We start from the raw sequence: 61,252 nt of genomic DNA on the forward strand, positions 1-61,252 counted from the left end.
ATTTATGATGAGTTTGGGAGATTTTTCATGATTTGTATGATCATTCAATTGAATGGATAAAAGACCAGTTAACTAGTGTTTACACCAACCTGAACATAAATAGCTTTAACTTATCTTCAGATATCAGTGATTATAGAAATGGAACTTATGACAATACAGGTGGTGAATAAATTCAGTCTAAACGAATGAAGAGAGGTAGGTCCTGTCATCATAAGGAATCCTCCTGTGTTAGCGAACATGGGTGATGCAGGCTTGTGAGTCAAGATACATACTTCATGTGGTCATGAAAAGTGGTCTAAAAAACAAAAATGCTCAAACCCTTGGAGAAACCATTTTAGAATTTTTCCTCAATAAGTTTAAAGTATTTGAAGAAGACAATCAAAGCCAGGTTATACCAGGACCAAGTATCTAAAATGTGAATGCAGATTATCAAACTGTGTATATAGTATTGGCACATTATGAAAACAATTTGATAAAACTATTGTGTTCTATAAATTGACCCCGTCTGACAATTAAATTCATTTTCATTTCCGTTCTACACCTGGATGCTTCACTTTTTCTTTCTTTGTGTGTGTGGGGGGCAGGTGGGGGGGGGGTCCTACTATGACTCTTTTTCCCCCCTACGGTAATAAAACACATAATTTACCATCTTAATCATTTTTTTTAAACATTTATTATCAAGAGACAGAGAGAGACAGAGCAGGAGCATGAGAGGGGCAGAGAGAGGGGGAGACACAGAATCTGAAGCAGGCTCCAGACTGAGCTGTCAGCACAGAGCCCGATGCGGGGTTCGAACCCACAAACCACAAGATCATTGGCCAGAGCCAAAGTCAGACGCTTAGCCTACTGAGCCACCCAGGCACCCCCCATCTTAACCATTTTTAAATATCCAGTTCAGCAGTGTTATTTCACCTTGTTGGTGCAGCAGTGATTTCAGGATGTGAGGGTCTCTATCATGAATGTTCATGAGAGAGTGATTGTATAAATGTGTCATTGGTAATTATTTACCTTCATAGGTAATTCTTATTTACAAGTGAATCTTTGCTACAAAAGTAGAGTTGTACTTTACCATAAAGAATATGGAGAGCCTTGAAAGATAATTAAAATAGTACATAATCCCATCACCTGGAAATAACCATTAATATTTTTTCTTAATTTTCTTCTGATTTCTTTCCAATAAAAAATACAGAGGTTTTTAAATAAAATTAGGAAATAAATAATGAGGAACTTTACACTTTTACATCATTAATGTGTAACTTTACACATGAACATCATTAAATGTGTTATATCAAAAATTGTTCTAAAACAATGTGTCTTCTGATCATTAATTGCATGTGTAGTTTGAGGGAGTGAGATCCAGGGGGAGCAAGAAGGAGGGGCCCGGTTTTGGGTGGTGAAGGAAGAGAGTCCAACACAGAAGAAACAGCATAAACAGAAGACTGGAGTCAAGACGAAGCAGTTCATGTTCAGTCAACCAGTAAAGAGATGAATGTGGTGGGACAAATTATTAAAAAAAGAAACAAAAAAAACCAAAACAATTTTATGAATGCATTAGAGGTCAACCAAAGCATCCAGGAACCTTTCAGACATCCAACTTTGAAAGAAAGGAAAAGCACAGGAGGTGAGTACCCCATTTACCCTCAGCTTTTCCCCACAGGGCACCTCCAGCTACCTGAGGTGCCACAGAATGATAAAAACCCAAAAGGAAGTGGCCGTCTTTCTGAGGAAACAAATTCAGGACTGTCAAAACAAAAATTGAGAGACAAATCCCAGAGAGGAGGGATCACAAAGAAGTGATCTTTCTATAGAGTCTTTTCAAGTCATTGAGTAAAAAAGACTCCACAGAAAACCACAGCTGAGATCAAGGCCACAACTAAGAGGAGGCAAGAGGCACCCAGAGTAAAATTTAAAGAGGTGCTTATGATAGAGTGGTACCTAGCCCTAAGCACCTCCCTTGTCTCACCTTAGTCCAGCCCCTGGCTGGGAGGCTAATGAAGTTAAAGGTGTTCTCATCAACTAGTGCTAGAGAAAGAGAGCTTGAATTTCAAGCCTCGGAGTTAAATGGGCTTTGGTAAACACCTAGGCTTGGTGTCCGGATTTCAGAAGGGCTAACCCCTAGGAATAATGGTCATGTCCTAAGAGTACAGTTCCTACACTAGGGAAAGGGCAAAATTGAAGTAGACCAGCCCTAACAAAGCCTAAAATTAACCCTGCATGGACCAAGGTGACAGTTGGTACGTTACCTACCTACCAAAAGAAAACAACCCTCCTTGGAAGAAGATAGCATCCAGAGCCTCTACAGATTTTCATCTAGAAAGTCTAACTTTCAATTAAAAAGTATGAAGCATGCAAATAAACAGGACCATTTGGCTAGAAACAGGAAAAGAACAGACATCAAAACACACAGGTAATTTGGCGACTGCAAGTATACAGGGACTTTAAAAATAACTGGTAAATAAATAGAGAAGATAAAAAGTCAAACAGATTTTAGAACCAAAAATTATAGTAACTGAAAATAAGAATTCAACAGATGGGTGTAACAACAAGTTGAAAGCAACAGGACAAACGATTGAAGACAAGTCAATAGAAAGTATCCAGATTTATGAACAGAGAAATTGTAATGGGGCAATATAGGTGAAACCCAATTACAGTGTTCTTTAAAAAAATAGCAACACAGTTGATACCATTTCTTTTAAATGGAAATGAAGAGGACAATAAATGCAATGCAGCAACTAGGAAAGGTAAAAATTAAGAATTTTTCAAGATAGGGGCGCCTGCCTGGGTGGCTTGGTTGAGTGTCCCACTTTGGCTAACGTCGTGATCTCGTGGTTCATGAGTTGGAGCCCCACATTGGGCTCTCTGCTGTCAGTATGGAGCCCGCTTCAGATCCTCTGTCCCCTCTCTCTCTCTGCCCCACCCCTGCCTGTGCTCTCTTTCTCAAAAATAAAAACAAATATCTAACAAAGAATTTTTCAAGATAAAAAATAGGCTTTTTTGTTTACTGTCTTATTTTTTAATGGGGAAATTGACAATATAGCAGAAATAATGAATGTGGAAAATCTACAGGTATTTACAAAATTATTACAAAGTTGTTTCCTTAACAAAATTATTACAATGTTACACAGCCTTGCCTCCCAACTTTCTCACTAAAATGGTAGCTAGAAGCCCTGTTGGACTTATGCTCTTTGTTTTTATCCTTGAAGGTGGATATCTTTCACACCTCATTGTGGGTTTGAAACCTAGTGAATCTGATAATAAAACAGAGAGGCTGAAAGACAAGATAGACTGATTCTAATACCAAGGAAAAGCAGCTCTTTGCCTTCATACCTTAATAGCATCTTCTCATGATCTGTCATTTACCCTTAAGGATACCAAGTGCACATTTGAAGGCAGAGGGAATCCCATGAGGAGAGAGATGGAAGCTTCTAGAAGATAGCCTAAGAATGGAACTACTTTCATGAAGGAACATGGGGGACAGGAGCTCTCACCACTTCTTTTGGTTGCCATTTTGGAGGGCTCTAGATTTTAGGGAGGGGGGAGCACAAAGATAATTTTGGTATGACAATAGAGCTCCCTAGACCATCATTGAGAAGCTTGGGCTTCAGGCGATCTGAATATTTATAAATGCTTAGAAACACATGAGCACTTCACGCTGGAGCACCCACGTGCTGGTTTGGAGAAGCCTGGTTCACTATATTTGTCCTCTCCAGGAAGTTACTGGGGAAAAGAATATAGTGCTTCACTGATAGGAGACTGACAAAATACAGGGAGTCCAGTATGCTTCCTTTTCTTTTTTGTAATAAAGAACCAATGTAAGGTCCATTCAGAACAATAGAAGGTCCCAGAATCAATCGTAGGCTTTCCTTATGCATACACAGAATTCTACATTTGTACTACCTACCCATTTTTGCATCTTATACAAGCTGTTCCTATTACAGTCTATCATTTTGTGATAGATTCTGGTCCTGTTTTCTTGTTATTTTCATGAAATTGATTTTTTTTCCTCTCAAAAACTATGGGTTCTCTTGTCTGCTTTACTTACTAGAAACAACTGAAATTTAAACGAAAACCTTTTCCTGCTATTCCTACAATTTCTGTCATCTTCAATTTAGAAATTAGCATATGTTACCCTTTATAATCCCCCCCACCCACCCAACACACACACACACACACACACACTTTCTGAAGTGGTTTCAAGTCTCTGGAAAATAGTCAATATTTCTGAGGTTGTGTGTTTCTTAAAACAAAATATCCACTTTAAAAGTTTCTTATCTGGGATACATGTGTGTACTTGGTTTCTAAAATTAATCAACGTTTTTGGGGGCACCTGGATGGCTCATTTGGTTGAGTGCCTTGATTTCAGCTCTGGTCATGATCCCAGGGTTGCACCAACTCCAGCCTTGGGGGTTTTGCTAAGACCCTAAATGACATAATTAATTTTGCTCTTTTGTCAAGAAAACTGGACTCCCACCTAAGTATGATGGCAGCCGCAATGCTGCAAAGCCAGTAAAAGCAAAGACAGCTTAAGAATCAAACCATGTTTACATTTGAATTAGTTCAAATAGATGTATTATTGATATGTGGTCTTTCTAATCATGTTTTCTTCTAGAAGTGTGCCCTCACTATTAGCATGTCAGATAGTTCAAGTTCTATTTATCACTTGTTTCACTTAGATAACCATGTCCCATATTCAGGTCGTGGCAGTGATCTCTACATTGGCTCTTCAAATTCTCTTATTTCTTCATGAAAATAATTCTGTACAAATAATTTACATCAGCTAGCCCAGATATAAATTTAGCTACTCCTGTGGTAAAGTTGCTTTTGCCACTCACCCAAAGCAATCCATTTAAAACAACATAATCTAATTGTGATCATAATATACTTTCTCAAGGTAGAATATTTGGAAAATACAAAGGAGGGGCTGAAATATGAGGAACTGTTGAAGCATTCTGGAGGTGTCCCACAGGCCTCTCTGTTCCCCTATGTTGGCATTTTCTTTTTGTTTAGAAATACTGTACAACATTTATAAACTGATGAGACATATCAGATTGCTGGGGAAAATTTAACATAGAACCAAGTGGTTGGAAGACACCCCAGAATATCATTTGGCCCCATATTCTGTCCTCATCTAAAATTACAACAGATTATCCCAAGTAGTTTATTCCCAAAATCTGCCTAAGATTCCACATACTCCATTAGATCCCATCACAGTGTCTAATGTTCCCACACAAACCCAACCCTACCCAAAAACAAAACAAAACAAGCAATAATAAACTGTGGGCCAAGATCTAATTATTTAAGAAATCTCATTTCAAAGTGCAATGTTAACAACCTACAGTGTGGGGCACCTAGGTGGCTCGGTCAATTAAGCGTTTGACTCTTGATTTCCACTCATGTCATGATCTCACCGTTCATGAGATCCATGTCAATGCGTCAGGCTCTGCGTTGACAGCATGGAACCTGCTTGGGATTCTCTCTCTCCCTCTCTCTCTGCCCCTCCTTCAGTCGCTCACTCTTTCTCAAAATAAATAATAATAAATAAACATTCAAAAAAAACCCTATAGTGCTTCTTCTTCTTCTTCTCCTCCTCCTTCTTTTTTAGAGACAGAGAAAATGCGAGCTGGAGAGAAGAGCAGAAAGAGAGAGAGAAAGAATCTCAAGCAGGCTCCATGTTGAATGTGGACTCGAGGCTCTCAATCTCACAACTGTGGGATCATGACCTGAGCCAAAATCAAGAGTCTGATGCTCAAGTGACTGAGCTACCCAGATGCCCCATGCAGTGCTTCTTCTTAATTAAAAATTATTTTTTAATGAAGCACTATCCCAACTAAAATTTTCACTAGGGTGTAAAAGATAACCCACATAACTCAGCACAATCTAAACAGCATGTCCTAATGTAGTCCATGGTACAATGGGTCTGTGGAAGTGTAAAGGATGAAAGCCGAACTTTAAGAAACCACAGAACTGGGGCGCCTGGGTGGCTCAGTCGGTTGGGCGTCTGACTTCGGCTCAGGTCACGATCTCGCGGTCCATGAGTTCGAGGCCCGCGTCAGGCTCTGGGCTGATGGCTCAGAGCCTGGAGCCTGCTTCCAATTCTGTGTCTCCCTCTCTCTCTGCCCCTCCCCCATTCATGCTCTGTCTCTCTCTGTCCCAAAAATAGATAAACGTTAAAAAAAATTAAAAAAAAAAAAAAAGAAACCACAGAACTGTATGTAGTTCAATGATTCTGTGATTAAAGACCAACTATGATGCATGTCAGTTGCTTCACACTACCACCAGAGGGCACTCTTAACTAGTTTTCTGAAACAGTTTTACATTGCTTCATAGCAATTACTGGATTTCTCAATATTTCATATGATTGATAAACTTACCTAGGAAAATTTCTCCCAGGAAAAATATGCAGTTATAAGCAATGAACTTATGGGCTTTTATGCAGAAGACAAAGCCTGCCAATGTAGAGTTCATGATGATGAAGGTATATTGATACTGGTAACTTGTCTAGGACAAAATCTTTTAAGCATTTCTAGGCCCTTTTGTCATAAGAAATTTCAAAACTGTAAGCACCCATACTGCATTAAAAATACATGCTATATTACTAACCCATAAGTTCCTCACCCAACTTCCAAGCTATAAGAAATACAAGACTCCTAAAATTTTTAGTTAGGATTTTATTCCTTAAAACTTGGATGTTGTTCTTCTGAGACATTTTAACAGGTCTGTTCCCCCATTATCTGAGAAGAAACTTATCTTGTTAAAATGCTCACATGATCACACTCAGGTGTTCTGGGTTTTGGATTTGAATATTTGCACCTAGAAGCAAGGACAAATTAGATACAAGTTCCAAGAGAATTTCCAGGTATATTTTAGTGAAGAGATATTTCCTCTTAAGCTTCCACGTATGTGTCACTGGTTAATATAATAATAGCTTGCATTTTTATAGTGCTTTATAGTTTCCACAGTGCTTTAAGTATTGGGTTCTGACAAAGCCATTCTAAGGTAAAGATTGCAGATATTAATATTCCTATATTGCAAAGGAGTAAATGCTCAGATCACATGATCAGGCTTGGAGCTAGAAGAAACACCTCAGAATTCAAAGCGTTCTCTCATCCTGCACATCAGAACCAGGCAGGAAGCTTCCTTGTGACTCTGTTATTATTCAGGAAGCTACAGGGAGCCAAAGAAAGTGACTAAGGGAGCTTAAAGGATCAGAATCACACAACAACAGTAGTCAAAGGGTACAAAGTGCCAGTTATAAAATAAATAAGTCCTGAAGGTGTAATGTACAACATGGTGAGTGTAGTTAATGGTATGTGCTGTATATTTGTAAGTTGCTAATAGGGTCAATCTTTTTTTTTTAAGTGTATTTATTTATTTATTTTGAGAGAGAGGGAGAGGGGTCAGGGGCAGAGAGAGAGGAAGAGAATCCCAAGCAGGCCTGCACTGTCATTTTATACCCTGATGCGGGGCTCAAACCCATGAACCACGAGATCATGACCTGAACCAAAGTCGGCCTCTTAACTGACTGAGCCACCCAGGTACTCTTAAGAGGGTCAGTCTTAAAAGGTCTCATTATAAGAAAATAAATGTGTAGCTGTGTGTGGCAAAAAAAGAATGAGTGTTTTAAAAATGAAGGTTGAGGGGCGCCTGGGTGGCGCAGTCGGTTAAGCGTCTGACTTCAGCCAGGTCACCATCTCGAGGTCCGTGAGTTCAAGCCCCACGTCAGGCTCTGGGCTGATGGCTCAGAGCCTGGAGCCTGTTTCAGATTCTGTGTCTCCCTCTCTCTCTGCCCCTCCCCCGTTCATGCTCTGTCTCTCTCTGTCCCAAAAATAAATAAAAAACGTTGAAAAAAAAATTAAAAATAAATAAATAAATAAATAAATAAATAAAATAAAATAAAAATGAAGGTTGATATACACGGAAAAAATAAAACGACCCACCATCTAAACTGCCTACATTTGCTTTGGTCTGAATGTCTCCATCTATGCCACCCACATCTACCATTCATTCCTGAAACCACAAACTAGCCACTGCTACTCCTTTATGTTTGCTAAAGCAGAAAGCCAGACCAGGAAAGCGTTTGCCTACAATATCTGGAGCAGCCTGCAGCTGTACCCAAATCACCTGCGACGCCTGGACCTTCCTCCAAACTGGAGATTCTCCCATTTACTACCCACTGAGTCATCTGCAGAGCTTTTGAGAACGCCCAGAAGAATTACATCAGAATCTCCGATGCCAATGTGCAGCAGGGTTAAGAACCATTATTCTGGGTATACTGAGTACCTAAGAGCTCCCGGAGTATTCAAACTGGTTCCCTAAGTGATTTTTTAAATAAAAGCTTGAAAACTATTGGCCTAGAGGGGGGAAAAAAAAGGTTGTGTTTTACTGGAAGCCATTGGGTCGTGAATGAGAATACTTGGATTTTAGTTTTTCTTGGGCTCAACTTTCCTAGGCATAGTCTCCTTATCTGCTAATAAAAGATTTGTACTAGTTAAGGGGACATCTAAGTGTGGTTGTCATAATGGCAGCATCCACACCATCGGGGAACTTGCTAGAAATGTAGCCTTCTGGGCCCTTCCCTAGATGGGAGCCAAACACTGGTTTGATTGGTGGGGCCTTTAAGGAGACTCCGGATGGCTCTGGTGCCCACTCAAGTGTGAGAACTTCTGGTCTAGTTGAAATGTACATACTCTATCTGCTCTGAAATTCTACAGTTCTGTCCCCTTTGGGGGAAAATCTCGATCACCACCATCCGAGAAGGGCTAAGAAGGGGTTTTTCAGCAAGCTGCCAGCTTTGATAAGAACTTTCAAGAACCCCTTTCAATAGTATAAAAGAAAACATTAAATGCTTGCTGATGAAAGGGCCCAACACAGTTGTGGGCACGGATAATGCTACCATGATTTCAAACCAACACAGCATTTGTGAATGACAGGGCAGGGATGGGACTGCCCTGGATAGGAAGGACACCCAGACGGTCAGGCTGCTGCTGAGACATTGCCTAACCCCCCAAATCATCCCAACCAGAAAAAAGAGTCCTAACTCAGCTGGATGATGCGGGACACATGTAACAAGGAGATACCATGTCAGCCTTTAAGGAGGACACACACTTGAAATTATGGACAACAGAGCTAGAAGAGTCCTCACCTGGTTTAACCTCATTTTACAGATGAAACTGAGATCCAAATAGGTGACGTGACCTGCCCAATGTCCTAGCAATCAAACGGCAACAGGAATAGAAGTCTCCTGAGCATTTGAGTACTCTTCCTTCTCTCTCTCTGGGGTCTAGATAAACTTCTTTCCACTCTTCCTATTGTCAAAACTTGGCCATAGTGTGTTTCACGCATATCCATCCCACCTGCTCACAGTTCTTCAATGGTCACCATGGAGAGACGAGCAAGATTATTAGTTCAAAATAATGTGTTAAGTGGGGGTGTCTGGGTGACTCAGTCAGTTAAGCGTCTCATTCAGCTCAGGTCATGATCTCATGGTTCGTGAGTTTGAGCCCCACATTGGGTTCCGTGCTGACAGCACATGAGCTTGTGTGGGATTCTCTCTCCTTCTGTCTCTGCCCCTCCCCTGCTCATGCTCTCCCCCCACCCCTCTCTCTCTCTCTTTCTCAAGTAATAAAATAAACTTAAAAAACTAACATGGTAAGCGTGGACACAGCTCAACATATTCTTCCTTCTCTTGGAGTAGAACCTCATGGAGAGCACCATTTAACCTCACACTGGTGTCTTCCACCTACAAGCCACCATAGAGAGGTGCCTACAACCTTCTTCCCCTGCCTACTGCTTTCTAGGGCTACTTTCTCAAGTCCGGATGGACTCTTCTCTTGCCCCAGCCAAATGTGTCCAGGAAGACTGCAGCCTGTGAATGCTGGGCTCTCGGGCGTTCATTATTTCTGCTGTAAGCAGAAGGGGCTGTGGTAACTGTTCTCTGCCCTGCTTGTCCCTCAGGTCCTGCTGGCACTGACCCCTGGCTTTGTGGTTGCCAAGATTTCAGAAACCTTAAGGATTAGACTTGACAACCAAAGGAAAGAAGGAAAAGGGAGGAGAACATTTACTGAGCACCAACTACCTGCTGGGGAAAGGTCTAGTGTACATGTGAAGACAGGGCAGACTTAAAAAGCTTGACAACTTGCCTAAGATCACATGGTCAGAGACAATGTTCAGAACTGCTTCTGTCTGACTTCAAATCCATGTCCAAGGAGAAAGCGCACGACTCGGGCCAGTGCTTTCGAGCTCCTTTGAGCTAAGAGGGAGGTTGAGGTGACAACAGAGATAAGAAATCTGTTTGGCATAACATGTAACTAAGACCCACATTTTCACGTAAAGGATAGATTTTTTCCTTAGGATAGATTATTTTGAAGGTCAATATCGGTTTTTTTAAAATAATTAATTTTATTTTTAATTTTTTTACATGTATTTGTTTTTGATAGAGAGAGAGAGGGAGAGAGAGAGAAAACACAAGTGGGGGAGGGGCAGAGACAGAAGAAGACACAGAATCCGAAGCAGGCTCCAGGCTCTGAGCTGTCAGCACAGAGCGTGACACAGGCTCAAGCCCATGAACCGTGAGATCATGACCTAAGCCGAAGTCTGTGCTTAACTGAATGAGCCACCCAGGTGCCCCTGGCTTATAATTTTTCTTAAAAAAATATGCTTCCTGTATAATGTACAAAAAAATGTAAAGTATTATAATTATTCTTACCAACAAAACATATCAGTACTAATAAGGAGAAGCATTAAAAGAGATCAGATGAGAATAACAAAAATAGTGAGAAGCACATTGAAAAAGTTTAGCTAGGGGCCCAAGGTAACAGAAGCCATTTTAAGAGAAATGAATTCAGAGCAGATGAATATCTGGTAATTCTGTTTTATGTGCAGTGTGGCTGGCCCTTTGGAGATTTGAGCCTGAGGTTTGTCCCCTGCCTGAGCTCCTTCAAAGGCACTGTGTTCCCCCCAGTCAGCCTCTGCAAAAATGACATATTTATATGTAACTACTAACAGACGCGAGTCGGTCTATAAGTTTTCATCATCTGTGGGTGGATAGCAGGAAGTAAATGGCTATAATCATTTTTGCCTCAAGGCTGCCTTCCTTATAAGAACCGTTTTATAGTTGTGGGACTTCCATTTATCAGATGTGAGGTAGCATAGCTTGGTTCAAATCACATTTTGTTCTGTTGGCCTGTCACGCAAGGAGTCGGCATAAAATCCCAAGCCACAGTGTTTCTTCTCCAGAGAAGGCCCTGGAGCTAGCCCAGTGATGCAAGTCCTACAGTGTAACATGCAGCCAAGACAAGTAAACAGGGGAAGAAGCATAGAAAGCCTTAGCTAAAAGCCGAAGGAGGGGAATTTTCTCATGACAGGAGGAAGGAGGAGGCCAGGCCAGCTTTCAAGTCAGTAGGGATACCTTCGTCCCTAGTAAACAGCAAGGAAAGATTAATGTAGTGTCTAATCTCCAAGACCCAGGGGGGCAGTGACCAGGAGGACACCGATCTAGGCAATGTCGGCACTGTGAAAATGGCCCCAAAGTGGAATGAGAACAAGGCCTAGGAGTAGAGGCCTTGGAAAGACCTTACTTTTCCTAGTTGTCAGGTGGAACTAGGAACGTGCCCAGGGCAAGCACATGTCCTTGATCCTGTCTGCTCCCATGTCAGCTGTGGAGCCTTTCTATGGAGAGTGACAGTTTATCCCCAGGGCACTGCCCACGCAGGAATGGTGGTCATTTCGGGCGGATGAGCCAGTGTGTGCTGAGCTCGAAGAAGGGTGCAGAGTCACCAGCCTGGCTAGTGTGCAGGGGAGGAGGGATTGGACCTGGGAGGGCTTGGTGGCCCCACTAGGAATGCAGGCTTTTCTCTGCACACAAGGAGGCTCCATAAGAAAGTGCCCGTTTCTGTTTGCAAATTTTCAAGTTACTCTGATGGTTAACACAAAGATTGACTGGCAAAAGCGAGGCCCCAGTCAGAGAAAGACATTGGGGCTCTAATGCAGGAGCCAGGGGACAGCTACAGAGGCCAGGTGTGGAGGCGCTCAGAGGATGGTGATGCTTGTTATTGTATTTAAACATAATAATAGGGGTGCCTGGGTGGCTCAGTCAGTTGAGCGTCTGACCTCGGCTCAGGTCATGATTTCGCGGTCTGTGAGTTTGAGCCCCATGTCAGGCCCTGTGCTGACAGCTCAGAGCCTGGAGCCTGCTTGGGATTCTGTGTCTCCCTTTCTCTCTGCCCCTTCCCCCCTCACACTCTGTCTCTCTCAAAAATAAACATTAAAAAATTAAAAAATAAAAATAAAAACCTCATTACATGTTATTATAAACATTTTTCTTGAAAAAAAGCTATTTTACACAACAAAGCAAAACAAAAAAAAACAAGAAGAGCATTGTTTTACACTTTTGCAAATCTCTTTTTCTTTTTAATTTTTTTTAACGTTTTATTTTTGAGACAGAGAGAGACAGAGCATGAACGGGGGAGGGCCAGAGAGAGAGGGAGACACAGAATCTGAAACAGGCTCCAGGCTCTGAGCTGTCAGCACAGAGCTCGATGCGGGACTCGAACTCACGGACCGCGAGATCATGACCTGGGCCGAAGTCGGCTGCTTAACTGACTGAGCCACCCAGGCGCCCCTTTTTCTTTTCTTTCTTTCTTTCTTTCTTTCTTTCTTTTTTTTTTTTTTTTACACTTTCGCAAATCTCTTGAAAGTCTGACTTAATGGAACACAGAACTGGATTTTCACACCTACTTTTGCGTCATTTTGCTTCCTTACATGAAGACAGTCTGGCCTCATGGAGGAGTATTTTAATATCCTTTAGAGATACTTGTGGATATTCTTGATACTCAACAAGTGATCGTTTTTATTTTTATTTTTATTTTTTTTATTTTTTTTTAAATTAATGTTTATTTACTTTTGAGAGAGAGAGAGCACACAAGCGAGAGAACACATGAGCAGGGGAGGGGCAGAGAGAGGGAGAGAGACAGAATCCCAAGCAGGCTCTGTGCTCTCAGCCCAGAGCCCGATGCGGGGCTTGAACTCACAAACCATGAGATCATGACCCGAGCCAAAGTCGGTCACCCAACCGACTGAGCCACTCAGGCGCCCCAACAAGTGATCGTTTTTAAAAAATATTTATGTATTTTTGAGAGAAAGGGAGAGCACAAGGGAGGGAGGGACAGAGAAGGGGGAGGGACAGAGGATCTGAAGTGGGCCCTGCACCAACAGCTTCAGTGCTGATGGCAGCAAGCCCACTGCAGGGCTCGAACTTGTGAACTGTGACATTACGACCTGAGCCCAGGTCAGATGTTCAACCGACTGAGCCACCTAAGCACCCCAAAAAGTGACAGTTTCTTAAAGGTTAGTTGTAATACAGAATCTGAAACCGTACCAACGACCCCTTTCTGCTGTTACAGTGGTTGAGATTGCACTTGGAATGGATCTTATCTCTATATGATATTTTGCAACATCCTGCATGGTCACTTAGAAAATATTGGTTTAAGGGCACCTGGGTGGCTGAGTTGGTTAAGCGCTTCACTTTGGCTCAGGTCGTGAGATCACGGTTTGTGAGTTCGAGCCCTGCATCAGGCTCTCTGCAGTCAGCATGGAGCCCGCTTTGGATTATCTTTCTCCCTCTCTCTTTCTCTGCGCCGCCCCCTTGCTCTCGCTCTCTTTCTCAAAAATAAACATTAAGAAGAAAAAGAAAATACTGGCTTAGTGAATTACACAGATTTCTAAATATTAATACATCTTTTCAAAATAGAAGATCAAAAAGTCCCATTCATCACACACACACACACACACCCCCCTTATCAGAAAAATCTTTATGTATTGGGAAGCTGTCAATCTCACCGTGCTATCTTCGATTTAGAAATCTGTGTCTCCAGCCCAGACCCCTCCACTGAGTTCCAGACTGACTTAACCAACTACCTACTTGCTGAGCCCCCTCAAACTCAGCATGACAAAAGTATACTTAGTCCTCTCAAACCCAGTGCCATGCTATGTCCCTAGACAGGAAATCACAGTAGCAACTGGAGGCATAGATCTTTGAGAAGCCCTCTCCCTCACCACATCTGCTCCCACAGATCCATACCTAAGTCCTGTCAAGTTTACCTCATGATGCGCTATAGCCACATCTGTCCACAGGAAACCCCTAAGTGGACACAGATGGAAACTCCTAGGTACCATATCACAGACTTAGGAAAGGGAAAGTTGCCCCAAACTTAGCTCAGCAGAAGTTCGGGGCTCGGCACCTGACTTTAGGTTTAGGTGACATGGCTTACTGAGCAGCAGAATCATTCATTCCTTTTATGGCAGTATAAGATGCCCCTTCCATTTGGATCTGGTCTTGGGGCTGATCAGGACAAGTTTTTGGGTGCCAAGGACCTACTACGAAGGGCCAAGAGATGGGCTCTCAAATTCCCATTCCAATTCCTAGGACAGACGAGGGAAGAAAATGTAGGTTCCTTCAAGAATAGGAGAACTGGTGGGGCACGTGGGTGGTTCAGTCAGTTAAGCGTCCAACTTCTCCTCAGATCATGATCTCACAGTTCGTGAGTTTGAGCCCTTTGTCGGGCTCTGTGCTGACAGCTGGGAGCCTGGAGCCTGCTTCAGAATATGTGTCTCCCTCTCTCTCTGTCCCTCCCCCAATCATGCTCTGTCTCTGTCTCTGTCTCTCTCTCTCTCAAAAATAAATAAATATTAAAGTAATAACAGTAAAAAAACAGAATAAGAAGACTGGTCTCTCTTGCCCACCACACAATAGATCCAGGGGTGATTTTCTGCCTTCTTCATGTGACTCCTTCTGTTGTTAAACCTTATGAAACTAGAAGAGAATGTTCAAATAAAGGGGAGGAAAATGTTGAAATCTATATAACCCTATAGTGAAACTCTGAAGGCTTTCAATTGCTGCATCTAGTCAACACTGTCATGCCGCCTCTTTTTGTGGCCAAAGGGAGCCAAGATGGCAAAGCTCTGAAATTAAGTGGAACTGACCCAAGACCACCCCCTTTGTACATCTGCTCAGATTCCTAAACCAGAGCAAATCCCACGACCTGAAGGTAACTGAACCAATCCTCGCCCGTAGGCATGGAGTCAGAGCAAACCAGCTATATGTAAGAGGAATGAAATAAAAAACATGCATATTTTCTAAGTAAGAAATTTATTTGATCAAATGACAGTATATGAAGATATTTCAAACCAGAAGGCTCTATTCGGACAAAATGTAAATTGATTATAAAGTAAATGGCATCAATGTAAATGGCACCTAAAAACAGAAAGAGCGGGTTTCCTATAAACGTGTCTGTATAAAGTATTAATAAAATCCTCTTGTACTTTAAAACTAGGTTGCAAGTATAACAGAATAACCTGTAAATAGTACTTAAAAGCAGGTTTTTAAAAGGACACTATATCGTCACACGCAAGGTATTTGGGGCTTCTATGAGAATCGAAGAAAGGCTGTCAGTGAGAAAACAGCCGTGACCACACTGCAACCTTGAGTTCCCTACACAGTATTCTATCCTTTCAGGTCCTTGGGAATTTGAATCGAACAGGTGAGAATTTCTAATCACTCTGGTTGGGGATCATGAGAAACAGAAATTGGGAAACCAGGGTTGGAAAAAAGGAAGGGAAGGGAAACCGAGGCATGGCAAGGTCAGAGGTTTTTGGAGAGAGGCTTTAGAAATGTCCAAAGAAATGGATAAAAGAAATAAATAACTGTGACCCCTTGAGGCTGCACTGTGGGGTCTGCAGGGAGGAGGGCACCGGGCAGGACGCGGGCATGCAGGGACTGACCTGCGTGCCGAGTGCTTGCTGGGCACTACCACACATGCACCAGCATCACAGTCTTCCCTGGAGGCTGGAGTCATTGCCTGGGTGCACCAGGGACAAGGCAGAATGTGTAGGTTACAACTCTCCCCGAAGACTTTTTCTGGCATCCAAGAAGCCCCGTCTTTGGGCCCATGACAGGACCCAGAAGGCAGGAATTAGCAGTTCCGAGTTATAAAATCAGAAAAGCTTCAGACGTGTGGAAGGAGAGCCAAACATGAAGAAGTTGGCATCTGCCAGTGCGTGCGAATTAGCAGCAAAGCACAAAGGTGTCCAATGACAAAAGGACAATTGAACTAGAGGGAGAAGTGGAAGAGATCTCAGAAAGCAACAGTTGGTAACTGACCATTATATAGCACCCGTTGTTACTAATTTAAGATACATAAACATCATTGAGTTTTTATCTAGTATCTCTGCTATTATTTTATAAATAGAAATATGAGGGCTTTCAAAACATTACAAATGACACATATATTCTGGTATAAATGTTACACTCCTGATTCATACAGTGGACTCAATGCTACAATTAAACATAGTAGATTTGGGGTTATATATAGAACAATTTTTGCAGATCATTTTCTGAACCTTGGTCACACAGCTAAATGGACACCAAAAAACACAGGAAGCATCTTAGTGGTGGTTTTGGCAGCAAACATGTTTTTTTTGTCTATGTATTTATGCCTTATACAAAGATACGCTTGTTCACTTGTACAAATGAATTCAAAGTCACCCATAGGAGATCTTACACTTAAAACTGTTCTGTTTTCTTATCTTGCTTCTTTGCTATCAAGTCTATGTGGGAGGGCTCCTCAGTGGCTTGCGTCTCCTTTTCCCCAAGTCTCACTGTCTTGAGAGGTGTGTATTTAAAAACAGTTTTATGTTTCCCATTCAGGCTAAGTGGCCCTTTTCAGATTCCTAAGCTTGAGATTACAATCTTTGTTTTCAATAACACGGATGTGTGTGCACGCGCCCACACGGATTTTAATAAAAACAGCGAATGAATTCACATCATCTAATTTTTTCAGTGTGCCTTTAAAAATGTTTGTTCCCAGCTTCACAGAAAAAAACCTCTAAACACATGCAGGTTGATCATGAGAGACGACCCTTTCCAATGTCTGAGCTTGACCAAGTGAGATATACCTGAAGATGGGTCAGGCTAGGGAAACCCCAAGGTTCTGTGAATCCACAAGAACATTAAAAACACAGCCTCAGCAGAATCTAAAATTACTTTCTATTCAGGGAAGGATGTAATTTCTAATTACTCTATAGAGTGATTTTGTAAATGAGTCTTAGGCGTGTATAAACTAAATGGTCTACATGACCTTACTCTAACAGTTAGAGGAAAGCAGTTCTAACGCCATTACATTATAGTTATCCACACATGTGATCTCGGGCACAGCAAAAAGACTTCACCCGAATGAATCTTTACAATCTTAAAGCCAAGGCTAAGTCGTTCATCTGTGCTTCTGTTCCCCAAAATAAATTCATAATGTAGAAAACTGACGAGGCCACTCTAATAGGAAAGTGAAATCAGCCTTTCTACTGTGATGTTAATAAATCAACATTTGATAAAGACGTTAGGAGCCAAATTCCCAGTCTGTGGAAATCTTCTTAGTGAGTGGCCGAGCATGTAAATTTAAATCCAGTGAAATTACTAAAATAATTAGCCTCAAAAAAATGGATTTAGGAAAATGAGGTGACCCCAGACTAGCTTATCTACCTTCTCTAACAGAAATCATCTCTTGGCAAGAGATGTTGTTTTTGGCTCAGCTCACTTGAAAATAATTTCATTTGCAATTTTTCTTAGCTATTTAATATAACAGGGGACTGACTCAAGTTGGTTCTGGTGGATAAAATAAAATCAACATGATGTATGACATAGCATAGCCAATCAATGGGCTTCACCCAACTGAGTGCCACAGTCACACTGCCCTGTTTGACCGACGATTTCAGCAAACTTCTTATCTCCCACCATAAATGCCACTGTTTCCTGAAACATGATTCTAGTAGAAAAGAGAGATCTGGAATCAAAGCCCTCACTGCAACATCTAGGTTGGGTGCCCATCACCTGACTGATGGGGAACTGTCTGCCCCCAAAGCTGTGTTCACATTTGGAACCCTGGCACTGGGTATCTGGCAAACATTTTAAAAAGACATCGATTGCTCTGGAGGAACAGTCTGAAACCTCAGAATACCGACCAAAGAATAAAAATTGCTCCTTCAATCACCTCACTCTGTAACATTTGCTTGGCCACTTGACTCCCTACCCCGAGGAAAGCATATTCCCCACACCAGGGTGTGTGGGACAAGATGGCCCCAAATCACAGGTAAGTCGAGTTTGGCCATAGGTCAAACTGAGCTCAGAATCCTTCCATCTGCTATCTTTCCAGCTTTGGGTTTCAGACCCGATTATAAATAGCATGATATAAGGGTAATGTGCAAAGTCTGAAGAGTTTTGTTCATTATGAAGCTATCTACACAATGCTCAAATAAGTAAGGGGATCTAGTGGAGTGATGTGTCTGACTTGGGAGGGGGAAAAACAAAAACGAAACACATAAAAAACGCCAGTCAAATCACATCTTTCTTTAAAAATTTCCAGCTAAAAAATCAATTAAACAAGGCCTGAGAATCCCTGCTTTCTAATGCCATCTCAACCTCGGTTTCAAACTTATACTTTCGTTAAAACTATCAAATAGACAACCCCATTGCCACAGTGGAGAAAAAAACGTGAGGAAAATGAACCACAACTTGGAGAAAGTAAGTGAAAAGGCATTTGCATTGACAGAGTGCTAAGAACAATAATATATCTAGAAAATACTGTGAAAATATATATCTCAAAATAGAACTAGGTTTAGTCAGAAGGCTCAGTAAAACAACTGCTTAAAAAGCTGATCAATAAAAAGGAGAGCGAAAATAACCTTTGCAGGTTTTGACCTTTCCTTACTTTCCTACCCACAGACCACCAGTGCTCAAGCAGAGTGATCAATGAGTCATGAAGAAGTGCTGGTATTTTTCAGGATCTCTTCAAGACAGTTTCCATCTTGGTAACTTGGCCCCGCTGTCTGATCAAGGCAACTGATGGATTTTGAATGTATTTGGAGACGCGGGCTCAAAGACCTCATCGTCATCTTCCACCCCTTCTTCTATTGGTTTCATCTTGGCAGAGCCCCGCTGGTGTGGGGATGGCACATCTGTCAAAGACACAGAAAGAAAAACCACTTAATGGACAGCCTGCCCTGATGTTGGTGTGATGTGTCAGTTATTATCTCCAAATGGAAAGTAAAATTTCTGGGAATCTATAGTTGGCACCGGGAATGCAACTTCTCTACAGATTGTATTTGCGATTCAATATTTCAATACAACAACGAGGTCAAGAAACGATTCTCAGTCATGAGAACACGTGTGGAATGGATTCCACTATACATGCTTGGATGATATGAGCTTCTCAAACACACGCAGTTTCCAGTGGGCTGCCCTAATGTCTGATTAGGACTCAGAATGCATGTTTCTGCATTAATATCATACATGGTGACTTGAGTTCCTCAAAAGCTGATATAACTCCTAATTTCCATAAAGAATAGTTCCATCCTGAAGCTATGGAAGCTAACACCATCTAGAGCACCACCTAAAACAACAGTTCTTGCTACCACCTGCCCAGTCACTTCCTGGACTGATATGGGAGAGGGAGAGGAGGAAAGTAGATGAGAGGAGAGGGTGACAGGGACAGGGGAAGCAGGTAGAAGAAAATACAATCTCAAGTAGCAGATGGGGCAGGGGCATCCCTAAAGCCTTGTAGGATGCCCTTACATCAAAGGAGCTAAGTAACAAATGACTCAGGAGTGCCTAGGTGGCTCAGTCGGTTAAGCGTCCGACTTCAGCTCCCGTGGTGATCTTGAGGTCCATGAGTTCGAGCCCTGAGCCCAGTTCTGTGCTGACAACTCAAAGCCTGGAGCCTGTTTCAGATTCCTTCTCTCTCTGTCTGCCCCTCCCCAACTCACGACCTGTCTCTTTCTCTCTCAAAATAAATATATATATAAAAAACAATAGTCAGTCCCTCATTTGTCCATGCATTTGTCAAATGTTCATTGAGCATTTACCACATAAGACACACCATGATTGATGCAGAAAAAAATACGGTTTCAGAGTAAGAGTAGAAGTTACTACAAATAGGTACATAGACTTATCAAGGTGCTTAATGAACAACTCCCAGGACAGCATAAACTCCCTTCCACACAGTTTCCAAATTCAATGTCAGGATTTGTTGCGTCAGGGTCTCATCGGCCCCACCCACACTCGTGTGGCCCTCTTGCTGTCCTCTAACAGGATGGAAAGGATGGAACGGATGGAACGGTATTCTGTCAATTAGCCAATGCTGAACTCTGGCGGGCTGTGAGGTTGATAATGGAAGAACAATGGGTGAAACCTGACTTTCCAAATAGCTGGTATAGAGCAAGGGAGGATAATGGAAACTTGCTAAAACAGGAAGAACTGCTGTAAGAAATTTATCAAGATCAGCTGTTAATCCCTGGCAAGAGTCAGCAGCAGACAGCAGGGCTGAGGAGGAGGGGCGAGGCCAGCAGAGCCACACAGCACAGGGGCAGGCAGCATACATAGTGGTCAAGTCCCAAGGATAAGAAAACACGTCTGGGTTCAAAGCTCTGCTCTGCTCCTTCCTAGATGTGTGACCTGCACTCCATTACTCAGCCTCTCTAGGCCTCAGTTTCCATTATCCGTAGAAGGGGATATTCCCAGGACCTGCCTCATGGCGTTGTTGGGGGATGAAACAAAATAATCATGTGATGTGCTCAGCACGGTGCTGGGCACACAGAGAATGCCACTGGATGTTTATTATTAACTGCATAGTCCCAGTCATGCACTGGGGAGATGCCACTCCCAACAGCCACATCATCCAACATAAAAAAAGATATTAATTACACTGGGCTGGACTTTGGTTTGGCTAATGTGTTTGTTGGACATACATGGAAACTTCATTTTCAAGCATTTACAGTCAATTAAAATACTAAGTTTTCTGAGCACCTAGCTCAGTCAGTAGAGTGTACGACTCTTGATCTCATGGTTGTGGGTTTGAGCCCCACGTTGGGTGTAGAGATTATTTAAAAATAAAATCTTTAAAAATAATAAAAATACAGAGTCTTTTGAAAGACAACTGCTGACATACACTGTAGAAAATAAGCCTCTATTAAAATGTTCCAGAACACAACTCTGTCATAGAGCAAGCCCGGCAGAATCTCCCAGGCAAGCTCTTTTTATCCTTTTTCATGCAGAGGACAACACAACCACCAAACACGAGCTTTAAATGGCATGTATACTCAGATGGCAATGAATGTCTGAGCTTCAAGTGTGAGCTTGGGCAAGTTACTTCACTTCTCGGTCCCTCAATTTCCCCATCTGTACAATAGGAATAATGCTATTAATCTACTTCATATGGTTGTTAAGAGGACTAAATGGCTTAATATAGTATATTAACTTGTATAGTATATATAGAAGTAATAGTAATAGTAATAGTAAAACAGTATTTTAACTTGTATATAACGACTTGTATAGTTCTTACATCAGTGCCTGGGATGTAATAATCACTTTGTCCATTTGTAAGTCAATAAAATGAGTGATTAATATGGTCTTTGGAGGAGAATGGCCTAAGGTAATTAGAAAACTTGCTAAAATTCATTATTGCCTCTAGGAATGTCAAATGAAAAGAAGTGGCTCTTGTACTCAAATAGGGGTTTGTGTTTCTCAATCTAAACTGTCCCGAGGGCAGTAAAATTGTCTTAAAAAAAACTGGCCATGGCCTTCATCATATGTCTAGCTTTAAGTAATGATCAAGCCTCATAAAACATTAGCTTAGGCTGAGTTTCCACAATCAGATAAACACTCTCAGAGCAGGGGTGCCTGGGTGGCTTAGTTGGTTAAGCATCTAACTCCTGATTTCTGCTCAGATCATGATCTCATGATTCTTGAGTTTGAGCACTGTGATGGGCTCTGTGCTGATAGCACGGAGCTATTTGGGATTCTTTCTCCATCTTTCTCTGCCCCTCCCCCACTCCCAATGTGTCTGTCTCTCCCAAATAAATAAACTTAAGAAAAATTTTAAAAAGATAGAAACCAATACTTCTTTAAAAAATTTTTTTTAAACATTTATTCATTTTTGAGAGACAGAGAGAAAGAGAGCACGAGTGGGGTAGGGGTAGAGAGAGAGGGAGACAGTATCTGAAGCAGGCTCCAGGCTCTGAGCCGTCAGCACAGAGCCCAATGCGGGGTTCGAACTCAAAAACACAACATCATGACCTGAGCCCAAGTTGGATGCTCAACCGACTGACCCGCCCAAGTGCCCCATTTAATTAAAACAAAAAAAAATTTTTTTAACAAGAAACCAAGACTTCTGATTGGTACTACTCCCATAATAAGGCAGCTTCTTCCTACGGTCTCATTCTTGTCACTCTTTCTCTCTCTCTCAAAATAAATAAATAAACTTAAAAAACCTCTCAGAACAAACAGCAAGATGGCATATCTAAGAGTATTAACCAAATCAATAATGTAGAGCATGCGAATGTAACTGTATAACACACATAACAGAAACACACCCCGTGTGTTTTGACTGGGGAAGTAGGACTAATTGATCTGGTTTTTAAGCCCATCTATCAAACCAGGGGTGACATTCTATAGCATCCTGTGGCTGCTATCTACATGTGGGCCAAAATGTTCTCTGCCCTCTCAGCTCCATCACCAATCGGTGCATTTTCCTACTGAGAGAGAATAAAGAGGGGACCCAACACAACTGGAAATGACCTGGTGAAAACCTTCTGAGAACTTTCAACTTCTCTGTGAAAGATTTTATTTGGTCCCCACTACATTTGCCTCAGCCAAGGAAGAGCTGGGGTGCTTACTACATAGCATTAAAAAGACAGTAATGCCGGAGTCACCCAGAGTCCTGGGGTGACACTGAAATGTGTCCAAGTCAGGCCTCCTTCCCCTTCCAGTCCAAGCTCTGGCAAACTCTCTGCTCCCCAAATCCAACCCACCCTTTCCATGTTCTCCTCTTGCTCTTCTCCCTACCTGGAATGGCCTCTTCACTTCCATCCCTACCTGTCAAATTCCTATCCATCCCTCACGATCAAGGTCAGACCCCACCTCCTTCCTCTGGAGTCTTCTGTAATTCCTTGTGTGGGGAGAGTCTATTATCTAGAGACCCACAGCCCTTCCACATTCTGTATTTCTTTGTGATCACAAGTACGTGTCTCTATCCCTTACTGGAAAACAAGCATGTTGAGGGCTGTAGACGTCTTCCCTCCTGCAGAAGTACCCCACACATAGCCAGGTCCTTGATGATTACTTAGTACAGGAGAATAATTACTTAGGACGTGAAACTCCACATGGGGCCTTCAGAAGGCTGATCCTGAGGATGAGGGAAAGATACACGGCCATCACCTTTAATGATTGATGGGTCAATTTTCCACTACACCAGTGGGGAACCACCAGCATTCCTCAAGCGCAGACTGGTCTCCTGCTACAGTAAAACCACACTATGAATGACTGTATTCTGTGTCAGGATCCCTGAGGCAAATCATTTTCATATAATTGACTCAACAACAGTGCTTATAGCCCAGGTTATAGCACGTGCTTATAGCATGGGCAACAGTGTATATAGCTTGATTTCGACAGTGCTCACAGCACGGGCAAGAGCACCATCCCCTCAGGTAAACATCAATAGGCTTGGTGGTATCATCACCTGCCACAGAGTTTTCATACAATCAGCAAGAAGAGCCCCTGAGTGATGACAAGGCACTAGAGGCTGGGTTAAATGTTAGGGAAATAAAAATGGATCGGTTGGGATCTCTGACTCGATATTATTTTATTTCTCAGGAACTCAGTGCGCTTTTCAGAGCAATTCATGCTCACCACATCCATGCTATTTTTCTACTTTATACTCAAAAGGGAAAGTGAAGACAACCCGGACAGCCCGAGAAAGAAGAGTGGGGAGGCTGCTGTGGATGAACACCTTCCTCACCAGCAAGTGAACCCCTCGGCACAATCAGATTCTGGCAGGATAAACCAGGTGGCCCTAACAGCCCTGCTCACATTCTTTTCACAGACTCTCATTTCAGGCTTGGTGGCTGGGTTGGCGCCCACAAGCCCCTCTGGTCCCAGCACCGACCACGGTACCCTGGCGCTCTCCCATCACCGGCAGGTGCCTGGGAAGGCAACAGGAATTCAGCCTGCCTTGTAGCTGCTGCAGGCTACCAAGTGCCAGCCGGATGCCTGAACCCTCAATAGGAATCAGGGTCGCAGAGAGAGTGCCCATGCTTTGTCCCAACCCCAGTTAGCCTGAGCCTCCTGTACCACTGAGGGCCAAGGGTGATGTTCACCCGGTCTAACTGCAGATGTGTCACTGTCACGGCCAGGAGAAAGGCAGGCTTTAGGGAGCAAGGAGCTCACCTGCCCTAGACCTGATGCTCTCTGACCTTGGCAGGAGACCTGCTGGTTCAGTGGAAAGACTAAGTCACCATTACTATGCTGCTAGAAAGAATTTCTTAGTCCACTAATAAGTTCAAATCCAATCCGGAGTGTGAACAACAACAAAACCCCTAAAAACTATTTTAAAAAAACAAAAACAAAAATGAGAGACGGAGGGGTGGTATTCTGCTTCAAGGGAACTATCTTAACATATCACAAGTTGAACATTAATAAATTCTTTCTACAAGTTTGCTTGGTTTTTCATTAACTTTATGCACTGATGTATCATCAGAAATTTGCCCAGAAGGCCCAACCTTACCTAGAGGTAAGAATGTGGGGAGAGGAGAGAGGAAGAAATGGAGCTTATCTTCACTTAAGTGCTTTTTCAAATTACTTTTGCCCCTCAAGGACATTGCTATGAGGTACGTGACCTCTGTACAATGCTTTACTTTTCAATTTATTTCAAATTCTAGACAGGCAAATCATTCCATATCCATAAATTTTCCAGAAAACTGATTTTTATCCTTCTTCTGTTAAAACCACTTTTACAGCTGGGAGACAGAAGTGGTTAACTACATCCTTTGGATTTTTTTATAATTAAGAAGAGATAATTAGCATTATTTTCTGCTATTAGCCATAATCATCTTCTACTTGGCTCTGGGTGCCAGTTAACACAGTTTATTATAAAACTATGTAAAACAAATAGTCTCAGACTGAGCTGCAATCCAGATTTATCTGGTGTGAAATTGTTAAACAGTTATGTCAAGAGTTGCTGTTGCTTGGGGATGTTTCCTATTGCACCCAGTGGCAAAAAAATCTTCTGTCAAAAAGACGTCTACACCCCTTCCGTAGATCCCAGTGCACCGAGAAGGCACAGTCAGTGGAGCAGAACTTCCTCTGAGCTGTGCACCACTTTCAATGTGTTCAGCTGAGAGAGAGAACGGCAACATCAGGCAGCAATCCTGAGCAGAAGAAAGAAAAACTCAAACTCAAAAACAGGGGCTTTGAGCAAATGTAGAAGATGGAGGTTTAGAAGAGCCCTGAACCAAACAGTGGCCCCTTGCACTCATGCCAGATCACGGCGGGTGACAACACTTGTGGAAGATTTGGATCTGGGAGGCAGTCTTTCCTCAGCAGACCTGTTCAGATAGCAGCCAGGGCCAGATCCTAGTTGAGGAGGACAGGAGTTTGCACTGAGGTCCACTGTGTATCCTGCAAGTATAAGCACGTCACGGGGCTTAGCCTGCCCCACCAGACCCTTTCCTGTCTAACATTCCCAAAGTAACACAGGAAGCCTTTTTACATCAGGACCAGGGAGATCTTATGTAACAATCAGTCAAATTCCGGTATCCAGAGAAGTGAAAAATTAGGTAAGAGAAATTCCTTTTTTTTCTTTTTAAATTTTTTTTTCTTAATGTTTTTTTTATTTATTTTGGAGACAGAGCATGAGCAGGGAAGGGGCAGAGAGAGAGGGAGACACAGAATCGGAAGCAGGCTCCAGGCTCTGAGCCATCAGCACAGAGCCCGATGCGGGGCTCGAACTCACAGACTGTGAGATCATGACCTGAGGTGAAGTCGGACGCTCAACCGACTGAGCCACCCAGGCGCTCCAAGAGAAATTCCTTTTGACAGAATTCTGTCCTTATTAAGCTTATTCTACTTCGGTGTGCTTCTAATTACATGAGGACCTGAGGGAATCTCTTAGCAAGTCAAAGTAAACAGACATATTTGTTGTTCTTAAATTCAGAGTGAAGGTCACACCTGTTTCAGAGAATGAATAAGCAATCTCAAGTTTGCTTTTCAAATAAACAGAATATCATGATATGAAATTTGTCAAGTGACTTTTCTCTCTGCTTAAGAGTTTTTAAAAAGAGAGACCACTTTTGTAAGCTATCTAATATAATGTTATACGACTTTTTTTCCCTTTCTTCTGTTAACTTTCATGACATTTTCCTCGTTCCTTTCAAAGTGCTCTTATTTTTATTATGTTTAACCATCTGGCCAACTGCTTTAGCAAGTAATTAAAAACCTTACAAAGGGTTTAGAATTTTAATTAGATTATACAATTTTTGATGAATGGGGATAGGGAAGGATTTAATGGTTTCTTTGCTAGAGAGAATTATCATCCTGTTTCTTGTCTTGCTTAAGTATATCATAGTATTTTTTTAAATTGAAGGATTGTGTTTGGATTGAAACTTTCTGAACAATAATGATGAAGGTTAGTATGGCTTTCATACCTAATTTCCCTTACAGAAATTCAACACCAGCACTGAAAACTCAAGCAAAGAAGTGTACAAATTATGGCAGATAGAGAGATCAAAGGAGGTTACTGGTTTCCATGAGGTTTTCTCTGGCCCAAGTGATCATTCCCAGATCAATTTCTAACTACTCACATGGGTGGTCAGGGCCTTGAGCTGCACGTTGTGAGCAGCCAGGGAACAGTGGAAGTCCTGTAGCCCCTTCTTGCTCACAAAGAGAAAGCAGTAACATCATGGTGATAGTGGATAAACTCAGAACAGGAAAGGCAGTTCCAGGATGGCACCTGTGCATAGACCCAGGGAACAACCAGTCCAAAATGAGATTGGGAGGTTCTGTGAGGAAGGTGTCTGAGAAAAAGGTACACAGAATTGATGTACTGAGAGAGTAGAGATATAAGAAAAAAAAAAATACAAGAATGAGGAAAAAGAAAGGCAACTAGAAATATCTATAAAGACAGAAAGCAGCATGAAAAGGCATGGTTCAAATGTGAAACACCTACTCAGACTTTAAGAAGTAAATTGGATTTTAACTCAAAGACAGAATGAGTAAGAAGCTAGAAGATACTAGGGATATGGTGAATAAAATGGCCCCCAAAGCAAGGCAATACAAAATCTTCAGGGGGGAAAAAAAAGGAAGGTCAAAGTATGAAGTAAACTGTGATTGATTTATATGCTGTGTGGGAAAGGAGAATCCATTTGAACTTGTTATTAGAAACAGTCTCCTTTGAACAGGAATCATGAGATTGAAACCAAAAAGAAAGAAATGTAGTCATAGCCCACTATTTGGTTCTAAATAAAGCATAATAAAGTCAACACTGTTTATTTGCTTAAACCTTGCAAAAGAAATCACAGAGAAAGCAAGGAAGACCTTAGAATGGTTAAGATGGTAAATGTGATGTCACATATATTTTATGACAAAAATATAAAAAAAAATAGATAACAGAATATATTTGTTATATTTAGAAGTTAAGGACGTTTTAGAAATTTTTAGTGTTCAGAAGTTAAGGAAGAGACTCACAACAATGTAAAGGTAGAAGGGGAAAGAATAAGAAAGGGTAGAGATGCTAATGTCCTCACCTCTAAAAATGCTTCAGAGAGAAAACAAAATGGAGGTTTAAGTGCATCATTTACTGTTACAAAGGTATATATAATAAAAGAATAAAAACTAGTGATATAACCATATTGGGCAGATGGGCAAAGGGAAGTTAAAAGTGAGCTCAGTTAGGGGTGCCTGGGTGGCTCAGTCGGTTGAGTGCCGGACTTGGACTCAGGTCATGATCTCGCAGTTTGTGAGTCAGAGCTCCCTGTCGGGCTCTGTGCTGACAGCTCAGAGCCTGGAGCCTGCTTCGGATTCTGTGTCTCCGTCTCTCTCTGCTCCTCCTCTGCTTGTGCTCTGTTTCTCTCTGTCTCTCAAAAAATTTTTTTAAAAAGTTAAAAAACATTAAAAAAAGTTAGATTAGTAGATAAAGTTTAAGTGGATAAATCAATAAATAATAGGGCATTATTTAGCATTTTGGACAAATATTGTTCCAATGTGATTGCTCCTAGGGAGCAAATAGGTTGAAGGGAGGCAGTTCTTTTCTTTGCAACACTTTTTTAAATTTTACTATTTGTTATCTGTGTGTGTATATTAACTTGTTAATTTTTAAATTTTTTACTAAAAGCTGAAAAATGTGCAATTGTATAAAATCCCTTGGCTGTCATTTTACAGATGAGAAAACACTGTGTGAGGATAGAGGGCAGCGAATGGATTGGTGATGACAGGAGTTCAGGAGTCACAGAGCATGGTCCCTACTGGCTGGGGGACCAAGAAGCCAGAGAGAAGTGTCCAATTTCTCAACCCTAAGAGGGGAAAACACCACACCAACCTGATTGGGCGGTGGTGAAGATGAGACGAGAGCATGTATGAACGTGGTCAGGACGTGGCGGCTGCCACAGCAGTGGGTGAGTACCCCTAAACAGATTCTCTCTCCCAAATGGATATGGATATTTGTACGGTAAAAGGCAAAACAAGAACTTACAAAAAATTCAACAGGTCTTTGTTTTGGGGCTAGCCCAGTGACCTTGAGCCGGTTACTTAACTTTCCTAAGCTGCTCTTTACTTGTGTACAAAGTGGGGGCACTGCTTTTCTCTAGCCCTCTCGGTGGATCTGCGAACTGTTCCCTGGGTATTCCTGCTGCCTGATCATATCTCCTCTCTACCTCTCCATAAAATTCATGGAAAGCTTGTTGTTTATATGTGCAGAGCTGTTCACAAGGGGAATGGAACACAAATTGAGTTGAACAGGTTATTTCATGAGACCAGCCTTGAAACTAAGAATTCTGTATCAGTTTTTTGTAACTTTCCAGGTAAATGAATGGGTAAGATAGCCGAAAGAAACTCATCATGTCAGATATGCTGCTAGTCTTTGCAGATAAGAACATTAACCAGATGCAAGCTAACTTAAAGCAAATTTGTGCAAGTAGGTCTTATGAAATTAGTAGATTGTCCAGAACACCATGTTGCTATTGATAACAACAAAACAATCTGAAAAGACTTGTTCTCAGTAAGAAATATCTCTCTAAATATGTTGTAGTATCTTTAAAACTCCTAAATTTATAAAATTATATTACATTATAAAAATTATAACTTCTGAAAAAAATACACAGTTTAAACTAACAAAACCTTTCAGACAAGTTCCAACAGACTGCATTGTCTATACTGCCTCAGAATTTAAAAAACAAACACACAAACCAAACAATAGGTTATTTAACCCCAATTAACAAAAACAAAGTTCTACAACTTTTAGGGAAGCATAATATGCTCTCCTGTTGCCATGACGATGATGCCTGCGCTCGGCGTCGCTGATCAGCGATGGACCTGCCCAGTACAATGGATCTGTGTGTATGTGTTTTCTACACCACGTAGGGAGCTAAGCCTCATAAGGAAGAGAAGATGGCGAGGCACGCTGAGGAGCACTTGATCCATGAGCAGAGAGAAGAGAGCTTCTATCCACATGAGGGCATGAAATCCTTCCCACATGTTCTGGACGTCTTGTTCTTTCCTCCTTCTTTTCCCCAATCATGAGACAAGTAAATGAAGCAACAGGAAAGTGAAAACAAGTTAAGTTAATTGGAATTTGGCTACTGAATGAACAGGTAGGAAGCATTTTTTCTCAGACTATCTCATTACTTCACTTTCTTGTCTTTAAAGGATCATTTGAAGTGGAAGGCAGAATTTGTGTGGCAGAGATCTTGCTCTCTGGACTTAGTTAGCATCATGTGACATGTATAAAAATAGAGCGCAGCGTAAGAAATGGGATCAGCTGCAATTTTGTTTCGTGCCTTCACAGGAATCTATGCCGGCCTGCAGATCCACCTACCAGTAGATGGGAAATACAAGAAACATCTTAATCACCACCACAGGAAAGCAATCAGCAAAATTACAGGCTGTGGGGAGGGAGTCCTACTCCTTACTACTTGAAGTAGTGAGTAGTTCAGAGACCAGCCACATCAGCATCGCTGGGGCTCCTGTTAAACATGGGGATGCCAGGCCCCACCCCAGTCTGCTGCTTCAGAACCTCTAATAAAATCTCCAAGTGATTCACGTTCACATTTACATTTCAGAATCAATGTTCTACAGGACAATCAAAACAAGACAAAACAAACCCTCTGCCCTGAGTGGCAATGACCCAAACAGCAGCTGCTCTGTGGCATCCCAGAGTGAGGAGGACACGGGTCTGGGGCAGCACCCTGTGTACACCTGAGGGAGAAAGCAGTCCCTTCATCATAGCCAGAGATTTGGGAAATTGTTAGTGCTGCATCTTCTAGCAAAAGCTAGTATATGTCTCTATGCAGGATTACAGTGAAGACTACATGTGAGTATGTACAGAGAGTACCTGAAAAAATAGCTACTCTTGTCCATAAACGTTTGCTCCCTTCTCCCCTCAGCATTCACGAAGCAGCCAGGACTGCTGAGAAGCTGCCATAAACGCCCCTTGTGCATGGCAGAAACCCGGAATGATAAGAGCGTAGTCATTTGTTTTAGGGGCCTCATGTTCATGAAGATCTACCACATGCTCAAAAAGTGGAAAATTTTGTTATTTCAGCCTAATAGTCTTATGAGATTGGTACTGTGTTCTTTGTTTTACATAAAATGTAATCTGTCATATGGAAGAGTAGATGGCATATTGATGGGTCTGGCAAAAAGAAGGCCAAAACAAAACAAAACAACAACAACAAAAACCCAAAAAAAACAAAAAACTCACACTTTAGGAATTCTGAGCTAAAACCTAAGAAACAGAAACTAGTTTTTGATGAATTACATGCTAGGATGAATTAAATAATTCATAGTATCAATGATGTGGTCGAGTACTAATGTCTTTCATGAAACTGCGGGAAGTGAAGCCAGGAAACTCAGAACAAGGGTTGGTCAAAGGAAATTAGGTTTGAGCGTGGCTTTGTTGTGCAATTCACATACACTCATGTTCCAAAATGTGCTCACACATGTAGCTGCATACATTTGTATCAATATGCAAGATTCTGCGTAATAAATATGAGGCTAAAATAAATAAGCAACTTAAGCAGGTTGTACATATTTCTTTTTTTAATGCTTATTTATTTTGAGAGAGAGAGTGTGTGTGTATGTGCTCACAAGCAGGAGAGTGACAGCAAGGGAGAGAGAGAGACTCTCAAGCAGGCTCCAGGCTGTCAGCACAGAGCTGGCACAGGGCTCAATCCCAGGAACCACGAGATCATGACCTGAGCCAAAATCAAGAGTTAGATGCTTAACCAACTGAGCCACCCAGGTGCCCCAGGTTGTACATTATTTCTAATACAGTGAAAAATAACTAGACAAGGGGCCTGAGAAGTAAAATGCAATCCTGCAATCAAGGAGAGCACACTTCTGTACAAACACAGAAGTACCAATGATCCATGCAAGGGAATGGTTGTTGTTGTTTTTTTTAAAATTTTTTTTTGATGTTTATTAATTTTTGAAAGAGAGACAGAGTGAGAGGTGGAGGGGCAGAGAGAGAAGGAGTCACAGAATCCAAAGCAGGCTCCAGGCTCCCAGCTGTCAGCACAGAACCCGACGTGGGGCTTGAACTCACGGAGTATAAGATCATGACCTGAGCTGAAGTCGGACACCTAACCGACTGAGCCACCCAGGCGCCCCAGGGAATGGCTGTTTGGATTAAACTCATGATTCATTAGAAGGAAGAGGGAAGGAAACAGACCAGGAGCTGTGGCCAGAACCAAGCCTGTGATGAGATATGATAGCTCGTGTCAGGTTGGAAAGGTCATGTGACTTGGAGACTCCCAAGTTCCACAACTAATAATTACTACAGTGAGATTTGAACCCAGGTCTGTACGTACAACATGAGTGATCAATCCACCTGGAACGTAGATTTCTGGTGGCACAAACAATACAAATGTTAATCTCAAACACGTGTTTTAATTCTATTTAAACAACATACTCTAGATAAACATTTTATAAAATGTTATTTTACTCCCCAAAGATTTAGATTATACAATAAAATACTACAGAAAAACAAAAATTATTAATTATTACTATTTAATTCCCTTTCTGCTGACATTTCATACTATAGTAATCACTATACATGTAATTAAGACGGGTCCATTTGAAAATGCTTACTGACGGCCAAACTGTTTCAACAAGCCAGATAATGCATTTGATATGCTGGCAGATTGCAGAATTTGGTCAGCCTCAGTCAGTACTTGCAAAAGTTACTAGAATAAGATAAAACCATCTCCCGTTTCCCACTTGTGTTACTCCTGAAATCTCCTTTTGGTTCACAACACATTTCTGTGCCTAGACTTTGCTTTGGAAGCTTATGCCTACATGGCTTTCTCAATTCCAGCCTCTTCTGACCATGCAATACTTCAAATCCTTAACCCAATTTATCTAAAGCATCCAAAGTTACAAGATCATTTACATAAACATTTAGGGATTGTTGGATGTGTACCTGTATCTCCTTAAAAGTTACTTTGGATTAACACACAACTGGAAATATTAATAGTTCTTTAGTTTATGCAGTGGGAGAATCTGTCTGACTTGTTGCTACTTGAAATGAATTTGTTCACGAGGCACCTGGGTGGCTCAGTCGGTTAAGCGTCCAGCTCTTGGTTTTGGCTTAGGTCATGACCTCATAGTTTGTGAGTTCTAGCCCCGCATAGGGTTCTGCACTAAGTGCCCAGGGCATGCTTGGGATTCTCTCTCCCTCGCTCTCTGCCCCTCCCCTGCTCATGCATGCACTCTCTCTCAAAATAAAAGAAAAGTAAACTTCGGGGCGTCTGGGTGGCTCAGTCAGTTGAGCCTCAGACTTCAGCTCAGGTCATGATCTCATGGTTTGTGAGTTCAAGCCCCACATCAGGCTCGCTGCCTTCAGTGCAGAGCCCGCTTCGGATCCTTTGTCCCCTTCACTCTGCCCCTCCCCACTTGCATTCTCTCAAAAATAAATAAAAAATTAAAAAAATAAACTTAAACAAAAAGTACAAATGAATTTGTTCAAAGTTCTTATACTATCAGTTTTGGGATAATCCTTACAATAATTTTAAGCATTAATTTTAAGCACTTAATTCTTAAAATAGTTTCTCTCATTTTACTTATTAATCTTCAACACCTGTGTCTTAAAATGTTACTTACTTAAAATGTTTTAAAACATTTTTAATGTTTCCAGTCTTGGAAAACTTGCCAAGGTGGGTGGGTATGTGAATGAGGTAACTCACAGGGGTCATGAATGGTCTCCTTCATCCTCAGGAATATTCCATAACCCGATCACCTGTTAACTCTTGGTGCTCACACTGATAACCAGTCAGCAGCAAAACATCCAACAGCTACTTCCTATCATCTTTAACACATTGCTGGGTCTAGGCGTTCACTTACATGAAAATCATGAAAACAAAATAGCCGAATATCCATCAAACCATATGGACTCTTTCACATCATTCCAGTGAACCCGTATTTAAGAAGGGTGCATGGCAAAACAAGTGAACAATTTCTGAAAACAGAACTAAGAGTTCTAAAGGTGGATTTTAGCTGATGTGCAATATGGAAAAGGAAAAGCAAGACAAAATTATTGTTTTTATTGACAGATTGCCAAATAATTACTTGCAAAGTTATTTTTCTGACCCAAGTTGTCATTTGTCTATTTCCAATGACATCCAGCAGAGTCCTGGAGCATTATCAGTTTGAGGTAACTTACGGAGAGAGGACATGCTGGAGGTGCCCCGAAGAAACTGGTGTAAGCCATCTTCACTGTCACTGGAGCTGGCTATACTGTTCCTCATTTCTAGCATGGAGATCTGTGTGCACAGGCTGAGCTGGTGTTCCAACTTTTTGGCCTTCTACAAAACAAAGTTTTAAGGTTTCAGAGATCTATGGGACTTAGGTCATACATTCCCTGTAAACAGCATTTATTTTTCCTTGAAATAAAAACTACCTGGTATATAGTAAGTGGCCAAAAAATGTTAGCTATGACCTTTATCATAAGCTATTACTATACATACATTACAAAAATTTAACATACTCAATAGCTTATTTATTAAACTGGAAAACAATAAGCACCAACCTAATTTGATAAAGGGCCTAGACAAGATGACTTTAAGAGAGCACACACCCATATGCATAGTTCCTGGAGAACACTACTTATCACAGAAACAACATTCTGCAATGTCTCTTCTGTCATCATTTTAATTTCCTTCTAAGCAATTGTGGGGAAATGAAGATCAAATTGCAAATTGTTGAAGATCCACTCAGCTCTGAAATTCCTAACTGGATTGCCACACGCCCCCTCTCATCCCTCTCTTGTCACTTCTAGACCTTCTGGAAAGGGGGTTGCCCAGGAGGATATATAAGACCGGAAGACACCAGGGTTAAAATGCGAACTTCCTGTTCACCCAAGTTTGTGAGTGTTTCTCAGTCTGCAACCTTCCTGCTGCCCTGCCTTCCCTGGCCCACTCTACCCCACATCCCTCCCTCCAACTCACTTACCATCTTCCTGAGACTGATTGACCCTTTATGACAGATCAGCACCACATCACCACAAATGGAGGTCCCTGACATTTAGAGATACCTCACCAGGTAATGGCAAATATAATAATTACAAAATATTTCCACGCTCTTGAAAAATGATTCCCCTGAAGGGTCTCTAAATTACAAGCATCCCCACTTCACTCATAATTAATTAATGAAAATTCAGAAAAAATATATGCTGCATAAAGTGAGGTACACCTTAGAAAACCACTTACTTTATCATTTAAGGTAGGATCATTCAATGAGTAGAGCTTATTGGTAATGTCTTTTCCTATGAGATACCTAAATATTTCATATAGAAACGGTTCTGATTCCAGAAAGTAAGTTAATCTTTCTCTTGACCAGCATAAAAATCTGCAGTTATCATCTGCAATGATGGTGACCTGCCCAAGAAACAAACACAGAAAGAAAAAAGTACTTTGTGTACATGAATTACGACTATAATAATTTTGGGGAAAGGAAGAGTAGAATAATTTAGTGGATATTATTAAAGGAATGATTTATCATATTAGTTAAATTAAAATAAGATCTATACACACAAGCTTCTATAACTACTATAAAATCACGTTTAAAATCGTTAAAAAACCAAGAATTCTGCAGACGGAAAGCAAACTCTCCAAGTTTCATTGTTGTGCTGTTCTGTGAGGTCTGGTGTCAAAAGCACTGCCACAGAGCATACTAGACTAATGTTACAACTAGATATATAATTTATGGTTAAATATTTCTTTCCACACTGATGATTACAACAGAGGTTTAAGAATACGGCTTCAAGCAAGAGAACTGAGCTAAGATTCGTGAGGCAAGTTACAGATGAAAGATATCCCGCCTAGCCAACTCTGCAAACAAATACTAGTGAATGAGAAAACAGAGTCCTGTGAATTGGTTTTAGGGTCCAGGTTGTTACTGCGGAATATGGCTACTGAGGGTTCTTCTCTGGGTCCTTGTGTCAGAGGTAATTCTCGAGTGTGACCTTTCAGGGCTAGCTCCAGGGTATCGGGAAACCATACCTTGTTCTTGAGCATTGTTCCACAGCAAAGTGGGAAACACTGTAACTGCACTACATACAGCTCAAGTTTCTTTAAATAAATCCTTTCTCCAGAGTGAGGGGTTAAGCCCTCACAACTCAGTGTCAGGAAGCCCATCCCCCCATGGCAGTCCCCTTCCATCAGTTAGTACTCCTCCTCTGAGCTTCATGGGGCACTCATATCACCGAACACACACTCATCTGTGGACACATCTGTCTCCGCCAGGCACTCTGAGGGCAGGGACTATGCATCTTCATGTCTGAATGCCCAGCGTCCAACACAGAGTGGTGCTCAGTATACATTTATTATATGAAGAAATTAACAAATGAACACAAATAGTGTTGAAGGCAACAACTATTTTTATATCCTCAACATTAAACCCAATGCCTGTCCGGGTCAATTAATAAAGGGTTTTTGAATTGACATGAAATCATACCTGAGCATCAGAGCAAATATTTCCAATTTCCCCTTGGTTTGTCATAAAATTAAGCATATTTTGGTGATGAGGTGGTATTTATGTCTACTAAGATAGAAAATGGAAAACCCAGCTTCTCAACTAATACTAATAGCTGGAATTTGACCTTTGGCAAATTGGAGGGTTTAGCTACTTTAAAAAATGGGTCAATATTCCTAGAAAAAAAATTTGCATTTATTTATTATATTAAAAGCAGGAATCTCCAAAAACCCAATACATTTGAATTGAAGAAATGCATTACCAACTCTATGACTCCGTGAGACACTAAATTCTACTCTTTCTTTCAATGTGCATTACGTACTTACTTTATGCTAGACACTGTTAAAGGCACTGACATTACGACGTGAACAAGAAAGACAAGATCTTTGCCCTGGGAAATAAATAAAGAAATATGATACCCTCAGGTGACACTAAGTGTTTTGACAAATACACAACCGGGGAAAGTGGTAGAGAATCTCCAGGGAATGACAGTCACACATAATACCACTCACTTTATACATGCATTGTACTTTTAAACATTTAGGTGCTTTTACATCTATTAAGTGGATCCTCAAAATTGTCTTTCGGATAAGCAAGTAACATTCTTCTTCATTTTTCAGATGCCAGATGAGAAGACCCAAAAAACTTATTCATGAGCATGTTACCTAGTGATGAAGTGAGTACTTCTGATTTCCAGCCCTGACATGATTTTCCCACCAGACTAAACCCTACCCAATGTGTCCAGTATTTATGAACACAATCACATTGAACGTAATTTTGTTAAGTGACCACAGGGTCGGCTCAGAGCCCATCAAGAGTTCCTCATACAAACAACAGTTGAACACAATGTCATGAAGCCTACACTCTAGTGGAGGAAGCTAATGATATGTAAAGATATGTGACAAAAAAAAAAAAAAAAGAGTTATAAGAGAAGTATAAGGTCAAGCCAGTACTGAGGAGTTCCCAGAAACACTAAGAGATGGGTAAATAAATGGAGGGCAACTAAATAATATTCCACAGGAGTAATTAGAGAAGGGTGGACAATGGTACTCACTGTAGCACAGCCCTGCAACTGAGCACTGGAGAAAGGGTTAGGAGTTGGAGGTGCCTTCGTTTGGCAAAGAGGTCATCCGGACTTTGGAAAACATAATTCATGTGCAGTGGGGGAAGAAGTTAAAAGAGGAGTTGGAAGTCATCCAAGAGAAGACAAAGGAATTGTACCCAGGTGATGTTTAATACATTTAACTTCTTCTCAACCATTCCAATAACCTCAAGTTCCCACTGAGGCAATGACACTTCTGATACTATCATTTGCTTAGCAAATACATTTCTTACTGCTGGTTGAAAAATACTATGAACCTGTTTACATTGTTATTAAATTTAGACTTAATAACACTATTCAAATAATAAGCTATACCTAGAGAATGTATGAGTGACTTACAGATCTGTAAGCAAAGGCATTTAATTGGATGCGGGTAGTTAGTATATTGACTGAGGTCATTTTACATGATGGCTGATGCTTCATTTCTGCCAAATAGACATTTGTGTTTAATGATTTCCTGTCACAAGAGCCAAGTAAAACATATTTTAATGAGGAATTTCTATAAAGCAATATAAGATTTTTTAAAGCTTCCATAAAATAAATTTGCTTCTTAAGTCATTAGGGCACCTCAGCAGTGCCATGCTTCAGTTCTTGTGAAGAAATAAAAGCAAACAGGGCAATGGAAGATACAAAGGGATTGCTTTCAGGGAGAGAATTGGACTAAGTGTTTTCAGTTGGGTTTGCCCTGATTATTTCAAGGCACTAGGCCTGTCCCTCACTTTAGACTGTACACCCTCACATTACACAAGAACAAGGGTGTCTGAGGGAATTGCCGAATGTGCCACAATTGGAAACCGCAGTCAGACAATATGATGGATGAATATTCTCAGGGGAGAACGTGTTATATTCTTCATGTATTGTATCACATTTCACACATCAGGAACATGAAAATGTCGTAGGACTGGTCTGTTCAGCCAATGCTCAGAGTTCTCATGAGCACCAAAATACAGTAGAGTCAAAGCTCGCAGAGCAAATTGCTTCACAGCTTAACCAAAAGATTTACTTAATACAATAAGATAAGATTTGATTTAAATACAGGTAAAAATTTAGTGTTCCTTTATTTCACAAAGGCTTCGATCTCCAAGACATCCTCCTTCCCTTCAAGTCAATAAAGCTTTGATTTTCAGGCTTCCCAGCACAGGACATGCAACCGACTACAGCAAAGCAATAGTGGGACACAGAACACAAAAGATAAATGTGAAAATGGTAAAGCTCACTTGATATAAAGCAACTGCAGAAAGAGAAAGAAACCAAACACAAAAGACGACCTCTACCTCTTATAAGAAAGATACCCAAGATTCTATCAATAGTTCTAAGCAGCAACTTTGGTGTGTAAGTACATAATGGCTGTAAGCATCTGTCGAGTACCTGTGAGTTCAGAACCTGTTTCTCATCCCTGTCACTGTGTCTGTCACAAGCGTCACACGTGTACCCAAATAACATTTTTCTGTGCAATCTCAAGAGATAGACATTGGGTCCACTTGCCTTTCTTTTCCCCTTTCACCTTAGTGAAAGGTACTTTGGTAGTACCCCTACCAACGATGCATTTTAAGAAATACAAATTTGAGGGAAGTAGCACCTTTGTCAGGATACTTTTAATGGTTCAGATTTAAAGAAAAATGAGATTAGCAGGAAAAAAGCATGTAGGTGGAGAAGTTGACCACTGACACTCTCAAATGTCCTCTGCTATGGGCACAGGTAGTGAGAGGTTGCAGCAAAGTTCCTCTGGGAACTTGCTTCACAAAGAGGCACTATATACTCCTACACAGACGTGCAGCAGCTATATTTACTCTTGAGTATCTGCCAAAGGGAACATTTCGTAAACAATCAAAATACAATCTCTCCCGAGGGCTTCTTATGATGGAGTCTGCTCCAATTGTACAGGGCACAGTTTCCATGATGCTACAGTAATTTCTTTCCATTGACCAATCAGAAAATGCCACACCACATTCCATGCAGACAAGAGATGACTGGTGTTGGAAAGGCTGAATAATATCCTTTACCAGCTACAGTACCTCGGTTTTGGTCATATTTTGGAATCTTCACAGCAATTATCAGGAACATTTCTCAGCTAGCAAATCCTAGTCCCTGGTCCCCAAGATGAAACTGTAGCTAGGGATTAGAATTCCTTTTTTTGTTAACTTAATTAAAATATAACTTGAAGTCCAGTGGAAAAGATAGTACATGTTCATATCCCTGGATTCTCAGGGAGCATTTGCTTCTAGAAACAAATGGGTTTCAGTTTCCACCCCCTCGCCAAATCCCAGTCTCTTCGGGGTATAATGAGACTGAGTCACTGTGTAATACCACTTGCTACTATACACAGAGAAATGGATGAAACAGATAAATACACAGATAAGCGGGCTTTGGAAGAAGAAATGTAATAAGGGCAGACGAAAGAAGGAGAGAAGAAATAAGTGGCCCTGCATTCATTTGTAGATGGTGGTGATTAAAGATACAGTAAGAACATTTAAGTCTCAGTGCACAGCTGACCCTCACAAACACAAGGTGAGAGTGTAAATTCGGGAAGCCACGATATAGCATTAGCTTTCTACTTCTGTATCTTAAGCTCAGCCAGTTTGGGAACAGTACTACACCCACTTAATGAACTTATATGAGACCTTGCAGTAAATACATATAACTGTACCAAGTTGTGTGGTTATGCAGACCTGTTACTCAGGCAGAATGAGAGTGGGGCAGGGCTGAGGCCATTGTATATAAAGTAAACTGTATGTCTGTAAATTTTCCCTTTTATCTCCATGTGGTCTCCCAAATTGTACAGAGTCTCAAAATGAAACTCAAAAATAATACTGGTCATCAAGAAACACTGACATTTCCTCCCTCAGGTGATAACATCCCTTCTATTCCATTTCCTGCCTATATAGATTCACCCTCTTGCTCATAAGCATCCCTATTCCGCAATTTATCTAGAGGCTAAGATCAAAGGATACTCTCACCCATTTTCCTGGTTACTTTCCTATCAATCAAGAGGGGAATAAAATAGGAGGGCTGGACACTTACAGAAAGGATGAAAACAAACTGCCACATAATGGAACAATTTTTAACTATGAAGAACTTCATCCTTTGTCCCTAAAATATTCATTAAATATGAAATTGTAAAGTGACTAGGTTATTTCATAAGGATTAACAGGATATCTCTAGGGCAAAGCCAGTTTCTCTTTTTTCCCAATAAAATTTTAACCAATTACGTGTTTTGGAAACACTGATTATCCACAACTGATATTTTCCTTTTTTCTCATAATCGAAGCACTCGATGTTTTCTATGAAAAGTTATAAAAATTCAAAGAAACAAAAAGGAAGAAAATAAAAAAAAGTAGTCAAACTCACAACCCAGAAGTAACAGTGTTAACACTATGCCCAAAGTAGGATATATCTTTCTAGAGCTCTTAATGCATGTATAGGCACTATTTTGTTTAAGTTCCACAAAAATGGGATCATGCAATATATACCATATGATAATCTTTTATTTTCAATTAATCACTTTTCTAGTAATATCCTTCAGATTTTGAATGAGACATGAACTAGCTCCAATCTTCTTAAAAATCATGCCAACACATACCTGGAATTTTTCGCCTTTGTGCATCTGAGTTGATCTAAATTCTGGTGAATCTATAAAGGCACAGGGGTAAATGTTATGCAGAAAATGTCCTCGATAGGAAACCTTCATTCTGATAACAGAAATTCATGTTAATATATGCATAATATTTCATAAATAACATGATGATCCTTAATCTTATAGTATTTTGTACTAAAGTTTTAAAGACTCCAAAGATGACAGACACAATTAAAAGCACTTTCTGAAACGCATAAATATTTACTTCAAAATAAATTTCATCAACAAGAAAAAAAAAAAAAAAAAAAGGACAGGTTCCAGTACTGAACACACACATGCCTTCCAATAGTTATTACTGCTTGTTTAGCTGGAGTGGCCATAAATTTATCACTCAAACTCAGATATTTTTGAGAAGGAAAGGATTGGTATTAATAATTATGCCAGAAAAATACACACTGGCTCTCTCCCCAGAAGACTGATATTTCTAGAAGTTATATTTTTGTGATATTCAAAAAATAATCAAATCACCTCTGAAACACGCACAAGCTTTTGGAAGTTTAATGCCCAACTTAAGCCTACGTCAATTTTGATTCGTTAACTTTAAAAAAGGGTCAGTCGGGGTTCAGAATATTCACAACTGAAAATCTTAACATCAACAAGAACTGGAGTAGTCAATTCTATGTAACTCTAACACGTTGCTCTGTAGTATTCTAAAACGCAGTTGTAAAATGGAATTTCAGCACCAACAAACTCTGCGACCGTTTCCTCCATTAGCTGGTATCATTCCTCTCTAGTCATTCCCTTCCCAGGGGACATGAGAAGACTTAGGGCAAACCGGACATTTCAATTTCCATAGAGCACTTACTTCCCCTTCAGGAGAATACTCAGACGGTCATCAACGGAGGTTTTATCCTCTGCAGCATAAGCCTGGCCCCTTTTTAAGGTTTGGATCATACAAAACTGGCCAGTTAATCTTCTGAACAAATCTGGAGGCACACGGAGTGGTTCGAACAATCGGCGATAGATGCCACTGAGTTCCTTTTCAATCTTTACCTGAAACGCAGCAATGACCACATGCTGTAGTAACGCAGCAACACTGAAACATTGGCTTCTGCAGTCTCAGTACGGTTTTGAGAGTAAACACGTCTTCAACAAACACCATGGCCCTGTATTTCAGTACATGGAATCTTATACAGAGACTAAGTGGTGACATAAGTTTAGATGCTAAAAGGGCACTTTTGCAGTTAAACAACTCCAAGAGCATATGGAAAAGATTTGCACTATTGATCACATCTCCTCCTAGGCGCTGGAAAGCGGCTGGGGATGTTTTGCATGTTATCACAACATGTACCTTCCCAATCTTAGCACTTCCTGTAAATAACACAAAACCTTTTTTTTTTTTTAATTTTTTTTAACATTTATTTTGAGACAGAGAGAGACAGAGCATGAACATGGGAGGGTCAGAGAGAGAGGGAGACACAGAATCTGAAACAGGCTCCAGGCTCTGAGCTGTCAGCACAGAGCCCGACGCGGGGCTCGAACTCACGGACTGTGAGATCATGACCTGAGCCGAGGTCGGACGCTTAACCGACTGAGCCACCCAGGTGCCCCAACACAAAACCTTTTTGTCTTTATAACAGCTGTTTCACAGAAAGAAATTACATGAACTTTTAAATATTATAGCAAAAAAAGAGAAACACACTAAATAGGAACCAACACAGAAAAAAAATTTATGAAAATACATACAGTAAGCATTTTATCTATATGTATTATTTAATGCATCAGCATAGGAGAACAAATATTCACAGCTGCAATCATTGCTTCTGATTTATTTATTCTGAAGCAAAGTGAAGACAGTAAAAGGGTTTCAGTGTAGCAATTTCATCCTAAGCTAAAATACTTTGTAGAATGGAGAACCCGCCAATTAACTCCGACTACTAGAGAAAAAAAGGGAAGAGCAAAACGGCTCAGTCACCTCTGCTGTCAGTCAAGACCCAGATCACACCCTGTATTTGGGCCCAGCATTAGTCTGGGAAAACTGTAAAGCATGTGAATGAACTTTGGGGTTCAAATGATCATCCATCCCCAAGAAATCTACGGCAGACGCAACATGGAGCTTATAGACCTGGCTGATGAGAGCCACTCAGATGTCACTATAGCCTCTGCGATGCTCTTGTCATGTTCCATTTCAACAAAGAAACAGAATTTACATTTTTCAAAAAAATAAGTTTATAATCTGAGAAGACACAAAAGCACAGATACTGTGTGAATGTGTTACTTGATGCTACTACCTTATGTTCAGAACTTGGGGTTCCAACAAGTTCTGGTATTCAGAAATTACAACTCTATTACTACCATCTACCTCCTCTACTTCAGAGATCTAGTAACGAGTGTTTAAGATAATTTAGTCACAAATACGTCCCACTTTCAGGATACATGGTAGCCAACGTGGTATAGCAATGAACACATGAACTAAACAAATCTATTGACTCATATTCATCATCTGGTCATTCTGCAAGTGTTAGCTCAAGTCCCAATTCCTTCATGAAGCCTTCTTAATTCTTGTGAAAGCACTCACTCATCAAATATTTTTTTGAGCACTTGTTATGCGACAATCATGGTTGACAGACACATGGAATACAACAGTAAGGTGGCAGATGATGTTATTGTTCCCAACTATGTGCTGCTCCCATCCCCTGTAAAAGGATTATCCATCCCCTTACCCCAACCTATTCCCACATTATCACCCTTGGCCACGTCATTTGCTTTAGCCAATGAAATGTGAGCAAAGGTGACATATGCTCCTTCTGAGCAGAGGTTTTAAGAGACACCGGGTATTTCTCTTTCGTTCTCTCATACTTTTCTCTCTGCTATGAGAATGTATATCTAAACGGAATCTGGTGCTTCAGCAGAGACTCTGAGATGAAGCCACAGAGCAGAATCACAACTGACACACAACTGCCAGAGTCCACATATAAGGTGCGTGAGGAAAAAACAAAACAAAACAAAACACCTGTCACTGTTATTTGTCACTGAGATTTTCAGATTGTGTATTACACAGGATAACTTCGAGAAACCTAATATGGTAAGCAAAACAGACTGGGTCACAATGACGATGAGGTTACAGTCTAGTAGAATGCCTATTATATACAGCATCTGTATCATTCAAATTATAATTTCCTGTGAAATGTCTTGTTTTGGAATAGTTTTCTGTGTGCAAGTCTGGCTTCGAACACGTACAAGTGCTGTATCTTTTACCTTACTGGATAATTATGTGTAATTTGAATAGTTAGTAAACACGTATGGAGTGATTTCTAGGAGCCATGATGTTTTCTTAATTCTATTTACATCTCTTTGTCTTAGAATGACCAAGGAAACACAAGATAAATCAGAATTGGGAAAAAAAAGTTAAATACTAAAGCTAAATATAGTGTTTTGGCATCACCCTCCCCAAATGTCAATTTCCTTAAATGAGTATTTTGGGGTAACGAAAAAAAATAAAGTCACTATATTTAAAAAAAATAGCATGAGGGGTGCCTAGGTGGCTCAGTCAGTTAAGCATCTGATTCCTGATCTCAGCTCAGGTCATGATCTCACAGTTCCGTGAGGTCAAGCCCCACATTGGGCTCTGTGCTGACAGTGTGGAGCCTGCCTGGAATTCTCTTACTCTCCCTCTCTCTCAAAATAAATAAATACACTTTAAAAAAAATAAAAATAAAAAATAGCACGAACTATTTGTAAATCATTAGTATTTTCAAGGCAGTTGCCTATAGTTGATTTTACAACTAGGCAAAGATATTTCCAGGTGACATTTGAGTGTCAATAGACAAAAGAAATAATGAAGTTATAGGACTAAAATGACGGAGAATATGGACATGTTCTCTGATGTCTAAATTGCCTTAATGATTTAAAGAATTTAAAAAACTCCTATGTAAAACAAATTTCATGGTATTCAAATATTTCACTTTATATATAAACAAAATCAGAGAAATGATATTAAAGGGACCAAAGATGTTAGATGTTCATTCTTAAGTCTGAACAAAGCATTTTAAAAGCTTTTTGGCTTTAAAATCCCTTCCTTAAGAGGTGCCTGGGTGGCTCAGTTGGTTAAGCGTCTGGCCTTTGGTTTCAGCTCAGGTCATGATCTGATGGTTTATGAGACCAAAGTTTGAGAGACTGAGCCCAGCTGTCAGTGCAGAGCCTGCTTTGGGATTCTCTCTCTCCCCCTCTCTCTCTGCCCCGCTCCACCACATGTGTAGTCATTTTCTCTCTCTCTCAAAATAACTAAATCAATTTTAAAAATAAAATAAAATAAAATCTCTTCCTAATTAATTAATTTTAGTCATTACCGGTCTTTTCTTGTACAAAAGATATGACAGATGCAAAATGTTGACACCCAGGAACACAGAGTTCCAGATCATGATATCCAAGGCACATCGGTAGAGAGTGGCCCAGACAATATAAAGGGTACATCCTGTTGAATAACAAAGTTAACATGTTAGATGATTGGCATAGCATCAGTATGTAGATTAATAAATTTTTTATCCTCTGTATACAAATATAATCAAGCACATTTTAGAACTACCTAAGCCAAACATCACATTAACTTCCATTTTGTTTTTTGTCTTGTTACCACAAAAGGAAAATGTGCTCTATTGTGGAAAATTTATATAGCAAATATTTTTAAAGGGGAAAACCCCCATAATTCTACTACTTAAAAAAAAACACTGTCGATATTTTATACTTCTTTACAGTGTTGATACATTTTTACCTGATGGCAAACCTACTGTCTATAAAATTTTAAAACCCACTCTTTAACTTATTTTGCTTACTGTGGTAATTTCCCTATTTTGTTAAAACTCTTCATATACATAGTTTTCAACGACTGTAACTGACTAAATCCTAATTTATCTAAGCATTTCCAACTGGTAAATAGATGAGATTTTGGGGGTGTAATTTTTGATACATCGCCAAAACATATTTATACATTAAAAATTGATGTGTTTTTTTGTTTTGTTTACTATTTTCTTAGGGTGGATTACCTAACAGTAAGTCAAGGAAATGAACTTCACAGCTTTTGATGAGACTAAAGAATTGCTTCTCAAAGGTATATAGACGTTTGCAATCCTACTCGTTAGGAATGCTACTATTAAGTTGACAATATTACAAAATTTGAAGTCTCTTCATTTGAGAGTGAGGAATTATATATTTTATATAATTTTGCATTTCCATGATTATTGGTGAGCCTGAATATTTTACCAAATATTTAACCATGTAAATTTTCACTTGATGATTTTCCATTCACCTGTGGAAATCTTGCTTTTTCTTATCAATTCTCTTAATTTAGGAAGAATACCCATTTTCTTTTGCTCGATGGATGGTGGGAGAGTCAATATATAATTTGAAAAAAAAAACGATCAATATGATACAAATATATCAACAACATATACGCACATAAAAGCTAAACACTCGCATTAAAAAGTTGATCATTTGCAATTTTTATTTCATCATAATGATTTGGGACACCTGAATAGGCCCAAATGTAAAACTTCATAAGTTCTTTAAAAAATATTTCATAGCAAGTGTTGTTGAATTTTAAAATACTATTACTTAAAGAAGACAGGGAAGCATAATGCTTCAGCTGACTGGGAACATGAGGATCTGAATTACAGTCCTGGGTTAGCCACGTTCTCTCCATCTTAATTTTGGATGAGTCAGTTAACTTCTCCAGGTCTCTTTGTTTATTAAGTGTCGGACTAGATGATCTCCTTGGCCGTCCACCTCTAGAACTGTGTCTTAAAATTTATAATTAGCTTTTGCCTTTTTTGCAGGGTGTGGTTTGGTTTTGTTTTTCATTCAACACTCTGCAATGCCTGCTGCAATCCCTGCCTTACTCAGAGGTTACAGCCACAGAAGCCCACAGGCCACCTTCTGGCTTCCCTTCCAGCCTCTTATTTTATCTATCTATCTATCTATCTATCTATCTATCTATCTATCATCTACCTACTTTGAGTGTAGTTGACACATAATGCTACATTAGTTTCAGGCGTATAACATAGTGGTTCAACACGTTTACACCTATATATGTTTTGCTGTGCTCACCATAAGTGTAGCTGCCATCTGTTGCCACACAGCATTATTACAGTATCACTGACGATATTCCCTATGCCTTTTATTCCCATAACTTATCCATTCCATAACTGGAAGCCTGTCTCTTGTTCCTAGGCTTTACTTTGACCATTCCTTGTAATTTTTCACGTATTTCAGGCATAATGAGCTACTCTCCACTCCCCCTAGATATGATGAACTTCCCTCTCTTCTGTGCCTTTTCCTGATACCACACACACTCACACTCAGAGAAATCCTGTTCATCTTCCAAAAGCCAGCTCCAATGTCATCTCCACAGTGTGACCTTGCTCCACCTTCCTGCTGAGGCTGTCACCCTCTCCGTTTCTCCCTGGCACTGGGTGCACATGTGCATCACAGCCTCCAACACCTCACACGTGACTGTCCGTCTGTGTCTCCCAGCCCCCCAAAAGTATCTTTTTCAAAAATGGACACTGCCTTCTTCAGTCTTTACCTGACACATTACAGGTGCTCAAAAATGCATCTGAATAAAACAATCATCAAGGAAATAATCACACAGAGAGTAATTTGTCAAAAATCACTGCCTGAAATAATAAATTCAATTGTTCTGGTATTTTGATGTGAATCTGTTTAACCTGCTTCATCAGGATTATTGGAGCTCCCTCAAAAGTTTTATTTGAACTATTGTGTCTAGGAAACTGCTTTTGTTTCCAGTGTTGCATTATAGGTAATAAGTAAAAGCCTATTCAAATAATAGTGCTTACGACTGGATAGTACTTACTATGTCCCAGGCCTGTTATAAGTCAAATATCGCACACACACACACACACACACACTCTTACACACACACACAAACACACACACACACACACACACACACACACACTCGTTTAATTCTTCCAACAACTCTAGGGGGTAGTATTATTTTTACCCTTATTTGGCACATGGGAAACTGAGGAGTAGAAAGGTTTAAACACCTGCCCTAGTTACACAGTTAGCAAGTGGTGGAATCAGGATTTGAATTACGCAGTCTGCTCCAAAGTCCACACTCCTATATACAAATGGGTTTTTTGATACCTGGAAAATCTAACAACATAGAAAACATACATGGTCTTATATAAAATAAATATGGAAAGATATGGCATGTAAAGGCCTACCTTGCAAGTTACCTGATACACGTACTGCTTATTTGCTGACAAAGATTTATATTTCTGGTATGCTACAGACCTGACAAGGAACAGTCTGAAGTCCCCAACACTGAGCCCATCTGATGCCAGTTATAGAGAACTTAAATACATCTCAGTCAGGTATCTTACCTATAGTTAACATCCCCCTAAGAAGTATCATATGAAGATGAAGACTAGTTGGAATAACCAACCCAATTGTGAAAAAAATATTTGCTACATGAAAAACTAGATGATGTATCTCTCTCCAGTTTTCACATATGGTCTCATTGGAAGGCACGGGTATGACACTTTCTAACTCAGGTGTAAAACCTATTGCAGTTGATTCTGTCAATGGGCTTGACTCGGTATAATTCATCTTGAAAACTCTGTAAAAACAAAGAAACAAAAGGACAATCATAAAAAATGGCAGCTGTATCTTACTACCCCTATAGGTATTATATCAAAATTATTTCTGTGAACTAAATATTGGTAAATAGACTTCTTTGGTACTTATGAATTAAAGCCAGGTTTGAACCCCACCAGTCACACACTAAGTATATCCATTTCTTTATCTGTTAAATGATGATAATACCTCATTTAACTTTCTACTAAGATGAAATGAAATATATAAAATATTTAGCATAGTGCACAACTATTCACTGATATGTATATCTGTATATAGACATACATAGTGGGGAGAGAGGAATGAGGAATTAATTTGTCTAAAAGGCAATCACCAATATTCATAAACCATAGCAATTACAAAGTTTTCTATCACATTCCCACTATGACACTGATTCTGAACACAGAAAAGGTAAATGGAAAAACTGATTTTTTAAATAGTTTCCAAAAAATTAACACTCTCATATCTTTTATTTGAAGGCTTAGAATATTGAGGAGGCTCTATTTTTAACTGTCATTAAGTCATTATATCATACACATATACATTCCATATTATCCTATATGCACATAATAAATACATTACTAATCACTTATACATACACAGATATAATATTTACTCCTTTCATCGTCCAGTTTAAGTCTCTACTTTCTTTCCCATAAAAACTCTACTTGATAGCACATCACAAATTAAAAAGTAGTAAACTTCTGGTTTACTTCTATGTAGGAGAGGTAATGAACATTCTTTCAACTATTTAATGTAAAAATCTATAGCAAATACATTTCAAAGAGTATACATTTTACACATGCTTACATAAACCTTAACACAAAGTGGCACTATTTCCTGACTAAATTACCTGTCCTCCTTCTCTGGTACTTAAAAAACTTTACCTATTATTAGTTATACAAATTGGTCCCTGACAAAAACCATGTAGGTTTACAGATTATATTAATTATCCTGTTTCAGAAATAGAATTCCAAATGGGAACCAAAAATATCTTTAACTTTCATTCTAATGATAAGTATTTCTTTCCAAAATAAGGTCATATAATTAGCCATACATTTCCAATCATTTTTTTTTTTATCATACCAAAGTACAGGTTTTAGGTGGTAGAATAATTAATTGGTATAGGTTGGGCATTCTGAAAGGATGTTATTAGACAAATCTGAAGGAATTCTACATTCGTTAAGATGATAAAAAAACATACACGCATTACAAACTATGAATGAAATGATCAAGTCAATTAAAGATCTCTTCATACAATTCTGACATAGTTCAAAAATATAAGAGAAATAGTTGACTTAGATGTTGATTTTCTGCAAAAAGGAAAGAAACCACAAAAATCCAACTACTTTCCAAATGTTTGAATCAACAAAAATATAAGTCTATTGGGGGCATGATTATTTGAATAATTCCATTTATATGACATTTGCTTTTAAGACCAAATCAGAATTAATCCTATAATTTCTGCAGGAGGGAGAATGAAATTAAAGGTCCTCTATCACTCATAAGCTAGTGTCAAGGTCTGCTTATGCATTAGCATTACCTAAACTAATAACCACATTTCTTTTTTTTTTTTTAATGTTTTTTCATTTTTGAGAGACTGAGAGACAGAGCACAAGCGGGGGAGGAGCAGAGAGAGAGGGAGACACAGAATCCGAAGCAGGCTCCAGGCTCTGAGCTGTCAGCACAGACCCTGACATGGGGCTGGAACCCACAAACTGTGAGATCATGACCTGAGCCAAAGTCAGATGCTCAACCAACTAAGCCACCCAGGCGCCCCTAATAAGTACATTTCTATGGCTTCCACCTCCATTGTCCTATTTGCTTTTCTAACTACCCTGTGCTCTCTATGAGGCAGGGATGTTGTCATATTCATCTATGTATACCCAAGGCCTAGATTCTGTAGAGAATGCCAGAGCTGAAAGCCATACAGAAGGGACACAAACATGACAAACACTTTTATAAATCATTTTCAGTCTCCCCAAACCTTAGAAGTAAAGACAGGAAAGTGTCCAGTGTTCCTGGGACTAAGAGAGTCAGGTTCTATACCAAAAGCCCTGGGGAGCCACAGAAGTCAGGGGAAAGTCATTTCCGCTGCTTGGGTCTGCCTCTTCCTGGGAACAGAGGCGGCTGGACTAGATGGACTTTGAAACACTTTCAAGTTTTAATAGCCTGAGGCTCTAATACACATTTATATAATAAGTTAGTTAAGACATATTCCCCCTCATATCCACCCAATTATACCTGTAATGCCAACTAGCTCAATTTCAGGCTTTTAAAAGTTCTTCAGGTGGCAATAAAAGTACCAACTTCTGCTCCAAGAGCAATAATAGGAAAACTATGATCCACTGATGCAAGAATCAGAAAAATAACAGGAATTTTTAAAAGGTGGGATCACCCGACAACATATTTTGATGCTCCACACCTTATTTAAAGTGTATATTTTTAAATTTTCTGTATGTATTATAGCTTATAGAATAACATTGTATAATACATTTATTATATAATTTATTTGTGCATTTATCTTTACATCAATTTTGAAATGCCAGTTACCTGTTGTCAATAATATTGATTAGACCTTACTGGTTTCAGCTTCTTTTGATCACTTTTAATGGATTTAAGTCGTTAACACTGAACTAGCCTTCTACAGACAATGAGTCTAAGGAGGAAGGCTAGACTGGTAAATTGGTAAACGTTCAGATAAATTTTGACTGAGTCAAGAGAAGTCTTCTTTCTTCTATTAGTTCTTCAGAGTCTAATTCCCTTAATTACCTGCTCTGGTAAAGTCCTGTTGTTCTATTGATTTTCAGTAGCTACGTGTCTGCAGTATTAAACAGCTAAATGGTGAAACTAACATTAATCCTTCACCAAACTACAAAAATGAAAAAGATAGCAGCAATGAACAAAAGTCGTGCTGGCAGATTTAATCCATTCTGTAAATGGATCGAACCGAACCTTTGCACATTTTCGGAATGGCAAAGGGCATTAACGCTGCCAAGGGTCTTTTCGCACATATTCTTGGGTTAAGGCAAGCAGTTTCTGGGACGTGTCTGGCCAATAACACGTTCCCCAAAGCCTCAGAAACGAGGGCGCTGGTGGGTGGCGAGATTCACGGGTTCCCCAGCCATCGGTTCTCCCCAGGGAACCCGCTCACCTCGCTCAGTGTCTACTGTTCTCCTTGACCCGAACTCCGGGGCCACGCGGGGTGTTCAGTGAGCACCGCGCCCCACCTGGCCCTCCCAGCGCCCGGCCAGGGCAGGCCACACGGTGCGCCCGGCTGCCCGCAGCCTCCGCGTGAGAGCGGCGGCCCTACAGCGGGCGAGGACGAGTCGTAGTGGGTTAGGGGCCCGGAGCCCCGGAAGTCCAGCGGGGAGCGGAGATGCCCAGCTCACCAAGGGCTTGCCCGGGCCAGAGCGCGGGAACCGGCACCGGAAGGGGCTCGTGCGCCAGGGGACGCTGGCGCTGCCAGACCCATGTTGCAGCAGCTGGCACCTGAGGGTCTGTGGCCGTGAACCCCAGACGGGGGAGAAGGGCCGTTTCCGAGACCAGGGAACCCCACGAGGGCCCGGCCGGGGAGAGGGCGGGGCTCCTGGCGGCCGGGCTGGAAAACCCGAGCGCCGCGGGGGCTGACAAAGTTGCTCCCAGTGGAGCAGGGATCCAACTTTCGCTTCCCGATTTAGCCCCGGGAGCTCGAGGCTGCAAATATCCGGGCGCGCGGGGGGAGCCGGCGGCAGCTACGCCTCCCGCTCCTTACCTGGCTCGTCCCTGGCACCGAACCTGGGCGGCGCTGGCCAAAGTTTGGGGCGACAGCGGCAGGGCGCGGGGGACGGCGACGCGGCGGCTCGACGGGCGCCCGAGGCGACAGCCTCGGCAGATCGCGGGTCCGGAGCCTCCTTGGCCGGTGCCGGGTCCCCGCGCCGGCAGCGGCTTTGACTAAAATAGGCATCGCGACGGTGGCTGCCCGGGCTGGGGCCGCACCGCGCACGCGCCCGCCGCCCCGGCGCCCCCCGGCGGGCGGAGCTCGGGGCCTCGGCCCGACTCCCCACCGGGCTGCTCCAGTTCCACCGCCGTCTGCACCGCCGTGCTCAGTTTGAAACACCCGCTTATTTCTTTCCCCGTTTCCTCTCTACTTCTCGATTCTGTCCTTGTTTGGGCATCACTGTGGAGGGGGGCGGGGGGCGGGCAGCATCTTAGGACCAGCGGCGTTGGTGGCTCTTCTCCTTAGGGATAACTCGTGAACTCGAGCAGTAGGATCCCAGCAGGGAGAGAAATCAGGATAAAAATGAGAACTAGAATTTCATTCCCATCCAGGTCGAACGACCCACACGCATAACTCCTTTCTGGGACACTCGCTCGCATCTCAGCACCGGCAGGAAGGGCCGGGAGAGCGCGCAACTCCGCGTCTGAGCCTCGCTGTGGAGGCTGGCGGGTTGGCTCACACGGACGCAGGACACCGCCCTCCGGGACCCGGGTCGGAGCAAGCCAGCCTTGTTGCTGCGGGGACCACGCGGGAGAGACTTTTGACACAAGCCACGTTTGGTTTCAAAGAAAAGAGGGTACTTACCTGAAATTTGCACTCCCATGGCGGTGCAGGGCCCTCCGCTCAAAGCGGAGCTCCACCCGAATTTGACAAGTGAAGTTGGTAGACTTGGGACCATAAACTGGAAAACAAGATATGAAAGTATGCTCCAATCAATCTTTACTGTTCATAGAGGACAACCATTTGGGGTAAGAAATGCAGGGCAAATTGCTGAAGAGTTGGCATGGGGGAGGGGGTGGAAGACAAAAGAGGACCGTTAGGTGGACCTTCAGTTTCCATCCCAAGTGTCCCATGTTGGGACAGAATTTGTGCCGATTATTAGAGTAGGAGGCCGTTCATGCGTGCCAGACATGATCTAAATATGAAAAAGAACACAGGTACATTATAAGGTAAGTACCTGGAGGTTCACACTTGCCAAATCTCTCCAGTGATGAAGCAGGGCAACATAGTGTCCAAGAACGTGGGTCCCAGTGCTGGACAGGCCGGGTTTGAAACCTGCCTCTACCACCAGCTGGCTGTGTGATCTTGGAAAGTTGCTTAACTTTTCTGTGCTTCAGTTTCCTTTTTTTGCACCATGGGGATGGTGATGATGATGATGACAGTGATGATTGCACCTGTATCTCAACCGGGGGCTTTGAGGACTAAATGACTTAATATGTGTAGAAGGCTCAGAATGGTATGTGGTACACAGTGAGTTCTACCTATATGAATATACATTATACTGATAAAGCTCCTCTAGCAGGTCTGAAATTTGTTATAACTCTACAAGATTAATTTTCAAGGCTACTTCCTCAGAGTCTGTTTCTTTCTAGATGCTCTGCCAGCCATTTCGTAGCTACGACTGAATACATTTTAAGGTGTAGATACAATAATAATTGTGCACAAAGATTCTGCATGGATATGCATTGGAGGATGGCTTATAATAAAGAACACTGGGAATAACCTAAACTCTAATCATATGGAACTAAGTAAATTATAGAACATCCAAACAATCTTGTTCTCAGCAGCCTAATAATAATAATAATAATTTGTAGAGGGGTGACTGGCTGGCTCAGTCAGTAGAGCCTGAAATTCTTGATCTTGAGATCATGAGTTTTAGCCCCATGTTGGGTATGGAGACTACTTAAAAATTTTTTGTAGAAATATTAGAAATATAATAATGTCAACTAGTTATATAGAACAGAGGTTGGCAAACTGTGGTCTAAATGCCCAGCCCACTGTCCAGTTTTGTACAGCCCATGAGCTAAAATGACTTTTACATTTTTAACAGTCAAGGCAAAATTAAAAGAAAAATGTATCATGATGTGTGAAAATTTTGTGGAATTCAAAGTCAATGTCCGTAGAGTTTACTCGGAAACCAGCCATCCTCATTCATTTATGGCTGCTTTTGTGCTACAAAGGCAGCATTAAGGAGTTGCAACAGAAACTATATGACTCTGCAAAGCCTAAAATAGTTACTTTCTTTATTGAAAGAAATATTGTCTCTTGATAAAGAGCATACTTTTGTGCCAGGCACTGTTATAAGTGGTTTAGGTATATTAAGCCATTGTATCCTCATAATGGACCCTCTGAAGAAATAGTTGCTATTATGATCTCCATTTTATAGATGGGAAACTGAGGTAACAGAGAGGCAGAGTGGTTTGCACAGGGTCACACAGCTAAGGAGAAGCTGAGCCAGGATATCAACCAGGCAGACTAGTTCCAGAGCAATCACACTTTTGTTCAATAGCTACAAGTTTCTGCCACCTTCTATATCTAGCTACACTGCTTCCCATGGAAAGATGTTGGATAGAAAAAGGCTAAGTTACAAGAGTATGTAGAATATTACAAGGCATCCATGATGATAAACCCTAAAATGCTTTCATTCCTTACCTCACAGTAGTTAGGTTGTAAGTGATTTTTCATTGTTTTCTCCTTTCTTCCCTTCCTTCCTCTCTCCTTCTTCTTCTTCCAACTCCTCCCACTCCTCCTCCTGCTTCTCCTTCTGCTAAATTTTCCTCAATGACTATTATATGGTACTTTTATAATACTTTAAAAACATATTTATTAAAATAGTAGAGCCCACGTTCTGCCTTTTGCAGATGGGAAGGCCAGACTCCAGGTATGGTTATGGAGTCATCTGCTATAGGGCACACTCATTCCTTACCTTGCACAATAAAATGCATTTAGATTATATAAATATTGTATATTTATAATGTATATATGTATATAAATATATATTTATATATACATTTATATAAATGTATAAATGTATAATGTATATAAAATGCATTTATATCATATAAATATTGTATATTTTTATGAAAAGAGTGGTGGATTCAAAATCATAAGACTTGAGAACTGGCATTTGATAGAGTCTGTGTTTTTTCTGAGTATGTGTTCCACAGAAAGAGGAGACTGAACGAAACCTAAGACCCTCACTATAACCCATCTAAGGATTAAAACATGATTTTATATTTAAGTTTCTTTAAAAATTTTTCAATGTTTATTTTTGAGAGAGATAGAGAGCACAAGCAGGGGAGGTACAGAGAGGGAGACACAGAATCTGAAGCAGGCTCCAGGCTCTGAGCTGTCAGCACAGAGCCCCATGCAGGGCTTGAACTCATGAACAGTGAGATCATGACCTCAGCCAAAGTCGGCTGCTTAACCGACTGAGCCACCCAGGTGCCCCTGTGTAAGTTTCTTATCACTAACATATGAATACTAGTTCTATAGAATTTAAAATAAGAATTCTAGGCACAAAAGTTGGTTTGGGGAATGCCTTTTAGGCTCCCTGGTGTCTTCATGCTGTGGAGAAAGGTCAGATTGAAAGATTCTGAGCACTATTCGAAAACTGATACGATGCAAGGAAGTAACTTGCACAGAAGTATGGAAGGAAAAGCACACAAGGCGTAAGTATATGTATATGTATACTGTCTTCTCTGCCAAAACTCTGGCTAACACAGCTTAAATTGACATAATTGTTTCTCCGTTTATTTCTCTATGGGCATCCTAGTCTGCTTTTACTATTTGGACAAAGCCTCGATGAGATATCAAAATTCAGACAGAATAACTTTTGTGAAAATAAAACAAGACCGGAGGGAGTCACTGGTTTTAGAAGTGCATAGCCTTATCTTTCATATCCATGTCTGCCATGGTTGACATCAGTGTAGACTTTCTTATTGTATGGAGACCATTGCTCCTTCTGTCAGGTCTCGAGGCAGACAGTTCTGATCAAACATGGATTATTAAACAAAGACTCAATTATATTCTTTCTATACCTAAGTTCCTCTCATTAAATGTTACATTAACCTTTTCATTGATCAGTTTGACAACCAACCTGATTGACTTTTAAAATTTCTTTCTTTAAAAAAATTAATAAAAAACTTTTAATAATTAATAGACTTTGTTTTGTTAGAGCAGTTTTAGTTTTACAGGTGATTGAGCAGGTGGTATAGAAATTTTCTTTTTTTTTTTTTTTTTTTTTTTTCAACGTTTTTTATTTATTTTTGGGACAGAGAGAGACAGAGCATGAACGGGGAAGGGGCAGAGAGAGAGGGAGACACAGAATCGGAAACAGGCTCCAGGCTCCGAGCCATCAGCCCAGAGCCTGACGCGGGGCTCGAACTCACAGACCGCGAGATCGTGACCTGGCTGAAGTCGGACGCTTAACCGACTGAGCCACCCAGGCGCCCCTAGAAATTTTCTATATACCCCCTTCTCCCTTGCTCACAGTTTCTCCTGTTATTAACATCTTGCACTAGTGTGATACATTTGCACAATTAGAGAACCAATATTGATACATTACTATTAACAAACTTTACATTACGATTGTTGTATAGTCCTGCGGGTTTTGCCAAGTGTATGATATCATGTATACACCTGTGACATAATAAGAAATATGTATTTGGGGTTTTTTTTCCTAGTTCCTCATACAACGCTTCTAAAACCCTTATATGTAACATCCTGAGACCTAAGGGTTTTAGGGGCATCTTTTGTTCTAATATTTAGTCTTTGACCCTCAATTTCTGACATAGCACTTCTGAAACCTTTGTGATTTCCTGAGGGATGGGGATGATAAGACCATCTTATACAGAGCTCCTAGATCCCTTGGAATATCCCGGGTGAGAGGAGCATCTTTTGTGCTAATGAAATGACTCTGGGTAGACTCCTGCATAGCTTCTGGATGGGACCTGGTCACCAGCAAGACCCAAGCCCTGATTAAAAGCTTAGAACTTCAACCCCACCCTCCATCCCCTGGGAAAGGGAGAGGGACAGGAGACTGAATGAATGATTGATCTTGCCTACATGATGAAGCCTCCATAAAAATCCCTAAACTAAGGTGTTTGGAGAACTTCCAGGTTGGTGAGCATATCCACATACTGGAAGGGTGATGTACCATAATGCCACAGGGACAAAAGCTCCTGCACTCAGGAACCTTCTGGACCTTACCCTGTATACCTCCTCATCTGGTTTTTCATTTATATATTTTATTATATCCTTTATAATATACCAGTAAATGTGTTTCCCTGCATTCTGTGAGTCATTATAGCAGATTATCAAACTTGAGGACAAGGTCATGGGAACCCCAATTTATAGCCACACCAAATAGATTTGTGACCCTGGGGCTCACTGCTTGTGATTGGCATCTGAAATAAAGAGATATTTTTGTGGAACTGAGACCTTAACCTGTGGGAACTGCACTAACTCTGGGTAGTCAGTGTCAGAATTGAATTGTAGGACACCCTTTTGATGTCTAGAGAGTTGGAGAAATGGTTGGTGTGGGGAACACCCATTCCCCACCCCCCCACACACACTTGGTGTCTAGTGTTGAGTAGAAGAAATAGACTTTCCTTTAGTAATGTCATGAACTCACCATTACAGTATCATACCAAATAGTTTCACTGCTCTCCTGTGCTCTAACTATTCATTGCTCTCTTTCCTCTCCTCCCTAACTCCTGGCAACCTTTGGTATTCTTTACTGTCTCTATAGTTTTGCCTTTTCCAAAATGTCATATAGCTGGCATCATACAGAATATTGACTTTTCAGACTGGCTTCTTTAACTAAGATATATGCATTTAAGGTTCCTCCATGGTTTTTTTTAAGTCTTAATAGCTCATTTTTAAAGTCACTGAATAATATTCCATAGGATGGATGTACCACAGTTTATCCATTCACCATTTTATGAGTATATGGTTTCTTTCAGATTTTGGCAATTATGAATAAATCAGGGCACCTGGGTGGCTCAGTGGATCAAGTGTCTGACTTTTGATTTCGGTTCAGGTCATGATCTCATGGTTCATGAGTTCAAGCCCAGCATTGGGCTCTGCACTGACAGTGTGGAGCCTGCTTGGGATTCTGTCTCTCCCTCTGTCTCTGCCCTTCCCCTGCTCATGCTCACTCGCTCTCTCTCCAAATAAATGAATAAACTTAAAAACATTTTAAATTAGTAATAAGTCTGCTATAAACATTTGTGTGCAGGTTTTTGAGTGGACAAGTTTACAACTCATTTTGGTAGATATCAAGGAGTGCAATTGCTAGATTGCATAGTAAGACTATGTTAGCTTTATATGAAATTGCCAAATTGCCTTCCAAAGTGGCTGTGCCATTTTCCATTCCCACCAGCAATGAATGAGGGATCTTGCTGTTTCACATTCTTGCTAGCATTTGGTATTATCACAGTTTTTTATTTTAGTCATTTTAATGGGTATTTTTTTTTTTTTTTTACTTTTTAAACTGACTCAGTTGATTAATTTGTTCAAAATTAATAACCAAACCGGTTATGCACTGAACAGGTGTTTTATATCCTGGCTAAATAGAAAACAAAAAACATGCCAAAGCGAAGGGATATGGTCTTTCATATTATTGTAGCATTGTTGCATGCCAAAGCTCACAGTCTTAAGAAATGGTTAAAACAGTGTCTAAGTATTTCTAAATTCATGGAGAAGCTCCATAAAAAGAAGTTGGATCACATTTGATTCATCAAAAAATGAGCTTTTACCCCAAAAGTAAAACTCCTAAATGAAAAGTGACCTAGAACTTTAAGAAGACAGTGAACTGTGAAGGCAGTCAAAAGCGGTGGGGGCAGGGATTGGAATTTTGGAACCAGCAGCTGGATTCGAACCATGGTTTTATATTTAATAAGCTGGGTGAATTCAAATCATTTATTAAACTTTTCTGAGCCTCAATTACTTGTCTATAAACCCAGGAAAATGATTCTTAGTTGACAGGATTATCTTGACCTTTAGAGACCATGTTTTTGAAAAATGTCTGACATCAAGTTTTTGGTAGCTTAATTGTACATTTTTTCCTATCCCCCTGGTAGTGCTCTGCACATGGAACAGGTTCAATAAAAATTATTAGAATTTCAATCATCGAAATTCCCTAGCCTGATGAAATAATTGAAATGTCCCATGAACACATGAAATAGCTAAGAGGTAGTTTTATATTTTTGCCTGTTTTAAGTAGATGGAATATAGCACACATACAAGACTGACGTTTCAAACAAAATTTGTAAACTGCAAGACTTTGGCACATGCTAAAATTGCCAGTGGTTTGGGGTTTCCCTGGAGTAGCCAGAAATGAGATATTGGCTTCAAAAGCAAACTCATGAAATATGCAGTAGTATAGATTCTAGAAACCGGGCACTTGGCAGAACTAAGTTACAGTAATTTACCATCGTGGGGTTGGCAGAAACATGCATACAGTGACTGTAATGTCAAAAACTAGAGGCCTGACATTCCTTCTGTCTATTCTTCCTCACGTCACTTTCCTTTTAAACTAGAAGAGTTGCATTTGTGAATTATTTGCTTTAAATATTAACAGCAACAAATAAAGGCCCTAGATGAAACATGTCATAGGATTTCCTAATCTTTTGGGAAGTTATTTCAAAGAGAATGAATTTATTATAAGGAGCTAAGTGTAACAGAATCATGGTTTTTTAAAAAGTGTGAAAAAATGATCAGAGAAGTAGTTCTGAATTCACAATCGATTCCCAAAGAAACCTCAAACCGGGGCCCAGGTTGGCTTCTGAAAACAAAACTGGGCCTTGGGCCTGGGCAGATACCCCAGAAGAGCAGTTTCAGAAGACTAGTTCCAACCACCGTGATGACCACTCTTGTGTTTTGTTCTTTCCCTTTTGGGACTTTCTAGAAATTCACAGACCATTGAACCTTGTCTCTGAATTCCCAGTTCAGCACCTCTACTTTTAGAGAAGAGAAACACAACTCTGAAGAGGACACTTTGAAAGGTACTGTTTTTTGTGGTGTGTAAATAACTTCTTTATGAGAGGCATTTGGTGGTTATAAAGGAAAAGTTGCTAATGATAGAAAAATAATTTCTGGGGGTGCCTGGGTGGCTCACTCAGTTAAGCGTCTGACTTCGGCTCAGGTCATGATCTCATGGTTCATGAGTTTGAGACCCACTTCAGCTCTGTGCTGACACCTCAGAGCCTGGAGCCTGCTTTGGAGTCTGTGTCTCCCTCTCTCTCTGCCCCTCCCCTGCTCACGCTCTGTCTCTCAAAAATAAATAAATGTTAAAAAAAAAAAAAAACTTAAAAAAATAACTTCTGGCAACTCTTGATAACAATGTCATTCGTGGTATAGGTAACATTTTGATGGACAGTGAAGCCATGCCTGACTTTTAATCTATATCTGGTGAAAGCAGAACTTCAGTCATAGAGTTTCTACTGAGCAGTATCATTCTGTTATGTGATTAATCCTCAAAAAGGGCTAGTTTTGGAGGCAAATGTGAGGTCCAATAATAGCCAGCCTGGTAATTGACATCAGCTAGAAACAAAACCCAGAACAACACATTATGAAGATGGAATAATAAAATAAAGTTGGGAATAATGACCCTGCCATCCGGCATTAATTGATGTGCAAAAGCACTCAGAGTTCTCAGGAGAAAAGAATCATATAAATGCAAATTATTATTATTACTACTACTTAAATTGTTGTCATCAATTCATGAAAATAAGATACTTCCTGAGTTTCATGCATATATAAAACCTAATAAAATATTTGTGAGCCCACTACCAGCAGTTTTATCATTTGGCATAAAAAATGGTAAACAACATGAAATATATGTTTAGTCCAAGATCAAAGATATTCGGTACAATCTAGAACCACACGAAATGATTACGATGGTATTTGACTTGAAATCTACAGAGACCCTCACACACTTCCATGGGAGAAAAGGTCGTGCTTTGACAAGGTAAGGATTTTAGAGTCACTGTGTCTCTGAAGTATGGGAAGGATAGAAATACTTTGGATAAGCACATTTTCTGACAGAACACCAATTTGGTTTACACACCATGTACAAAACTATTCTTATGCGGTTGTAAT

General features: G+C 40.6%; 1 protein-coding gene across 1 annotated transcript; it reads right to left on the reverse strand.

The window, feature by feature from the left end:
- Window positions 1-18,607: 18,607 nt before the first annotated feature.
- BVES (blood vessel epicardial substance) lies at window positions 18,608-52,303 on the reverse strand. The gene is made up of 8 exons (XM_042937370.1): window positions 52,142-52,303; window positions 48,135-48,370; window positions 45,081-45,205; window positions 41,597-41,784; window positions 40,738-40,846; window positions 34,792-34,959; window positions 33,747-33,888; window positions 18,608-19,002 (listed from the first exon to the last, which is right to left on the reverse strand). The coding sequence occupies exons 2-8, from the start codon at window positions 48,358-48,360 to the stop codon at window positions 18,878-18,880; spliced, it is 1,083 nt and encodes a 360-aa protein (XP_042793304.1). The 5' UTR covers window positions 48,361-48,370; window positions 52,142-52,303; the 3' UTR covers window positions 18,608-18,877.
- Between the last annotated feature and the right edge of the window lie 8,949 nt (window positions 52,304-61,252).

This window comes from Panthera leo, chromosome B2 (assembly GCF_018350215.1).
Source record: "Panthera leo isolate Ple1 chromosome B2, P.leo_Ple1_pat1.1, whole genome shotgun sequence".
Classification (NCBI taxonomy): domain Eukaryota; kingdom Metazoa; phylum Chordata; class Mammalia; order Carnivora; family Felidae; genus Panthera; species Panthera leo.

What these genes read in the sequence shown, in the direction of transcription:
- BVES (XM_042937370.1), bottom strand. Translation starts at nt 48,360, where the DNA reads ATGAATTATACCGAGTCAAGCCCATTGACAGAATCAACTGCAATAGGT. An exon ending in TAGGGGGATGTTAACTATAG is followed by an intron (nt 45,206 to 48,134) that starts GTAAGATACCTG and finishes GTTATTCAACAG; the next exon opens with GATGTACCCTTTATATTGTC. An exon ending in CTCCAGCATGTCCTCTCTCC is followed by an intron (nt 19,003 to 33,746) that starts GTAAGTTACCTC and finishes TGTCTTTGACAG; the next exon opens with ATGTGCCATCCCCACACCAG.